The 72,089-nt window shown below is 46.6% G+C and overlaps 1 protein-coding gene across 1 annotated transcript; it reads left to right on the top strand.

Annotated features, from left to right (window-relative positions):
• Window positions 1-52,085: 52,085 nt before the first annotated feature.
• LOC146300323 (uncharacterized protein C1orf232) lies at window positions 52,086-57,257 on the top strand. Its single transcript, XM_084669196.1, has 4 exons — window positions 52,086-53,802; window positions 56,188-56,265; window positions 56,404-56,510; window positions 56,888-57,257. The coding sequence occupies exons 1-4, from the start codon at window positions 53,722-53,724 to the stop codon at window positions 57,255-57,257; spliced, it is 636 nt and encodes a 211-aa protein (XP_084525322.1). The 5' UTR covers window positions 52,086-53,721.
• The last annotated feature ends 14,832 nt before the right edge of the window (window positions 57,258-72,089 follow it).

The following is a 72,089-nucleotide window of genomic DNA, read 5'->3' as shown; positions in this document are numbered from 1 at the left end:
AGTCATCACAGAGCCAATACCACAGAGGACACCATTTCTGACGGCCGTCAGAATTTGTGACCCCCAAAAAAGGTGATACCCCACAGTAACTGCTTCCCAAAGGTATCAAAACTTTGAACGATGGTTTGGGGTGGTTAATTCATCCCTTCAAACTAATTTTAAGCCATTTTTTCTGATTTGGAGTCATCACAGAGCCAATACCACAGAGGTCACCATTTCTGACGGCCGTCAGAATATGTGACCCCCCCAAAAAAGGTGATACCCCACAGTAACAGCTTTCCAAAGGTATCAAAACTTTAAACGATGGTTTGGGGTGGTTAATTCATCCCTTCACATTAATTTGGAGCCATGTTTTCTGATTTGGAGTCATCACAGAACCAATAACACAGAGGTCACCATTTCTGACGGCCGTCAGAATGTGTGACCCCCCAAAAAAGGTGATATCCCACAGTAACTGATTCCCAAGGGTATCAAAACTTCAAACGATGGTTGGGGTGGTTAATTCATTCCTTCACACTAATTCGGAGCCATGTTCTCTGATTTGGAGTCATCGCAGAGCCTATACCACAGAGGTCACCATTTCTGACGGCCGTCAGAATGTGTGACCCCCCCAAAAAAGGTGATACCCCACAGTAACTGCTTTCCAAAGGTATCAAAACTTTGAACGATGGTTTGGGGTGGTTAATTCATCCCTTCACACTAATTTGAAGCCATTTTTTCTGATTTGGAGTCATCACAGAGCCAATACCACAGAGGACACCATTTCTGACGGCCGTCAGAATTTGTGACCCCCAAAAAAGGTGATACCCCACAGTAACTGCTTCCCAAAGGTATCAAAACTTTGAACGATGGTTTGGGGTGGTTAATTCATCCCTTCACACTAATTTGGAGCCATTCTTTCTGATTTGGAGTCATCGCAGAGCCAATACCAAAGAGGTCACCATTTCTGACGGCCGTCAGAATGTGTGACCCCCCCAAAAAAGGTGATACCCCACAGTAACAGCTTTCCAAAGGTATCAAAACTTTGAACGATGATTTGGGGTGGTTAATTCATCCCTTCACATTAATTTGGAGCCATGTTTTCTGATTTGGAGTCATCACAGAACCAATAACACAGAGGTCACCATTTCTGACGGCGGTCAAAATGTGTGACCCTCCAAAAAAGGTGATACCCCACAGTAACTGCTTCCCAAAGGTATCAAAACTTTGAAAGATGGTTTGGGGTGGTTAATTCATCCCTTTACACTAATCTGGAGCCATGTTTTCTGATTTGGAGTCATCGCAGAGCCAATACCACAGAGGTCACCATTTCTGACGGCCGTCAGAATGTGTGACCCCCCCAAAAAAGGTGATACCCCGCAGTAACTTATTCCCAAGGGTATCAAAACTTCGAACGATGGTTTGGGGTGGTTAATTCATCCCATCACACTAATCTGGAGCCATTTTTTTTGATTTGGAGTCATCACAAAGCCAATACCACAGAGGTCACCATTTCTGACGGCCGTCAGAATTTGTGACCCCCCAAAAAAGGTGATACCCCACAGTAACTGCTTTCCAAAGGTATCAAAACTTTGAACGATGGTTTGGGGTGGTTAATTCATCCCTTCACACTAATTTGGAGCCATTTTTTCTGATTTGGAGTCATCACAGAGCCAATACCACAGAGGTCACCATTTCTGACGGCCGTCAGAATGTGTGACCCCCCCAAAAAAGGTGATACCCCACAGTAACTGCTTCCCAAAGGTATCAAAACTTCGAACGATGGTTTGGGGTGGTTAATTCATCCCTTTACACTAATCTGGAGCTATTCTTTCTGATTTGGAGTCATCGCAGAGCCAATACCGCAGAGGTCACCATTTCTGACGGCCGTCAGAATGTGTGACCCCCCAAAAAAGGTGATATCCCACAGTAACTGATTCCCAAGGGTATCAAAACTTCAAACGATGGTTGGGGTGGTTAATTCATCCCTTTACACTAATCTGGAGCCATTTTTTCTGATTTTGAGTCATCACAGAGCCAATACCACAAAGGTCACCATTTCTGACGGCCGTCAGAATGTGTGACCCCCCAAAAAAGGTGATATCCCACAGTAACTGATTCCCAAGGGTATCAAAACTTCAAACGATGGTTGGGGTGGTTAATTCATCCCTTTACACTAATCTGGAGCAATTTTTTCTGATTTTGAGTCATCACAGAGCCAATACCACAAAGGTCACCATTTCTGACGGCCGTCAGAATGTGTGACCCCCCCAAAAAAGCTGAAACCCGACAGTAACTGCTTCCCAAAGGTATCAAAACTTTGAACAATGGTTTGGGGTGGTTAATTCATCCCTTCACACTAATTTGAAGCCATTTTTTCTGATTTGGAGTCATCACAGAGCCAATACCACAGAGGTCACCATTTCTGACGGCCGTCAGAATGTGTGACCCCCCCAAAAAAGCTGAAACCCGACAGTAACTGCTTCCCAAAGGTATCAAAACTTTGAACGATGGTTTGGGGTGGTTAATTCATCCCTTCACACTAATTTGAAGCCATTTTTTCTGATTTGGAGTCATCACAGAGCCAATACCACAGAGGTCACCATTTCTGACGGCCGTCAGAATTTGTGACCCCCAAAAAAGGTGATACCCCACAGTAACTGCTTCCCAAAGGTATCAAAACTTTGAACGATGGTTTGGGGTGGTTAATTCATCCCTTCACACTAATTTGGAGCCATTCTTTCTGATTTGGAGTCATCGCAGAGCCAATACCACAGAGGTCACCATTTCTGACGGCCATCAGAATGTGTGACCCCCCCAAAAAAGGTGATACCCCGCAGTAACTTATTCCCAAGGGTATCAAAACTTCGAACGATGGTTTGGGGTGGTTAATTCATCCCATCACACTAATCTGGAGCCATTTTTTCTGATTTGGAGTCATCACAAAGCCAATACCACAGAGGTCACCATTTCTGACGGCCGTCAGAATTTGTGACCCCCCCAAAAAAGGTGATACCCCACAGTAACTGCTTTCCAAAGGTATCAAAACTTTGAACGATGGTTTGGGGTGGTTAATTCATCCCTTCACACTAATTTGGAGCCATTTTTTCTGATTTGGAGTCATCACAGAGCCAATACCACAGAGGTCACCATTTCTGACGGCCGTCAGAATGTGTGACCCCCCCAAAAAAGGTGATACCCCACAGTAACTGCTTCCCAAAGGTATCAAAACTTCGAACGATGGTTTGGGGTGGTTAATTCATCCCTTTACACTAATCTGGAGCTATTCTTTCTGATTTGGAGTCATCGCAGAGCCAATACCAAAGAGGTCACCATTTCTGACGGCCGTCAGAATGTGTGACCCCCCCAAAAAAGGTGATACCCGACAGTAATTGCTTTCCAAAGGTATCAAAACTTTGAACGATGGTTTGGGGTGGTTAATTTATGCCTTCACACTAATTTGGAGTCATGTTTTCTGATTTGGAGTCATCACAGAGCCAATACCGCAGAGGTCACCATTTCTGACGGCCGTCAGAATGTGTGACCCCCCAAAAAAGGTGATATCCCACAGTAACTGATTCCCAAGGGTATCAAAACTTCAAACGATGGTTGGGGTGGTTAATTCATCCCTTTACACTAATCTGGAGCCATTTTTTCTGATTTTGAGTCATCACAGAGCCAATACCACAAAGGTCACCATTTCTGACGGCCGTCAGAATGTGTGACCCCCCAAAAAAGGTGATATCCCACAGTAACTGATTCCCAAGGGTATCAAAACTTCAAACGATGGTTGGGGTGGTTAATTCATCCCTTTACACTAATCTGGAGCAATTTTTTCTGATTTTGAGTCATCACAGAGCCAATACCACAAAGGTCACCATTTCTGACGGCCGTCAGAATGTGTGACCCCCCCAAAAAAGCTGAAACCCGACAGTAACTGCTTCCCAAAGGTATCAAAACTTTGAACAATGGTTTGGGGTGGTTAATTCATCCCTTCACACTAATTTGAAGCCATTTTTTCTGATTTGGAGTCATCACAGAGCCAATACCACAGAGGTCACCATTTCTGACGGCCGTCAGAATGTGTGACCCCCCCAAAAAAGCTGAAACCCGACAGTAACTGCTTCCCAAAGGTATCAAAACTTTGAACGATGGTTTGGGGTGGTTAATTCATCCCTTCACACTAATTTGAAGCCATTTTTTCTGATTTGGAGTCATCACAGAGCCAATACCACAGAGGTCACCATTTCTGACGGCCGTCAGAATTTGTGACCCCCAAAAAAGGTGATACCCCACAGTAACTGCTTCCCAAAGGTATCAAAACTTTGAACGATGGTTTGGGGTGGTTAATTCATCCCTTCACACTAATTTGGAGCCATTCTTTCTGATTTGGAGTCATCGCAGAGCCAATACCAAAGAGGTCACCATTTCTGACGGCCGTCAGAATGTGTGACCCCCCCCAAAAAGGTGATACCCGACAGTAACTGCTTCCCAAAGGTATCAAAACTTTGAACGATGGTTTGGGGTGGTTAATTTATGCCTTCACATTAATTTGGAGTCATGTTTTCTGATTTGGAGTCATCGCAGAGCCAATACCAAAGAGGTCACCATTTCTGACGGCCGTCAGAATGTGTGACCCCCCCAAAAAAGCTGAAACCCGACAGTAACTGCTTCCCAAAGGTATCAAAACTTTGAACAATGGTTTGGGGTGGTTAATTCATCCCTTCACACTAATTTGAAGCCATTTTTTCTGATTTGGAGTCATCACAGAGCCAATACCACAGAGGTCACCATTTCTGACGGCCGTCAGAATGTGTGACCCCCCCAAAAAAGCTGAAACCCGACAGTAACTGCTTCCCAAAGGTATCAAAACTTTGAACGATGGTTTGGGGTGGTTAATTCATCCCTTCACACTAATTTGAAGCCATTTTTTCTGATTTGGAGTCATCACAGAGCCAATACCACAGAGGTCACCATTTCTGACGGCCGTCAGAATTTGTGACCCCCAAAAAAGGTGATACCCCACAGTAACTGCTTCCCAAAGGTATCAAAACTTTGAACGATGGTTTGGGGTGGTTAATTCATCCCTTCACACTAATTTGGAGCCATTCTTTCTGGTTTGGAGTCATCGCAGAGCCAATACCAAAGAGGTCACCATTTCTGACGGCCGTCAGAATGTGTGACCCCCCCCAAAAAGGTGATACCCGACAGTAACTGCTTCCCAAAGGTATCAAAACTTTGAACGATGGTTTGGGGTGGTTAATTTATGCCTTCACATTAATTTGGAGTCATGTTTTCTGATTTGGAGTCATCACAGAGCCAATACCGCAGAGGTCACCATTTCTGATGGCCGTCAGAATGTGTGACCCCCCAAAAAAGGTGATATCCCACAGTAACTGATTCCCAAGGGTATCAAAACTTCAAACGATGGTTGGGGTGGTTAATTCATCCCTTTACACTAATCTGGAGCAATTTTTTCTGATTTTGAGTCATCACAGAGCCAATACCACAAAGGTCACCATTTCTGACGGCCGTCAGAATGTGTGACCCCCCCAAAAAAGGTGATACCCGACAGTAACTCCTTCCCAAAGGTATCAAAACTTTGAACGATGGTTTGGGGTGGTTAATTCACACCTTCACAATAATTTGGAGTCATGTTTTCTGATTTGGAGTCATCACAGAGCCAATACCGCAGAGGTCACCATTTCTGACGGCCGTCAGAATGTGTGACCCCCAAAAAAGGTGATATCCCACAGTAACTGATTCCCAAGGGTATCAAAACTTCAAACAATGGTTGGGGTGGTTAATTCATCCCTTCACACTAATTTGGAGCCATGTTCTCTGATTTGGAGTCATCGCAGAGCAAATACCACATAGGTCACCATTTCTGACGGCCGTCAGAATTTGTGACCCCCAAAAAAGGTGATACCCCACAGTAACTGCTTCCCAAAGGTATCAAAACTTTGAACGATGGTTTGGGGTGGTTAATTCATCCCTTCACACTAATTTGGAGCCATTCTTTCTGATTTGGAGTCATCGCAGAGCCAATACCAAAGAGGTCACCATTTCTGACGGCCGTCAGAATGTGTGACCCCCCCAAAAAAGGTGATACCCCACAGTAACAGCTTTCCAAAGGTATCAAAACTTTGAACGATGGTTTGGGGTGGTTAATTCATCCCTTCACATTAATTTGGAGCCATGTTTTCTGATTTGGAGTCATCACAGAACCAATAACACAGAGGTCACCATTTCTGACGGCGGTCAAAATGTGTGACCCTCCAAAAAAGGTGATACCCCACAGTAACTGCTTCCCAAAGGTGTCAAAACTTTGAAAGATGGTTTCGGGTGGTTAATTCATCCCTTTACACTAATCTGGAGCCATGTTTTCTGATTTGGAGTCATCGCAGAGCCAATACCACAGAGGTCACCATTTCTGACGGCCGTCAGAATGTGTGACCCCCCAAAAAAGGTGATATCCCACAGTAACTGATTCCCAAGGGTATCAAAACTTCAAACGATGGTTGGGGTGGTTAATTCATTCCTTAAAACTAATTTGGAGCCATGTTCTCTGATTTGGAGTCATCGCAGAGCCAATACCACAGAGGTCACCATTTCTGACGGCCGTCAGAATGTGTGACCCCCCAAAAAAGGTGATATGCCACAGTAACTGATTCCCAAGGGTATCAAAACTTCAAACGATGGTTGGGGTGGTTAATTCATCCCTTTACACTAATTTGAAGCCATTTTTTCTGATTTGGAGTCATCACAGAGCCAATACCACAGAGGTCACCATTTCTGACGGCCGTCAGAATTTGTGACCCCCAAAAAAGGTGATACCCCACAGTAACTGCTTCCCAAAGGTATCAAAACTTTGAACGATGGTTTGGGGTGGTAAATTCATCCCTTCACACTAATTTGGAGCCATTCTTTCTGATTTGGAGTCATCGCAGAGCCAATACCAAAGAGGTCACCATTTCTGACGGCCGTCAGAATGTGTGACCCCCCCAAAAAAGGTGATATCCCACAGTAACTGCTTCCCAAAGGTATCAAAACTTTGAACGATGGTTTGGGGTGATTAATTCATCCCTTCACACTAATTTGAAGCCATTTTTTCTGATTTGGAGTCATCACAGAGCCAATACCACAGAGGTCACCATTTCTGACGGCCGTCAGAATGTGTGACCCCCCCAAAAAAGCTGAAACCCGACAGTAACTGCTTCCCAAAGGTATCAAAACTTTGAACGATGGTTTGGGGTGGTTAATTCATCCCTTCACACTAATTTGAAGCCATGTTTTCTGATTTGGAGTCATCACAGAGCCAATACCACAGAGGTCACCATTTCTGACGGCCGTCAGAATGTGTGACCCCCCAAAAAAGGTGATATCCCACAGTAACTGATTCCCAAGGGTATCAAAACTTCAAACGATGGTTGGGGTGGTTAATTCATCCCTTTACACTAATTTGAAGCCATTTTTTCTGATTTGGAGTCATCACAGAGCCAATACCACAGAGGTCACCATTTCTGACGGCCGTCAGAATTTGTGACCCCCAAAAAAGGTGATACCCCACAGTAACTGCTTCCCAAAGGTATCAAAACTTTGAACGATGGTTTGGGGTGGTTAATTCATCCCTTCACACTAATTTGAAGCCATTTTTTCTGATTTGGAGTCATCACAGAGCCAATACCACAGAGGTCACCATTTCTGACGGCCGTCAGAATTTGTGACCCCCAAAAAAGGTGATACCCCACAGTAACTGCTTCCCAAAGGTATCAAAACTTTGAACGATGGTTTGGGGTGGTTAATTCATCCCTTCACACTAATTTGGAGCCATTCTTTCTGATTTGGAGTCATCGCAGAGCCAATACCAAAGAGGTCACCATTTCTGACGGCCGTCAGAATGTGTGACCCCCCCAAAAAAGGTGATACCCCACAGTAACTGCTTTCCAAAGGTATCAAAACTTTGAACGATGGTTTGGGGTGGTTAATTCATCCCTTCACACTAATTTGAAGCCATTTTTTCTGATTTGGAGTCATCACAGAGCCAATACCACAGAGGTCACCATTTCTGACGGCCGTCAGAATTGGTGACCCCCCCAAAAAAGGTGATATCCCACAGTAACTGATTCCCAAGGGTATCAAAACTTCGAACGATGGTTTGGGGTGGTTAATTCATCCCTTTACACTAATTTGGAGCCATGTTCTCTGATTTGGAGTCATCGCAGAGCCAATACCACAGAGGTCACCATTTCTGACGGCCGTCAGAATGTGTGACCCCCCAAAAAAGGTGATATCCCACAGTAACTGATTCCCAAGGGTGTCAAAACTTCAAACGATGGTTGGGGTGGTTAATTCATTCCTTCACACTAATTTGGAGCCATGTTCTCTGATTTGGAGTCATCGCAGAGCCAATACCACAGAGGTCACCATTTCTGACGGCCGTCAGAATGTGTGACCCCCCAAAAAAGGTGATATCCCACAGTAACTGATTCCCAAGGGTATCAAAACTTCAAACGATGGTTGGGGTGGTTAATTCATCCCTTTACACTAATTTGAAGCCATTTTTTCTGATTTGGAGTCATCACAGAGCCAATACCACAGAGGTCACCATTTCTGACGGCCGTCAGAATTTGTGACCCCCAAAAAAGGTGATACCCCACAGTAACTGCTTCCCAAAGGTATCAAAACTTTGAACGATGGTTTGGGGTGGTAAATTCATCCCTTCACACTAATTTGGAGCCATTCTTTCTGATTTGGAGTCATCGCAGAGCCAATACCAAAGAGGTCACCATTTCTGACGGCCGTCAGAATGTGTGACCCCCCCAAAAAAGGTGATATCCCACAGTAACTGCTTCCCAAAGGTATCAAAACTTTGAACGATGGTTTGGGGTGATTAATTCATCCCTTCACACTAATTTGAAGCCATTTTTTCTGATTTGGAGTCATCACAGAGCCAATACCACAGAGGTCACCATTTCTGACGGCCGTCAGAATGTGTGACCCCCCCAAAAAAGCTGAAACCCGACAGTAACTGCTTCCCAAAGGTATCAAAACTTTGAACGATGGTTTGGGGTGGTTAATTCATCCCTTCACACTAATTTGAAGCCATTTTTTCTGATTTGGAGTCATCACAGAGCCAATACCACAGAGGTCACCATTTCTGACAGCCGTCAGAATTTGTGACCCCCAAAAAAGGTGATACCCCACAGTAACTGCTTCCCAAAGGTATCAAAACTTCGAACGATGGTTTGGGGTGGTTAATTCATCCCTTCACACTAATTTGGAGCCATTCTTTCTGATTTGGAGTCATCGCAGAGCCAATACCAAAGAGGTCACCATTTCTGACGGCCGTCAGAATGTGTGACCCCCCCAAAAAAGGTGATACCCCACAGTAACAGCTTTCCAAAGGTATCAAAACTTTGAACGATGTTTTGGGGTGGTAAATTCATCCCTTCACATTAATTTGGAGCCATGTTTTCTGATTTGGAGTCATCACAGAACCAATAACACAGAGGTCACCATTTCTGACGGCGGTCAAAATGTGTGACCCTCCAAAAAAGGTGATACCCCACAGTAACTGCTTCCCAAAGGTATCAAAACTTTGAACGATGGTTTGGGGTGGTTAATTCATCCCTTCACACTAATTTGGAGCCATTCTTTCTGATTTGGAGTCATCGCAGAGCCAATACCAAAGAGGTCACCATTTCTGACGGCCGTCAGAATGTGTGACCCCCCCCAAAAAGGTGATACCCGACAGTAACTGCTTCCCAAAGGTATCAAAACTTTGAACGATGGTTTGGGGTGGTTAATTCATCCCTTTACACTAATTTGGAGCCATGTTCTCTGATTTGGAGTCATCGCAGAGCCAATACCACAGAGGTCACCATTTCTGACGGCCGTCAGAATGTGTGACCCCCCAAAAAAGGTGATATCCCACAGTAACTGATTCCCAAGGGTGTCAAAACTTCAAACGATGGTTGGGGTGGTTAATTCATTCCTTCACACTAATTTGGAGCCATGTTCTCTGATTTGGAGTCATCGCAGAGCCAATACCACAGAGGTCACCATTTCTGACGGCCGTCAGAATTTGTGACCCCCAAAAAAGGTGATACCCCACAGTAACTGCTTCCCAAAGGTATCAAAACTTTGAACGATGGTTTGGGGTGGTAAATTCATCCCTTCACACTAATTTGGAGCCATTCTTTCTGATTTGGAGTCATCGCAGAGCCAATACCACAGAGGTCACCATTTCTGACGGCCGTCAGAATGTGTGACCCCCCCAAAAAAGGTGATATCCCACAGTAACTGCTTCCCAAAGGTATCAAAACTTTGAACGATGGTTTGGGGTGATTAATTCATCCCTTCACACTAATTTGAAGCCATTTTTTCTGATTTGGAGTCATCACAGAGCCAATACCACAGAGGTCACCATTTCTGACGGCCGTCAGAATGTGTGACCCCCCCAAAAAAGCTGAAACCCGACAGTAACTGCTTCCCAAAGGTATCAAAACTTTGAACGATGGTTTGGGGTGGTTAATTCATCCCTTCACACTAATTTGAAGCCATTTTTTCTGATTTGGAGTCATCACAGAGCCAATACCACAGAGGTCACCATTTCTGACAGCCGTCAGAATTTGTGACCCCCAAAAAAGGTGATACCCCACAGTAACTGCTTCCCAAAGGTATCAAAACTTCGAACGATGGTTTGGGGTGGTTAATTCATCCCTTCACACTAATTTGGAGCCATTCTTTCTGATTTGGAGTCATCGCAGAGCCAATACCAAAGAGGTCACCATTTCTGACGGCCGTCAGAATGTGTGACCCCCCCAAAAAAGGTGATACCCCACAGTAACAGCTTTCCAAAGGTATCAAAACTTTGAACGATGTTTTGGGGTGGTAAATTCATCCCTTCACATTAATTTGGAGCCATGTTTTCTGATTTGGAGTCATCACAGAACCAATAACACAGAGGTCACCATTTCTGACGGCGGTCAAAATGTGTGACCCTCCAAAAAAGGTGATACCCCACAGTAACTGCTTCCCAAAGGTATCAAAACTTTGAACGATGGTTTGGGGTGGTTAATTCATCCCTTCACACTAATTTGGAGCCATTCTTTCTGATTTGGAGTCATCGCAGAGCCAATACCAAAGAGGTCACCATTTCTGACGGCCGTCAGAATGTGTGACCCCCCCCAAAAAGGTGATACCCGACAGTAACTGCTTCCCAAAGGTATCAAAACTTTGAACGATGGTTTGGGGTGGTTAATTCATCCCTTTACACTAATTTGGAGCCATGTTCTCTGATTTGGAGTCATCGCAGAGCCAATACCACAGAGGTCACCATTTCTGACGGCCGTCAGAATGTGTGACCCCCCAAAAAAGGTGATATCCCACAGTAACTGATTCCCAAGGGTGTCAAAACTTCAAACGATGGTTGGGGTGGTTAATTCATTCCTTCACACTAATTTGGAGCCATGTTCTCTGATTTGGAGTCATCGCAGAGCCAATACCACAGAGGTCACCATTTCTGACGGCCGTCAGAATGTGTGACCCCCCAAAAAAGGTGATATCCCACAGTAACTGATTCCCAAGGGTATCAAAACTTCAAACGATGGTTGGGGTGGTTAATTCATCCCTTTACACTAATTTGAAGCCATTTTTTCTGATTTGGAGTCATCACAGAGCCAATACCACAGAGGTCACCATTTCTGACGGCCGTCAGAATTTGTGACCCCCAAAAAAGGTGATACCCCACAGTAACTGCTTCCCAAAGGTATCAAAACTTTGAACGATGGTTTGGGGTGGTAAATTCATCCCTTCACACTAATTTGGAGCCATTCTTTCTGATTTGGAGTCATCGCAGAGCCAATACCAAAGAGGTCACCATTTCTGACGGCCGTCAGAATGTGTGACCCCCCCAAAAAAGGTGATATCCCACAGTAACTGCTTCCCAAAGGTATCAAAACTTTGAACGATGGTTTGGGGTGATTAATTCATCCCTTCACACTAATTTGAAGCCATTTTTTCTGATTTGGAGTCATCACAGAGCCAATACCACAGAGGTCACCATTTCTGACGGCCGTCAGAATGTGTGACCCCCCCAAAAAAGCTGAAACCCGACAGTAACTGCTTCCCAAAGGTATCAAAACTTTGAACGATGGTTTGGGGTGGTTAATTCATCCCTTCACACTAATTTGAAGCCATTTTTTCTGATTTGGAGTCATCACAGAGCCAATACCACAGAGGTCACCATTTCTGACAGCCGTCAGAATTTGTGACCCCCAAAAAAGGTGATACCCCACAGTAACTGCTTCCCAAAGGTATCAAAACTTCGAACGATGGTTTGGGGTGGTTAATTCATCCCTTCACACTAATTTGGAGCCATTCTTTCTGATTTGGAGTCATCGCAGAGCCAATACCAAAGAGGTCACCATTTCTGACGGCCGTCAGAATGTGTGACCCCCCCAAAAAAGGTGATACCCCACAGTAACAGCTTTCCAAAGGTATCAAAACTTTGAACGATGTTTTGGGGTGGTAAATTCATCCCTTCACATTAATTTGGAGCCATGTTTTCTGATTTGGAGTCATCACAGAACCAATAACACAGAGGTCACCATTTCTGACGGCGGTCAAAATGTGTGACCCTCCAAAAAAGGTGATACCCCACAGTAACTGCTTCCCAAAGGTATCAAAACTTTGAACGATGGTTTGGGGTGGTTAATTCATCCCTTCACACTAATTTGGAGCCATTCTTTCTGATTTGGAGTCATCGCAGAGCCAATACCAAAGAGGTCACCATTTCTGACGGCCGTCAGAATGTGTGACCCCCCCCAAAAAGGTGATACCCGACAGTAACTGCTTCCCAAAGGTATCAAAACTTTGAACGATGGTTTGGGGTGGTTAATTTATGCCTTCACATTAATTTGGAGTCATGTTTTCTGATTTGGAGTCATCGCAGAGCCAATACCAAAGAGGTCACCATTTCTGACGGCCGTCAGAATGTGTGACCCCCCCAAAAAAGCTGAAACCCGACAGTAACTGCTTCCCAAAGGTATCAAAACTTTGAACAATGGTTTGGGGTGGTTAATTCATCCCTTCACACTAATTTGAAGCCATTTTTTCTGATTTGGAGTCATCACAGAGCCAATACCACAGAGGTCACCATTTCTGACGGCCGTCAGAATGTGTGACCCCCCCAAAAAAGCTGAAACCCGACAGTAACTGCTTCCCAAAGGTATCAAAACTTTGAACGATGGTTTGGGGTGGTTAATTCATCCCTTCACACTAATTTGAAGCCATTTTTTCTGATTTGGAGTCATCACAGAGCCAATACCACAGAGGTCACCATTTCTGACGGCCGTCAGAATTTGTGACCCCCAAAAAAGGTGATACCCCACAGTAACTGCTTCCCAAAGGTATCAAAACTTTGAACGATGGTTTGGGGTGGTTAATTCATCCCTTCACACTAATTTGGAGCCATTCTTTCTGATTTGGAGTCATCGCAGAGCCAATACCAAAGAGGTCACCATTTCTGACGGCCGTCAGAATGTGTGACTCCCCCCAAAAAGGTGATACCCGACAGTAACTGCTTCCCAAAGGTATCAAAACTTTGAACGATAGTTTGGGGTGGTTAATTTATGCCTTCACATTAATTTGGAGTCATGTTTTCTGATTTGGAGTCATCACAGAGCCAATACCGCAGAGGTCACCATTTCTGATGGCCGTCAGAATGTGTGACCCCCCAAAAAAGGTGATATCCCACAGTAACTGATTCCCAAGGGTATCAAAACTTCAAACGATGGTTGGGGTGGTTAATTCATCCCTTTACACTAATCTGGAGCAATTTTTTCTGATTTTGAGTCATCACAGAGCCAATACCACAAAGGTCACCATTTCTGACGGCCGTCAGAATGTGTGACCCCCCCAAAAAAGCTGAAACCCGACAGTAACTGCTTCCCAAAGGTATCAAAACTTTGAACGATGGTTTGGGGTGGTTAATTCATCCCTTCACACTAATTTGAAGCAATTTTTTCTGATTTGGAGTCATCACAGAGCCAATACCACAGAGGTCACCATTTCTGACGGCCGTCAGAATGTGTGACCCCCCCAAAAAAGCTGAAACCCGACAGTAACTGCTTCCCAAAGGTATCAAAACTTTGAACGATGGTTTGGGGTGGTTAATTCATCCCTTCACACTAATTTGAAGCCATTTTTTCTGATTTGGAGTCATCACAGAGCCAATACCACAGAGGTCACCATTTCTGACGGCCGTCAGAATGTGTGACCCCCCCAAAAAAGCTGAAACCCGACAGTAACTGCTTCCCAAAGGTATCAAAACTTTGAACGATGGTTTGGGGTGGTTAATTCATCCCTTCACACTAATTTGGAGCCATTCTTTCTGATTTGGAGTCATCGCAGAGCCAATACCAAAGAGGTCACCATTTCTGACGGCCGTCAGAATGTGTGACCCCCCCAAAAAAGGTGATATCCCACAGTAACTGCTTCCCAAGGGTATCAAAACTTTGAAAGATGGTTTGGGGTGGTTAATTCATCCCTTCACACTAATCTGGAGCAATTTTTTCTGATTTTGAGTCATCACAGAGCCAATACCACAAAGGTCACCATTTCTGAAGGCCGTCAGAATGTGTGACCCCCCCAAAAAAGGTGATACCCGACAGTAACTCCTTCCCAAAGGTATCAAAACTTTGAACGATGGTTTGGGGTGGTTAATTCACACCTTCACAATAATTTGGAGTCATGTTTTCTGATTTGGAGTCATCACAGAGCCAATACCGCAGAGGTCACCATTTCTGACGGCCGTCAGAATGTGTGACCCCCAAAAAAGGTGATATCCCACAGTAACTGATTCCCAAGGGTATCAAAACTTCAAACAATGGTTGGGGTGGTTAATTCATCCCTTCACACTAATTTGGAGCCATGTTCTCTGATTTGGAGTCATCGCAGAGCCAATACCAAAGAGGTCACCATTTCTGACGGCCGTCAGAATGTGTGACCCCCCCAAAAAAGGTGATACCCCACAGTAACTGCTTTCCAAAGGTATCAAAACTTTGAACGATGGTTTGGGGTGGTTAATTCATCCCTTCACACTAATTTGAAGCCATTTTTTCTGATTTGGAGTCATCACAGAGCCAATACCACAGAGGTCACCATTTCTGACGGCCGTCAGAATTGGTGACCCCCCCAAAAAAGGTGATATCCCACAGTAACTGATTCCCAAGGGTATCAAAACTTCGAACGATGGTTTGGGGTGGTTAATTCATCCCTTTACACTAATTTGGAGCCATGTTCTCTGATTTGGAGTCATCGCAGAGCCAATACCACAGAGGTCACCATTTCTGACGGCCGTCAGAATGTGTGACCCCCCAAAAAAGGTGATATCCCACAGTAACTGATTCCCAAGGGTGTCAAAACTTCAAACGATGGTTGGGGTGGTTAATTCATTCCTTCACACTAATTTGGAGCCATGTTCTCTGATTTGGAGTCATCGCAGAGCCAATACCACAGAGGTCACCATTTCTGACGGCCGTCAGAATGTGTGACCCCCCAAAAAAGGTGATATCCCACAGTAACTGATTCCCAAGGGTATCAAAACTTCAAACGATGGTTGGGGTGGTTAATTCATCCCTTTACACTAATTTGAAGCCATTTTTTCTGATTTGGAGTCATCACAGAGCCAATACCACAGAGGTCACCATTTCTGACGGCCGTCAGAATGTGTGACCCCCCCAAAAAAGCTGAAACCCGACAGTAACTGCTTCCCAAAGGTATCAAAACTTTGAACGATGGTTTGGGGTGGTTAATTCATCCCTTCACACTAATTTGAAGCCATTTTTTCTGATTTGGAGTCATCACAGAGCCAATACCACAGAGGTCACCATTTCTGACGGCCGTCAGAATGTGTGACCCCCCCAAAAAAGCTGAAACCCGACAGTAACTGCTTCCCAAAGGTATCAAAACTTTGAACGATGGTTTGGGGTGGTTAATTCATCCCTTCACACTAATTTGAAGCCATTTTTTCTGATTTGGAGTCATCACAGAGCCAATACCACAGAGGTCACCATTTCTGACGGCCGTCAGAATGTGTGACCCCCCCAAAAAAGCTGAAACCCGACAGTAACTGCTTCCCAAAGGTATCAAAACTTTGAACAATGGTTTGGGGTGGTTAATTCATCCCTTCACACTAATTTGAAGCCATTTTTTCTGATTTGGAGTCATCACAGAGCCAATACCACAGAGGTCACCATTTCTGACGGCCGTCAGAATGTGTGACCCCCCCAAAAAAGCTGAAACCCGACAGTAACTGCTTCCCAAAGGTATCAAAACTTTGAACGATGGTTTGGGGTGGTTAATTCATCCCTTCACACTAATTTGAAGCCATTTTTTCTGATTTGGAGTCATCACAGAGCCAATACCACAGAGGTCACCATTTCTGACGGCCGTCAGAATGTGTGACCCCCCCAAAAAAGCTGAAACCCGACAGTAACTGCTTCCCAAAGGTATCAAAACTTTGAACGATGGTTTGGGGTGGTTAATTCATCCCTTCACACTAATTTGGAGCCATTCTTTCTGATTTGGAGTCATCGCAGAGCCAATACCAAAGAGGTCACCATTTCTGACGGCCGTCAGAATGTGTGACCCCCCCAAAAAAGGTGATATCCCACAGTAACTGCTTCCCAAGGGTATCAAAACTTTGAAAGATGGTTTGGGGTGGTTAATTCATCCCTTCACACTAATCTGGAGCAATTTTTTCTGATTTTGAGTCATCACAGAGCCAATACCACAAAGGTCACCATTTCTGAAGGCCGTCAGAATGTGTGACCCCCCCAAAAAAGGTGATACCCGACAGTAACTCCTTCCCAAAGGTATCAAAACTTTGAACGATGGTTTGGGGTGGTTAATTCACACCTTCACAATAATTTGGAGTCATGTTTTCTGATTTGGAGTCATCACAGAGCCAATACCGCAGAGGTCACCATTTCTGACGGCCGTCAGAATGTGTGACCCCCAAAAAAGGTGATATCCCACAGTAACTGATTCCCAAGGGTATCAAAACTTCAAACAATGGTTGGGGTGGTTAATTCATCCCTTCACACTAATTTGGAGCCATGTTCTCTGATTTGGAGTCATCGCAGAGCCAATACCAAAGAGGTCACCATTTCTGACGGCCGTCAGAATGTGTGACCCCCCCAAAAAAGGTGATACCCCACAGTAACTGCTTTCCAAAGGTATCAAAACTTTGAACGATGGTTTGGGGTGGTTAATTCATCCCTTCACACTAATTTGAAGCCATTTTTTCTGATTTGGAGTCATCACAGAGCCAATACCACAGAGGTCACCATTTCTGACGGCCGTCAGAATTGGTGACCCCCCCAAAAAAGGTGATATCCCACAGTAACTGATTCCCAAGGGTATCAAAACTTCGAACGATGGTTTGGGGTGGTTAATTCATCCCTTTACACTAATTTGGAGCCATGTTCTCTGATTTGGAGTCATCGCAGAGCCAATACCACAGAGGTCACCATTTCTGACGGCCGTCAGAATGTGTGACCCCCCAAAAAAGGTGATATCCCACAGTAACTGATTCCCAAGGGTGTCAAAACTTCAAACGATGGTTGGGGTGGTTAATTCATTCCTTCACACTAATTTGGAGCCATGTTCTCTGATTTGGAGTCATCGCAGAGCCAATACCACAGAGGTCACCATTTCTGACGGCCGTCAGAATGTGTGACCCCCCAAAAAAGGTGATATCCCACAGTAACTGATTCCCAAGGGTATCAAAACTTCAAACGATGGTTGGGGTGGTTAATTCATCCCTTTACACTAATTTGAAGCCATTTTTTCTGATTTGGAGTCATCACAGAGCCAATACCACAGAGGTCACCATTTCTGACGGCCGTCAGAATGTGTGACCCCCCCAAAAAAGCTGAAACCCGACAGTAACTGCTTCCCAAAGGTATCAAAACTTTGAACGATGGTTTGGGGTGGTTAATTCATCCCTTCACACTAATTTGAAGCCATTTTTTCTGATTTGGAGTCATCACAGAGCCAATACCACAGAGGTCACCATTTCTGACGGCCGTCAGAATGTGTGACCCCCCCAAAAAAGCTGAAACCCGACAGTAACTGCTTCCCAAAGGTATCAAAACTTTGAACGATGGTTTGGGGTGGTTAATTCATCCCTTCACACTAATTTGGAGCCATTCTTTCTGATTTGGAGTCATCGCAGAGCCAATACCAAAGAGGTCACCATTTCTGACGGCCGTCAGAATGTGTGACCCCCCCAAAAAAGGTGATATCCCACAGTAACTGCTTCCCAAGGGTATCAAAACTTTGAAAGATGGTTTGGGGTGGTTAATTCATCCCTTCACACTAATCTGGAGCAATTTTTTCTGATTTTGAGTCATCACAGAGCCAATACCACAAAGGTCACCATTTCTGAAGGCCGTCAGAATGTGTGACCCCCCCAAAAAAGGTGATACCCGACAGTAACTCCTTCCCAAAGGTATCAAAACTTTGAACGATGGTTTGGGGTGGTTAATTCACACCTTCACAATAATTTGGAGTCATGTTTTCTGATTTGGAGTCATCACAGAGCCAATACCGCAGAGGTCACCATTTCTGACGGCCGTCAGAATGTGTGACCCCCAAAAAAGGTGATATCCCACAGTAACTGATTCCCAAGGGTATCAAAACTTCAAACAATGGTTGGGGTGGTTAATTCATCCCTTCACACTAATTTGGAGCCATGTTCTCTGATTTGGAGTCATCGCAGAGCCAATACCAAAGAGGTCACCATTTCTGACGGCCGTCAGAATGTGTGACCCCCCCAAAAAAGGTGATACCCCACAGTAACTGCTTTCCAAAGGTATCAAAACTTTGAACGATGGTTTGGGGTGGTTAATTCATCCCTTCACACTAATTTGAAGCCATTTTTTCTGATTTGGAGTCATCACAGAGCCAATACCACAGAGGTCACCATTTCTGACGGCCGTCAGAATTGGTGACCCCCCCAAAAAAGGTGATATCCCACAGTAACTGATTCCCAAGGGTATCAAAACTTCGAACGATGGTTTGGGGTGGTTAATTCATCCCTTTACACTAATTTGGAGCCATGTTCTCTGATTTGGAGTCATCGCAGAGCCAATACCACAGAGGTCACCATTTCTGACGGCCGTCAGAATGTGTGACCCCCCAAAAAAGGTGATATCCCACAGTAACTGATTCCCAAGGGTGTCAAAACTTCAAACGATGGTTGGGGTGGTTAATTCATTCCTTCACACTAATTTGGAGCCATGTTCTCTGATTTGGAGTCATCGCAGAGCCAATACCACAGAGGTCACCATTTCTGACGGCCGTCAGAATGTGTGACCCCCCAAAAAAGGTGATATCCCACAGTAACTGATTCCCAAGGGTATCAAAACTTCAAACGATGGTTGGGGTGGTTAATTCATCCCTTTACACTAATTTGAAGCCATTTTTTCTGATTTGGAGTCATCACAGAGCCAATACCACAGAGGTCACCATTTCTGACGGCCGTCAGAATGTGTGACCCCCCCAAAAAAGCTGAAACCCGACAGTAACTGCTTCCCAAAGGTATCAAAACTTTGAACGATGGTTTGGGGTGGTTAATTCATCCCTTCACACTAATTTGAAGCCATTTTTTCTGATTTGGAGTCATCACAGAGCCAATACCACAGAGGTCACCATTTCTGACGGCCGTCAGAATGTGTGACCCCCCCAAAAAAGCTGAAACCCGACAGTAACTGCTTCCCAAAGGTATCAAAACTTTGAACGATGGTTTGGGGTGGTTAATTCATCCCTTCACACTAATTTGGAGCCATTCTTTCTGATTTGGAGTCATCGCAGAGCCAATACCAAAGAGGTCACCATTTCTGACGGCCGTCAGAATGTGTGACCCCCCCAAAAAAGGTGATATCCCACAGTAACTGCTTCCCAAGGGTATCAAAACTTTGAAAGATGGTTTGGGGTGGTTAATTCATCCCTTCACACTAATCTGGAGCAATTTTTTCTGATTTTGAGTCATCACAGAGCCAATACCACAAAGGTCACCATTTCTGAAGGCCGTCAGAATGTGTGACCCCCCCAAAAAAGGTGATACCCGACAGTAACTCCTTCCCAAAGGTATCAAAACTTTGAACGATGGTTTGGGGTGGTTAATTCACACCTTCACAATAATTTGGAGTCATGTTTTCTGATTTGGAGTCATCACAGAGCCAATACCGCAGAGGTCACCATTTCTGACGGCCGTCAGAATGTGTGACCCCCAAAAAAGGTGATATCCCACAGTAACTGATTCCCAAGGGTATCAAAACTTCAAACAATGGTTGGGGTGGTTAATTCATCCCTTCACACTAATTTGAAGCCATTTTTTCTGATTTGGAGTCATCACAGAGCCAATACCACAGAGGTCACCATTTCTGACGGCCGTCAGAATGTGTGACCCCCCCAAAAAAGCTGAAACCCGACAGTAACTGCTTCCCAAAGGTATCAAAACTTTGAACGATGGTTTGGGGTGGTTAATTCATCCCTTCACACTAATTTGAAGCCATTTTTTCTGATTTGGAGTCATCACAGAGCCAATACCACAGAGGTCACCATTTCTGACGGCCGTCAGAATGTGTGACCCCCCCAAAAAAGCTGAAACCCGACAGTAACTGCTTCCCAAAGGTATCAAAACTTTGAACGATGGTTTGGGGTGGTTAATTCATCCCTTCACACTAATTTGGAGCCATTCTTTCTGATTTGGAGTCATCGCAGAGCCAATACCAAAGAGGTCACCATTTCTGACGGCCGTCAGAATGTGTGACCCCCCCAAAAAAGGTGATATCCCACAGTAACTGCTTCCCAAGGGTATCAAAACTTTGAAAGATGGTTTGGGGTGGTTAATTCATCCCTTCACACTAATCTGGAGCAATTTTTTCTGATTTTGAGTCATCACAGAGCCAATACCACAAAGGTCACCATTTCTGAAGGCCGTCAGAATGTGTGACCCCCCCAAAAAAGGTGATACCCGACAGTAACTCCTTCCCAAAGGTATCAAAACTTTGAACGATGGTTTGGGGTGGTTAATTCACACCTTCACAATAATTTGGAGTCATGTTTTCTGATTTGGAGTCATCACAGAGCCAATACCGCAGAGGTCACCATTTCTGACGGCCGTCAGAATGTGTGACCCCCAAAAAAGGTGATATCCCACAGTAACTGATTCCCAAGGGTAAAAACTTCAAACAATGGTTGGGGTGGTTAATTCATCCCTTCACACTAATTTGGAGCCATGTTCTCTGATTTGGAGTCATCGCAGAGCCAATACCAAAGAGGTCACCATTTCTGACGGCCGTCAGAATGTGTGACCCCCCCCAAAAAGGTGATACCCCACAGTAACTGCTTTCCAAAGGTATCAAAACTTTGAACGATGGTTTGGGGTGGTTAATTCATCCCTTCACACTAATTTGAAGCCATTTTTTCTGATTTGGAGTCATCACAGAGCCAATACCACAGAGGTCACCATTTCTGACGGCCGTCAGAATTGGTGACCCCCCCAAAAAAGGTGATATCCCACAGTAACTGATTCCCAAGGGTATCAAAACTTCGAACGATGGTTTGGGGTGGTTAATTCATCCCTTTACACTAATTTGGAGCCATGTTCTCTGATTTGGAGTCATCGCAGAGCCAATACCACAGAGGTCACCATTTCTGACGGCCGTCAGAATGTGTGACCCCCCAAAAAAGGTGATATCCCACAGTAACTGATTCCCAAGGGTGTCAAAACTTCAAACGATGGTTGGGGTGGTTAATTCATTCCTTCACACTAATTTGGAGCCATGTTCTCTGATTTGGAGTCATCGCAGAGCCAATACCACAGAGGTCACCATTTCTGACGGCCGTCAGAATGTGTGACCCCCCAAAAAAGGTGATATCCCACAGTAACTGATTCCCAAGGGTATCAAAACTTCAAACGATGGTTGGGGTGGTTAATTCATCCCTTTACACTAATTTGAAGCCATTTTTTCTGATTTGGAGTCATCACAGAGCCAATACCACAGAGGTCACCATTTCTGACGGCCGTCAGAATGTGTGACCCCCCCAAAAAAGCTGAAACCCGACAGTAACTGCTTCCCAAAGGTATCAAAACTTTGAACGATGGTTTGGGGTGGTTAATTCATCCCTTCACACTAATTTGAAGCAATTTTTTCTGATTTGGAGTCATCACAGAGCCAATACCACAGAGGTCACCATTTCTGACGGCCGTCAGAATGTGTGACCCCCCCAAAAAAGCTGAAACCCGACAGTAACTGCTTCCCAAAGGTATCAAAACTTTGAACGATGGTTTGGGGTGGTTAATTCATCCCTTCACACTAATTTGAAGCCATTTTTTCTGATTTGGAGTCATCACAGAGCCAATACCACAGAGGTCACCATTTCTGACGGCCGTCAGAATGTGTGACCCCCCCAAAAAAGCTGAAACCCGACAGTAACTGCTTCCCAAAGGTATCAAAACTTTGAACGATGGTTTGGGGTGGTTAATTCATCCCTTCACACTAATTTGGAGCCATTCTTTCTGATTTGGAGTCATCGCAGAGCCAATACCAAAGAGGTCACCATTTCTGACGGCCGTCAGAATGTGTGACCCCCCCAAAAAAGGTGATATCCCACAGTAACTGCTTCCCAAGGGTATCAAAACTTTGAAAGATGGTTTGGGGTGGTTAATTCATCCCTTCACACTAATCTGGAGCAATTTTTTCTGATTTTGAGTCATCACAGAGCCAATACCACAAAGGTCACCATTTCTGAAGGCCGTCAGAATGTGTGACCCCCCCAAAAAAGGTGATACCCGACAGTAACTCCTTCCCAAAGGTATCAAAACTTTGAACGATGGTTTGGGGTGGTTAATTCACACCTTCACAATAATTTGGAGTCATGTTTTCTGATTTGGAGTCATCACAGAGCCAATACCGCAGAGGTCACCATTTCTGACGGCCGTCAGAATGTGTGACCCCCAAAAAAGGTGATATCCCACAGTAACTGATTCCCAAGGGTATCAAAACTTCAAACAATGGTTGGGGTGGTTAATTCATCCCTTCACACTAATTTGGAGCCATGTTCTCTGATTTGGAGTCATCGCAGAGCCAATACCAAAGAGGTCACCATTTCTGACGGCCGTCAGAATGTGTGACCCCCCCAAAAAAGGTGATACCCCACAGTAACTGCTTTCCAAAGGTATCAAAACTTTGAACGATGGTTTGGGGTGGTTAATTCATCCCTTCACACTAATTTGAAGCCATTTTTTCTGATTTGGAGTCATCACAGAGCCAATACCACAGAGGTCACCATTTCTGACGGCCGTCAGAATTGGTGACCCCCCCAAAAAAGGTGATATCCCACAGTAACTGATTCCCAAGGGTATCAAAACTTCAAACGATGGTTTGGGGTGGTTAATTCATCCCTTTACACTAATTTGGAGCCATGTTCTCTGATTTGGAGTCATCGCAGAGCCAATACCACAGAGGTCACCATTTCTGACGGCCGTCAGAATGTGTGACCCCCCAAAAAAGGTGATATCCCACAGTAACTGATTCCCAAGGGTGTCAAAACTTCAAACGATGGTTGGGGTGGTTAATTCATTCCTTCACACTAATTTGGAGCCATGTTCTCTGATTTGGAGTCATCGCAGAGCCAATACCACAGAGGTCACCATTTCTGACGGCCGTCAGAATGTGTGACCCCCCAAAAAAGGTGATATCCCACAGTAACTGATTCCCAAGGGTATCAAAACTTCAAACGATGGTTGGGGTGGTTAATTCATCCCTTTACACTAATTTGAAGCCATTTTTTCTGATTTGGAGTCATCACAGAGCCAATACCACAGAGGTCACCATTTCTGACGGCCGTCAGAATGTGTGACCCCCCCAAAAAAGCTGAAACCCGACAGTAACTGCTTCCCAAAGGTATCAAAACTTTGAACGATGGTTTGGGGTGGTTAATTCATCCCTTCACACTAATTTGAAGCAATTTTTTCTGATTTGGAGTCATCACAGAGCCAATACCACAGAGGTCACCATTTCTGACGGCCGTCAGAATGTGTGACCCCCCCAAAAAAGCTGAAACCCGACAGTAACTGCTTCCCAAAGGTATCAAAACTTTGAACGATGGTTTGGGGTGGTTAATTCATCCCTTCACACTAATTTGAAGCCATTTTTTCTGATTTGGAGTCATCACAGAGCCAATACCACAGAGGTCACCATTTCTGACGGCCGTCAGAATGTGTGACCCCCCCAAAAAAGCTGAAACCCGACAGTAACTGCTTCCCAAAGGTATCAAAACTTTGAACGATGGTTTGGGGTGGTTAATTCATCCCTTCACACTAATTTGGAGCCATTCTTTCTGATTTGGAGTCATCGCAGAGCCAATACCAAAGAGGTCACCATTTCTGACGGCCGTCAGAATGTGTGACCCCCCCAAAAAAGGTGATATCCCACAGTAACTGCTTCCCAAGGGTATCAAAACTTTGAAAGATGGTTTGGGGTGGTTAATTCATCCCTTCACACTAATCTGGAGCAATTTTTTCTGATTTTGAGTCATCACAGAGCCAATACCACAAAGGTCACCATTTCTGAAGGCCGTCAGAATGTGTGACCCCCCCAAAAAAGGTGATACCCGACAGTAACTCCTTCCCAAAGGTATCAAAACTTTGAACGATGGTTTGGGGTGGTTAATTCACACCTTCACAATAATTTGGAGTCATGTTTTCTGATTTGGAGTCATCACAGAGCCAATACCGCAGAGGTCACCATTTCTGACGGCCGTCAGAATGTGTGACCCCCAAAAAAGGTGATATCCCACAGTAACTGATTCCCAAGGGTATCAAAACTTCAAACAATGGTTGGGGTGGTTAATTCATCCCTTCACACTAATTTGGAGCCATGTTCTCTGATTTGGAGTCATCGCAGAGCCAATACCAAAGAGGTCACCATTTCTGACGGCCGTCAGAATGTGTGACCCCCCCAAAAAAGGTGATACCCCACAGTAACTGCTTTCCAAAGGTATCAAAACTTTGAACGATGGTTTGGGGTGGTTAATTCATCCCTTCACACTAATTTGAAGCCATTTTTTCTGATTTGGAGTCATCACAGAGCCAATACCACAGAGGTCACCATTTCTGACGGCCGTCAGAATTGGTGACCCCCCCAAAAAAGGTGATATCCCACAGTAACTGATTCCCAAGGGTATCAAAACTTCAAACGATGGTTTGGGGTGGTTAATTCATCCCTTTACACTAATTTGGAGCCATGTTCTCTGATTTGGAGTCATCGCAGAGCCAATACCACAGAGGTCACCATTTCTGACGGCCGTCAGAATGTGTGACCCCCCAAAAAAGGTGATATCCCACAGTAACTGATTCCCAAGGGTGTCAAAACTTCAAACGATGGTTGGGGTGGTTAATTCATTCCTTCACACTAATTTGGAGCCATGTTCTCTGATTTGGAGTCATCGCAGAGCCAATACCACAGAGGTCACCATTTCTGACGGCCGTCAGAATGTGTGACCCCCCAAAAAAGGTGATATCCCACAGTAACTGATTCCCAAGGGTATCAAAACTTCAAACGATGGTTGGGGTGGTTAATTCATCCCTTTACACTAATTTGAAGCCATTTTTTCTGATTTGGAGTCATCACAGAGCCAATACCACAGAGGTCACCATTTCTGACGGCCGTCAGAATTTGTGACCCCCAAAAAAGGTGATACCCCACAGTAACTGCTTCCCAAAGGTATCAAAACTTTGAACGATGGTTTGGGGTGGTAAATTCATCCCTTCACACTAATTTGGAGCCATTCTTTCTGATTTGGAGTCATCGCAGAGCCAATACCAAAGAGGTCACCATTTCTGACGGCCGTCAGAATGTGTGACCCCCCCAAAAAAGGTGATATCCCACAGTAACTGCTTCCCAAAGGTATCAAAACTTTGAACGATGGTTTGGGGTGGTTAATTCATCCCTTCACATTAATTTGAAGCCATTTTTTCTGATTTGGAGTCATCACAGAGCCAATACCACAGAGGTCACCATTTCTGACGGCCGTCAGAATTTGTGACCCCCAAAAAAGGTGATACCCCACAGTAACTGCTTCCCAAAGGTATCAAAACTTTGAACGATGGTTTGGGGTGGTTAATTCATCCCTTCACACTAATTTGGAGCCATTCTTTCTGATTTGGAGTCATCGCAGAGCCAATACCAAAGAGGTCACCATTTCTGACGGCCGTCAGAATGTGTGACCCCCCCAAAAAAGGTGATACCCCACAGTAACAGCTTTCCAAAGGTATCAAAACTTTGAACGATGTTTTGGGGTGGTTAATTCATCCCTTCACATTAATTTGGAGCCATGTTTTCTGATTTGGAGTCATCACAGAACCAATAACACAGAGGTCACCATTTCTGACGGCGGTCAAAATGTGTGACCCTCCAAAAAAGGTGATACCCCACAGTAACTGCTTCCCAAAGGTATCAAAACTTTGAACGATGGTTTGGGGTGGTTAATTCATCCCTTCACACTAATTTGGAGCCATTCTTTCTGATTTGGAGTCATCGCAGAGCCAATACCAAAGAGGTCACCATTTCTGACGGCCGTCAGAATGTGTGACCCCCCCCAAAAAGGTGATACCCGACAGTAACTGCTTCCCAAAGGTATCAAAACTTTGAACGATGGTTTTGGGTGGTTAATTTATACCTTCACATTAATTTGGAGTCATGTTTTCTGATTTGGAGTCATCGCAGAGCAAATACCAAAGAGGTCACCATTTCTGACGGCCGTCAGAATGTGTGACCCCCCCAAAAAAGCTGAAACCCGACAGTAACTGCTTCCCAAAGGTATCAAAACTTTGAACAATGGTTTGGGGTGGTTAATTCATCCCTTCACACTAATTTGAAGCCATTTTTTCTGATTTGGAGTCATCACAGAGCCAATACCACAGAGGTCACCATTTCTGACGGCCGTCAGAATGTGTGACCCCCCCAAAAAAGCTGAAACCCGACAGTAACTGCTTCCCAAAGGTATCAAAACTTTGAACGATGGTTTGGGGTGGTTAATTCATCCCTTCACACTAATTTGAAGCCATTTTTTCTGATTTGGAGTCATCACAGAGCCAATACCACAGAGGTCACCATTTCTGACGGCCGTCAGAATTTGTGACCCCCAAAAAAGGTGATACCCCACAGTAACTGCTTCCCAAAGGTATCAAAACTTTGAACGATGGTTTGGGGTGGTTAATTCATCCCTTCACACTAATTTGGAGCCATTCTTTCTGATTTGGAGTCATCGCAGAGCCAATACCAAAGAGGTCACCATTTCTGACGGCCGTCAGAATGTGTGACCCCCCCAAAAAAGGTGATACCCGACAGTAACTGCTTCCCAAAGGTATCAAAACTTTGAACGATGGTTTGGGGTGGTTAATTTATGCCTTCACATTAATTTGGAGTCATGTTTTCTGATTTGGAGTCATCACAGAGCCAATACCGCAGAGGTCACCATTTCTGATGGCCGTCAGAATGTGTGACCCCCCAAAAAAGGTGATATCCCACAGTAACTGATTCCCAAGGGTATCAAAACTTCAAACGATGGTTGGGGTGGTTAATTCATCCCTTTACACTAATCTGGAGCAATTTTTTCTGATTTTGAGTCATCACAGAGCCAATACCACAAAGGTCACCATTTCTGACGGCCGTCAGAATGTGTGCCCCCCCAAAAAAGCTGAAACCCGAAAGTAACTGCTTCCCAAAGGTATCAAAACTTTGAACGATGGTTTGGGGTGGTTAATTCATCCCTTCACACTAATTTGAAGCCATTTTTTCTGATTTGGAGTCATCACAGAGCCAATACCACAGAGGTCACCATTTCTGACGGCCGTCAGAATGTGTGACCCCCCCAAAAAATCTGAAACCCGACAGTAACTGCTTCCCAAAGGTATCAAAACTTTGAACGATGGTTTGGGGTGGTTAATTCATCCCTTCACACTAATTTGGAGCCATTCTTTCTGATTTGGAGTCATCGCAGAGCCAATACCACAGAGGTCACCATTTCTGACGGCCGTCAGAATGTGTGACCCCCCCAAAAAAGCTGAAACCCGACAGTAACTGCTTCCCAAAGGTATCAAAACTTTGAACGATGGTTTGGGGTGGTTAATTCATCCCTTCACACTAATTTGGAGCCATTCTTTCTGATTTGGAGTCATCGCAGAGCCAATACCAAAGAGGTCACCATTTCTGACGGCCGTCAGAATGTGTGACCCCCCCAAAAAAGGTGATATCCCACAGTAACTGCTTCCCAAGGGTATCAAAACTTTGAAAGATGGTTTGGGGTGGTTAATTCATCCCTTCACACTAATCTGGAGCAATTTTTTCTGATTTTGAGTCATCACAGAGCCAATACCACAAAGGTCACCATTTCTGAAGGCCGTCAGAATGTGTGACCCCCCCAAAAAAGGTGATACCCGACAGTAACTCCTTCCCAAAGGTATCAAAACTTTGAACGATGGTTTGGGGTGGTTAATTCACACCTTCACAATAATTTGGAGTCATGTTTTCTGATTTGGAGTCATCACAGAGCCAATACCGCAGAGGTCACCATTTCTGACGGCCGTCAGAATGTGTGACCCCCAAAAAAGGTGATATCCCACAGTAACTGATTCCCAAGGGTATCAAAACTTCAAACAATGGTTGGGGTGGTTAATTCATCCCTTCACACTAATTTGGAGCCATGTTCTCTGATTTGGAGTCATCGCAGAGCCAATACCAAAGAGGTCACCATTTCTGACGGCCGTCAGAATGTGTGACCCCCCCAAAAAAGGTGATACCCCACAGTAACTGCTTTCCAAAGGTATCAAAACTTTGAACGATGGTTTGGGGTGGTTAATTCATCCCTTCACACTAATTTGAAGCCATTTTTTCTGATTTGGAGTCATCACAGAGCCAATACCACAGAGGTCACCATTTCTGACGGCCGTCAGAATTGGTGACCCCCCCAAAAAAGGTGATATCCCACAGTAACTGATTCCCAAGGGTATCAAAACTTCGAACGATGGTTTGGGGTGGTTAATTCATCCCTTTACACTAATTTGGAGCCATGTTCTCTGATTTGGAGTCATCGCAGAGCCAATACCACAGAGGTCACCATTTCTGACGGCCGTCAGAATGTGTGACCCCCCAAAAAAGGTGATATCCCACAGTAACTGATTCCCAAGGGTGTCAAAACTTCAAACGATGGTTGGGGTGGTTAATTCATTCCTTCACACTAATTTGGAGCCATGTTCTCTGATTTGGAGTCATCGCAGAGCCAATACCACAGAGGTCACCATTTCTGACGGCCGTCAGAATGTGTGACCCCCCAAAAAAGGTGATATCCCACAGTAACTGATTCCCAAGGGTATCAAAACTTCAAACGATGGTTGGGGTGGTTAATTCATCCCTTTACACTAATTTGAAGCCATTTTTTCTGATTTGGAGTCATCACAGAGCCAATACCACAGAGGTCACCATTTCTGACGGCCGTCAGAATGTGTGACCCCCCCAAAAAAGCTGAAACCCGACAGTAACTGCTTCCCAAAGGTATCAAAACTTTGAACGATGGTTTGGGGTGGTTAATTCATCCCTTCACACTAATTTGAAGCCATTTTTTCTGATTTGGAGTCATCACAGAGCCAATACCACAGAGGTCACCATTTCTGACGGCCGTCAGAATGTGTGACCCCCCCAAAAAAGCTGAAACCCGACAGTAACTGCTTCCCAAAGGTATCAAAACTTTGAACGATGGTTTGGGGTGGTTAATTCATCCCTTCACACTAATTTGAAGCCATTTTTTCTGATTTGGAGTCATCACAGAGCCAATACCACAGAGGTCACCATTTCTGACGGCCGTCAGAATGTGTGACCCCCCCAAAAAAGCTGAAACCCGACAGTAACTGCTTCCCAAAGGTATCAAAACTTTGAACGATGGTTTGGGGTGGTTAATTCATCCCTTCACACTAATTTGGAGCCATTCTTTCTGATTTGGAGTCATCGCAGAGCCAATACCAAAGAGGTCACCATTTCTGACGGCCGTCAGAATGTGTGACCCCCCCAAAAAAGGTGATATCCCACAGTAACTGCTTCCCAAGGGTATCAAAACTTTGAAAGATGGTTTGGGGTGGTTAATTCATCCCTTCACACTAATCTGGAGCAATTTTTTCTGATTTTGAGTCATCACAGAGCCAATACCACAAAGGTCACCATTTCTGAAGGCCGTCAGAATGTGTGACCCCCCCAAAAAAGGTGATACCCGACAGTAACTCCTTCCCAAAGGTATCAAAACTTTGAACGATGGTTTGGGGTGGTTAATTCACACCTTCACAATAATTTGGAGTCATGTTTTCTGATTTGGAGTCATCACAGAGCCAATACCGCAGAGGTCACCATTTCTGACGGCCGTCAGAATGTGTGACCCCCAAAAAAGGTGATATCCCACAGTAACTGATTCCCAAGGGTATCAAAACTTCAAACAATGGTTGGGGTGGTTAATTCATCCCTTCACACTAATTTGGAGCCATGTTCTCTGATTTGGAGTCATCGCAGAGCCAATACCAAAGAGGTCACCATTTCTGACGGCCGTCAGAATGTGTGACCCCCCCAAAAAAGGTGATACCCCACAGTAACTGCTTTCCAAAGGTATCAAAACTTTGAACGATGGTTTGGGGTGGTTAATTCATCCCTTCACACTAATTTGAAGCCATTTTTTCTGATTTGGAGTCATCACAGAGCCAATACCACAGAGGTCACCATTTCTGACGGCCGTCAGAATTGGTGACCCCCCCAAAAAAGGTGATATCCCACAGTAACTGATTCCCAAGGGTATCAAAACTTCGAACGATGGTTTGGGGTGGTTAATTCATCCCTTTACACTAATTTGGAGCCATGTTCTCTGATTTGGAGTCATCGCAGAGCCAATACCACAGAGGTCACCATTTCTGACGGCCGTCAGAATGTGTGACCCCCCAAAAAAGGTGATATCCCACAGTAACTGATTCCCAAGGGTGTCAAAACTTCAAACGATGGTTGGGGTGGTTAATTCATTCCTTCACACTAATTTGGAGCCATGTTCTCTGATTTGGAGTCATCGCAGAGCCAATACCACAGAGGTCACCATTTCTGACGGCCGTCAGAATGTGTGACCCCCCAAAAAAGGTGATATCCCACAGTAACTGATTCCCAAGGGTATCAAAACTTCAAACGATGGTTGGGGTGGTTAATTCATCCCTTTACACTAATTTGAAGCCATTTTTTCTGATTTGGAGTCATCACAGAGCCAATACCACAGAGGTCACCATTTCTGACGGCCGTCAGAATGTGTGACCCCCCCAAAAAAGCTGAAACCCGACAGTAACTGCTTCCCAAAGGTATCAAAACTTTGAACGATGGTTTGGGGTGGTTAATTCATCCCTTCACACTAATTTGAAGCCATTTTTTCTGATTTGGAGTCATCACAGAGCCAATACCACAGAGGTCACCATTTCTGACGGCCGTCAGAATGTGTGACCCCCCCAAAAAAGCTGAAACCCGACAGTAACTGCTTCCCAAAGGTATCAAAACTTTGAACGATGGTTTGGGGTGGTTAATTCATCCCTTCACACTAATTTGGAGCCATTCTTTCTGATTTGGAGTCATCGCAGAGCCAATACCAAAGAGGTCACCATTTCTGACGGCCGTCAGAATGTGTGACCCCCCCAAAAAAGGTGATATCCCACAGTAACTGCTTCCCAAGGGTATCAAAACTTTGAAAGATGGTTTGGGGTGGTTAATTCATCCCTTCACACTAATCTGGAGCAATTTTTTCTGATTTTGAGTCATCACAGAGCCAATACCACAAAGGTCACCATTTCTGAAGGCCGTCAGAATGTGTGACCCCCCCAAAAAAGGTGATACCCGACAGTAACTCCTTCCCAAAGGTATCAAAACTTTGAACGATGGTTTGGGGTGGTTAATTCACACCTTCACAATAATTTGGAGTCATGTTTTCTGATTTGGAGTCATCACAGAGCCAATACCGCAGAGGTCACCATTTCTGACGGCCGTCAGAATGTGTGACCCCCAAAAAAGGTGATATCCCACAGTAACTGATTCCCAAGGGTATCAAAACTTCAAACAATGGTTGGGGTGGTTAATTCATCCCTTCACACTAATTTGGAGCCATGTTCTCTGATTTGGAGTCATCGCAGAGCCAATACCAAAGAGGTCACCATTTCTGACGGCCGTCAGAATGTGTGACCCCCCCAAAAAAGGTGATACCCCACAGTAACTGCTTTCCAAAGGTATCAAAACTTTGAACGATGGTTTGGGGTGGTTAATTCATCCCTTCACACTAATTTGAAGCCATTTTTTCTGATTTGGAGTCATCACAGAGCCAATACCACAGAGGTCACCATTTCTGACGGCCGTCAGAATTGGTGACCCCCCCAAAAAAGGTGATATCCCACAGTAACTGATTCCCAAGGGTATCAAAACTTCGAACGATGGTTTGGGGTGGTTAATTCATCCCTTTACACTAATTTGGAGCCATGTTCTCTGATTTGGAGTCATCGCAGAGCCAATACCACAGAGGTCACCATTTCTGACGGCCGTCAGAATGTGTGACCCCCCAAAAAAGGTGATATCCCACAGTAACTGATTCCCAAGGGTGTCAAAACTTCAAACGATGGTTGGGGTGGTTAATTCATTCCTTCACACTAATTTGGAGCCATGTTCTCTGATTTGGAGTCATCGCAGAGCCAATACCACAGAGGTCACCATTTCTGACGGCCGTCAGAATGTGTGACCCCCCAAAAAAGGTGATATCCCACAGTAACTGATTCCCAAGGGTATCAAAACTTCAAACGATGGTTGGGGTGGTTAATTCATCCCTTTACACTAATTTGAAGCCATTTTTTCTGATTTGGAGTCATCACAGAGCCAATACCACAGAGGTCACCATTTCTGACGGCCGTCAGAATGTGTGACCCCCCCAAAAAAGCTGAAACCCGACAGTAACTGCTTCCCAAAGGTATCAAAACTTTGAACGATGGTTTGGGGTGGTTAATTCATCCCTTCACACTAATTTGAAGCCATTTTTTCTGATTTGGAGTCATCACAGAGCCAATACCACAGAGGTCACCATTTCTGACGGCCGTCAGAATGTGTGACCCCCCCAAAAAAGCTGAAACCCGACAGTAACTGCTTCCCAAAGGTATCAAAACTTTGAACGATGGTTTGGGGTGGTTAATTCATCCCTTCACACTAATTTGGAGCCATTCTTTCTGATTTGGAGTCATCGCAGAGCCAATACCAAAGAGGTCACCATTTCTGACGGCCGTCAGAATGTGTGACCCCCCCAAAAAAGGTGATATCCCACAGTAACTGCTTCCCAAGGGTATCAAAACTTTGAAAGATGGTTTGGGGTGGTTAATTCATCCCTTCACACTAATCTGGAGCAATTTTTTCTGATTTTGAGTCATCACAGAGCCAATACCACAAAGGTCACCATTTCTGAAGGCCGTCAGAATGTGTGACCCCCCCAAAAAAGGTGATACCCGACAGTAACTCCTTCCCAAAGGTATCAAAACTTTGAACGATGGTTTGGGGTGGTTAATTCACACCTTCACAATAATTTGGAGTCATGTTTTCTGATTTGGAGTCATCACAGAGCCAATACCGCAGAGGTCACCATTTCTGACGGCCGTCAGAATGTGTGACCCCCAAAAAAGGTGATATCCCACAGTAACTGATTCCCAAGGGTATCAAAACTTCAAACAATGGTTGGGGTGGTTAATTCATCCCTTCACACTAATTTGAAGCCATTTTTTCTGATTTGGAGTCATCACAGAGCCAATACCACAGAGGTCACCATTTCTGACGGCCGTCAGAATGTGTGACCCCCCCAAAAAAGCTGAAACCCGACAGTAACTGCTTCCCAAAGGTATCAAAACTTTGAACGATGGTTTGGGGTGGTTAATTCATCCCTTCACACTAATTTGAAGCCATTTTTTCTGATTTGGAGTCATCACAGAGCCAATACCACAGAGGTCACCATTTCTGACGGCCGTCAGAATGTGTGACCCCCCCAAAAAAGCTGAAACCCGACAGTAACTGCTTCCCAAAGGTATCAAAACTTTGAACGATGGTTTGGGGTGGTTAATTCATCCCTTCACACTAATTTGGAGCCATTCTTTCTGATTTGGAGTCATCGCAGAGCCAATACCAAAGAGGTCACCATTTCTGACGGCCGTCAGAATGTGTGACCCCCCCAAAAAAGGTGATATCCCACAGTAACTGCTTCCCAAGGGTATCAAAACTTTGAAAGATGGTTTGGGGTGGTTAATTCATCCCTTCACACTAATCTGGAGCAATTTTTTCTGATTTTGAGTCATCACAGAGCCAATACCACAAAGGTCACCATTTCTGAAGGCCGTCAGAATGTGTGACCCCCCCAAAAAAGGTGATACCCGACAGTAACTCATTCCCAAAGGTATCAAAACTTTGAACGATGGTTTGGGGTGGTTAATTCACACCTTCACAATAATTTGGAGTCATGTTTTCTGATTTGGAGTCATCACAGAGCCAATACCGCAGAGGTCACCATTTCTGACGGCCGTCAGAATGTGTGACCCCCAAAAAAGGTGATATCCCACAGTAACTGATTCCCAAGGGTATCAAAACTTCAAACAATGGTTGGGGTGGTTAATTCATCCCTTCACACTAATTTGGAGCCATGTTCTCTGATTTGGAGTCATCGCAGAGCCAATACCAAAGAGGTCACCATTTCTGACGGCCGTCAGAATGTGTGACCCCCCCAAAAAAGGTGATACCCCACAGTAACTGCTTTCCAAAGGTATCAAAACTTTGAACGATGGTTTGGGGTGGTTAATTCATCCCTTCACACTAATTTGAAGCCATTTTTTCTGATTTGGAGTCATCACAGAGCCAATACCACAGAGGTCACCATTTCTGACGGCCGTCAGAATTGGTGACCCCCCCAAAAAAGGTGATATCCCACAGTAACTGATTCCCAAGGGTATCAAAACTTCGAACGATGGTTTGGGGTGGTTAATTCATCCCTTTACACTAATTTGGAGCCATGTTCTCTGATTTGGAGTCATCGCAGAGCCAATACCACAGAGGTCACCATTTCTGACGGCCGTCAGAATGTGTGACCCCCCAAAAAAGGTGATATCCCACAGTAACTGATTCCCAAGGGTGTCAAAACTTCAAACGATGGTTGGGGTGGTTAATTCATTCCTTCACACTAATTTGGAGCCATTTTCTCTTATTTGGAGTCATCACAGAGCCAATACCACAGAGGTCACCATTTCTGACGGCCGTCAGAATTGGTGACCCCCCCAAAAAAGGTGATATCCCACAGTAACTGATTCCCAAGGGTATCAAAACTTCAAACGATGGTTTGGGGTGGTTAATTCATCCCTTTACACTAATTTGGAGCCATGTTCTCTGATTTGGAGTCATCGCAGAGCCAATACCACAGAGGTCACCATTTCTGACGGCCGTCAGAATGTGTGACCCCCCAAAAAAGGTGATATCCCACAGTAAATGATTCCCAAGGGTGTCAAAACTTCAAACGATGGTTGGGGTGGTTAATTCATTCCTTCACACTAATTTGGAGCCATGTTCTCTGATTTGGAGTCATCGCAGAGCCAATACCACAGAGGTCACCATTTCTGACGGCCGTCAGAATGTGTGACCCCCCAAAAAAGGTGATATCCCACAGTAACTGATTCCCAAGGGTATCAAAACTTCAAACGATGGTTGGGGTGGTTAATTCATCCCTTTACACTAATTTGAAGCCATTTTTTCTGATTTGGAGTCATCACAGAGCCAATACCACAGAGGTCACCATTTCTGACGGCCGTCAGAATTTGTGACCCCCAAAAAAGGTGATACCCCACAGTAACTGCTTCCCAAAGGTATCAAAACTTTGAACGATGGTTTGGGGTGGTAAATTCATCCCTTCACACTAATTTGGAGCCATTCTTTCTGATTTGGAGTCATCGCAGAGCCAATACCAAAGAGGTCACCATTTCTGACGGCCGTCAGAATGTGTGACCCCCCCAAAAAAGGTGATATCCCACAGTAACTGCTTCCCAAAGGTATCAAAACTTTGAACGATGGTTTGGGGTGGTTAATTCATCCCTTCACACTAATTTGAAGCCATTTTTTCTGATTTGGAGTCATCACAGAGCCAATACCACAGAGGTCACCATTTCTGACGGCCGTCAGAATGTGTGACCCCCCCAAAAAAGCTGAAACCCGACAGTAACTGCTTCCCAAAGGTATCAAAACTTTGAACGATGGTTTGGGGTGGTTAATTCATCCCTTCACACTAATTTGAAGCCATTTTTTCTGATTTGGAGTCATCACAGAGCCAATACCACAGAGGTCACCATTTCTGACGGCCGTCAGAATTTGTGACCCCCAAAAAATGTGATACCCCACAGTAACTGCTTCCCAAAGGTATCAAAACTTTGAACGATGGTTTGGGGTGGTTAATTCATCCCTTCACACTAATTTGGAGCCATTCTTTCTGATTTGGAGTCATCGCAGAGCCAATACCAAAGAGGTCACCATTTCTGACGGCCGTCAGAATGTGTGACCCCCCCAAAAAAGGTGATACCCCACAGTAACAGCTTTCCAAAGGTATCAAAACTTTGAACGATGTTTTGGGGTGGTTAATTCATCCCTTCACATTAATTTGGAGCCATGTTTTCTGATTTGGAGTCATCACAGAACCAATAACACAGAGGTCACCATTTCTGACGGCGGTCAAAATGTGTGACCCTCCAAAAAAGGTGATACCCCACAGTAACTGCTTCCCAAAGGTATCAAAACTTTGAACGATGGTTTGGGGTGGTTAATTCATCCCTTCACACTAATTTGGAGCCATTCTTTCTGATTTGGAGTCATCGCAGAGCCAATACCAAAGAGGTCACCATTTCTGACGGCCGTCAGAATGTGTGACCCCCCCCAAAAAGGTGATACCCGACAGTAACTGCTTCCCAAAGGTATCAAAACTTTGAACGATGGTTTTGGGTGGTTAATTTATACCTTCACATTAATTTGGAGTCATGTTTTCTGATTTGGAGTCATCGCAGAGCCAATACCAAAGAGGTCACCATTTCTGACGGCCGTCAGAATGTGTGACCCCCCCAAAAAAGCTGAAACCCGACAGTAACTGCTTCCCAAAGGTATCAAAACTTTGAACAATGGTTTGGGGTGGTTAATTCATCCCTTCACACTAATTTGAAGCCATTTTTTCTGATTTGGAGTCATCACAGAGCCAATACCACAGAGGTCACCATTTCTGACGGCCGTCAGAATGTGTGACCCCCCCAAAAAAGCTGAAACCCGACAGTAACTGCTTCCCAAAGGTATCAAAACTTTGAACGATGGTTTGGGGTGGTTAATTCATCCCTTCACACTAATTTGAAGCCATTTTTTCTGATTTGGAGTCATCACAGAGCCAATACCACAGAGGTCACCATTTCTGACGGCCGTCAGAATTTGTGACCCCCAAAAAAGGTGATACCCCACAGTAACTGCTTCCCAAAGGTATCAAAACTTTGAACGATGGTTTGGGGTGGTTAATTCATCCCTTCACACTAATTTGGAGCCATTCTTTCTGATTTGGAGTCATCGCAGAGCCAATACCAAAGAGGTCACCATTTCTGACGGCCGTCAGAATGTGTGACCCCCCCAAAAAAGGTGATACCCGACAGTAACTGCTTCCCAAAGGTATCAAAACTTTGAACGATGGTTTGGGGTGGTTAATTTATGCCTTCACATTAATTTGGAGTCATGTTTTCTGATTTGGAGTCATCACAGAGCCAATACCGCAGAGGTCACCATTTCTGATGGCCGTCAGAATGTGTGACCCCCCAAAAAAGGTGATATCCCACAGTAACTGATTCCCAAGGGTATCAAAACTTCAAACGATGGTTGGGGTGGTTAATTCATCCCTTTACACTAATCTGGAGCAATTTTTTCTGATTTTGAGTCATCACAGAGCCAATACCACAAAGGTCACCATTTCTGACGGCCGTCAGAATGTGTGCCCCCCCCAAAAAAGCTGAAACCCGAAAGTAACTGCTTCCCAAAGGTATCAAAACTTTGAACGATGGTTTGGGGTGGTTAATTCATCCCTTCACACTAATTTGAAGCCATTTTTTCTGATTTGGAGTCATCACAGAGCCAATACCACAGAGGTCACCATTTCTGACGGCCGTCAGAATGTGTGACCCCCCCAAAAAATCTGAAACCCGACAGTAACTGCTTCCCAAAGGTATCAAAACTTTGAACGATGGTTTGGGGTGGTTAATTCATCCCTTCACACTAATTTGGAGCCATTCTTTCTGATTTGGAGTCATCGCAGAGCCAATACCACAGAGGTCACCATTTCTGACGGCCGTCAGAATGTGTGACCCCCCCAAAAAAGGTGATATCCCACAGTAACTGATTCCCAAGGGTATCAAAACTTCGAACGATGGTTTGGGGTGGTTAATTCATCCCTTTACACTAATTTGGAGCCATGTTCTCTGATTTGGAGTCATCGCAGAGCCAATACCACAGAGGTCACCATTTCTGACGGCCGTCAGAATGTGTGACCCCCCAAAAAAGGTGATATCCCACAGTAACTGATTCCCAAGGGTGTCAAAACTTCAAACGATGGTTGGGGTGGTTAATTCATTCCTTCACACTAATTTGGAGCCATGTTCTCTGATTTGGAGTCATCGCAGAGCCAATACCACAGAGGTCACCATTTCTGACGGCCGTCAGAATGTGTGACCCCCCAAAAAAGGTGATATCCCACAGTAACTGATTCCCAAGGGTATCAAAACTTCAAACGATGGTTGGGGTGGTTAATTCATCCCTTTACACTAATTTGAAGCCATTTTTTCTGATTTGGAGTCATCACAGAGCCAATACCACAGAGGTCACCATTTCTGACGGCCGTCAGAATTTGTGACCCCCAAAAAAGGTGATACCCCACAGTAACTGCTTCCCAAAGGTATCAAAACTTTGAACGATGGTTTGGGGTGGTAAATTCATCCCTTCACACTAATTTGGAGCCATTCTTTCTGATTTGGAGTCATCGCAGAGCCAATACCAAAGAGGTCACCATTTCTGACGGCCGTCAGAATGTGTGACCCCCCCAAAAAAGGTGATATCCCACAGTAACTGCTTCCCAAAGGTATCAAAACTTTGAACGATGGTTTGGGGTGGTTAATTCATCCCTTCACACTAATTTGGAGCCATTCTTTCTGATTTGGAGTCATCGCAGAGCCAATACCAAAGAGGTCACCATTTCTGACGGCCGTCAGAATGTGTGACCCCCCCAAAAAAGGTGATACCCGACAGTAACTGCTTCCCAAAGGTATCAAAACTTTGAACGATGGTTTGGGGTGGTTAATTTATGCCTTCACATTAATTTGGAGTCATGTTTTCTGATTTGGAGTCATCACAGAGCCAATACCGCAGAGGTCACCATTTCTGATGGCCGTCAGAATGTGTGACCCCCCAAAAAAGGTGATATCCCACAGTAACTGATTCCCAAGGGTATCAAAACTTCAAACGATGGTTGGGGTGGTTAATTCATCCCTTTACACTAATCTGGAGCAATTTTTTCTGATTTTGAGTCATCACAGAGCCAATACCACAAAGGTCACCATTTCTGACGGCCGTCAGAATGTGTGACACCCCCAAAAAAGCTGAAACCCGAAAGTAACTGCTTCCCAAAGGTATCAAAACTTCGAACGATGGTTTGGGGTGGTTAATTCATCCCTTCACACTAATTTGGAGCCATTCTTTCTGATTTGGAGTCATCGCAGAGCCAATACCACAGAGGTCACCATTTCTGACGGCCGTCAGAATGTGTGACCCCCCCAAAAAAGGTGATATCCCACAGTAACTGATTCCCAAGGGTATCAAAACTTCGAACGATGGTTTGGGGTGGTTAATTCATCCCTTTACACTAATTTGGAGCCATGTTCTCTGATTTGGAGTCATCGCAGAGCCAATACCACAGAGGTCACCATTTCTGACGGCCGTCAGAATGTGTGACCCCCCAAAAAAGGTGATATCCCACAGTAACTGATTCCCAAGGGTGTCAAAACTTCAAACGATGGTTGGGGTGGTTAATTCATTCCTTCACACTAATTTGGAGCCATGTTCTCTGATTTGGAGTCATCGCAGAGCCAATACCACAGAGGTCACCATTTCTGACGGCCGTCAGAATGTGTGACCCCCCAAAAAAGGTGATATCCCACAGTAACTGATTCCCAAGGGTATCAAAACTTCAAACGATGGTTGGGGTGGTTAATTCATCCCTTTACACTAATTTGAAGCCATTTTTTCTGATTTGGAGTCATCACAGAGCCAATACCACAGAGGTCACCATTTCTGACGGCCGTCAGAATTTGTGACCCCCAAAAAAGGTGATACCCCACAGTAACTGCTTCCCAAAGGTATCAAAACTTTGAACGATGGTTTGGGGTGGTAAATTCATCCCTTCACACTAATTTGGAGCCATTCTTTCTGATTTGGAGTCATCGCAGAGCCAATACCAAAGAGGTCACCATTTCTGACGGCCGTCAGAATGTGTGACCCCCCCAAAAAAGGTGATATCCCACAGTAACTGCTTCCCAAAGGTATCAAAACTTTGAACGATGGTTTGGGGTGGTTAATTCATCCCTTCACACTAATTTGGAGCCATTCTTTCTGATTTGGAGTCATCGCAGAGCCAATACCAAAGAGGTCACCATTTCTGACGGCCGTCAGAATGTGTGACCCCCCCAAAAAAGGTGATACCCGACAGTAACTGCTTCCCAAAGGTATCAAAACTTTGAACGATGGTTTGGGGTGGTTAATTTATGCCTTCACATTAATTTGGAGTCATGTTTTCTGATTTGGAGTCATCACAGAGCCAATACCGCAGAGGTCACCATTTCTGATGGCCGTCAGAATGTGTGACCCCCCAAAAAAGGTGATATCCCACAGTAACTGATTCCCAAGGGTATCAAAACTTCAAACGATGGTTGGGGTGGTTAATTCATCCCTTTACACTAATCTGGAGCAATTTTTTCTGATTTTGAGTCATCACAGAGCCAATACCACAAAGGTCACCATTTCTGACGGCCGTCAGAATGTGTGACACCCCCAAAAAAGCTGAAACCCGAAAGTAACTGCTTCCCAAAGGTATCAAAACTTCGAACGATGGTTTGGGGTGGTTAATTCATCCCTTTACACTAATTTGGAGCCATGTTCTCTGATTTGGAGTCATCGCAGAGCCAATACCACAGAGGTCACCATTTCTGACGGCCGTCAGAATGTGTGACCCCCCAAAAAAGGTGATATCCCACAGTAACTGATTCCCAAGGGTGTCAAAACTTCAAACGATGGTTGGGGTGGTTAATTCATTCCTTCACACTAATTTGGAGCCATTCTTTCTGATTTGGAGTCATCGCAGAGCCAATACCAAAGAGGTCACCATTTCTGACGGCCGTCAGAATGTGTGACCCCCCAAAAAAGGTGATATCCCACAGTAACTGATTCCCAAGGGTATCAAAACTTCAAACGATGGTTGGGGTGGTTAATTCATCCCTTTACACTAATTTGAAGCCATTTTTTCTGATTTGGAGTCATCACAGAGCCAATACCACAGAGGTCACCATTTCTGACGGCCGTCAGAATTTGTGACCCCCAAAAAAGGTGATACCCCACAGTAACTGCTTCCCAAAGGTATCAAAACTTTGAACGATGGTTTGGGGTGGTAAATTCATCCCTTCACACTAATTTGGAGCCATTCTTTCTGATTTGGAGTCATCGCAGAGCCAATACCAAAGAGGTCACCATTTCTGACGGCCGTCAGAATGTGTGACCCCCCCAAAAAAGGTGATATCCCACAGTAACTGCTTCCCAAAGGTATCAAAACTTTGAACGATGGTTTGGGGTGATTAATTCATCCCTTCACACTAATTTGAAGCCATTTTTTCTGATTTTGAGTCATCACAGAGCCAATACCACAGAGGTCACCATTTCTGACGGCCGTCAGAATGTGTGACCCCCCCAAAAAAGCTGAAACCCGACAGTAACTGCTTCCCAAAGGTATCAAAACTTTGAACGATGGTTTGGGGTGGTTAATTCATCCCTTCACACTAATTTGGAGCCATTCTTTCTGATTTGGAGTCATCGCAGAGCCAATACCAAAGAGGTCACCATTTCTGACGGCCGTCAGAATGTGTGACCCCCCCAAAAAAGGTGATACCCCACAGTAACAGCTTTCCAAAGGTATCAAAACTTTGAACGATGTTTTGGGGTGGTTAATTCATCCCTTCACATTAATTTGGAGCCATGTTTTCTGATTTGGAGTCATCACAGAACCAATAACACAGAGGTCACCATTTCTGACGGCGGTCAAAATGTGTGACCCTCCAAAAAAGGTGATACCCCACAGTAACTGCTTCCCAAAGGTATCAAAACTTTGAAAGATGGTTTGGGGTGGTTAATTCATCCCTTTACACTAATCTGGAGCCATGTTTTCTGATTTGGAGTCATCGCAGAGCCAATACCACAGAGGTCACCATTTCTGACGGCCGTCAGAATTGGTGACCCCCCCAAAAAAGGTGATATCCCACAGTAACTGATTCCCAAGGGTGTCAAAACTTCAAACGATGGTTGGGGTGGTTAATTCATTCCTTCACACTAATTTGGAGCCATGTTCTCTGATTTGGAGTCATCGCAGAGCCAATACCACAGAGGTCACCATTTCTGACGGCCGTCAGAATGTGTGACCCCCCAAAAAAGGTGATATCCCACAGTAACTGATTCCCAAGGGTATCAAAACTTCAAACGATGGTTGGGGTGGTTAATTCATCCCTTTACACTAATTTGAAGCCATTTTTTCTGATTTGGAGTCATCACAGAGCCAATACCACAGAGGTCACCATTTCTGACGGCCGTCAGAATTTGTGACCCCCAAAAAAGGTGATACCCCACAGTAACTGCTTCCCAAAGGTATCAAAACTTTGAACGATGGTTTGGGGTGGTAAATTCATCCCTTCACACTAATTTGGAGCCATTCTTTCTGATTTGGAGTCATCGCAGAGCCAATACCAAAGAGGTCACCATTTCTGACGGCCGTCAGAATGTGTGACCCCCCCAAAAAAGGTGATATCCCACAGTAACTGCTTCCCAAAGGTATCAAAACTTTGAACGATGGTTTGGGGTGATTAATTCATCCCTTCACACTAATTTGAAGCCATTTTTTCTGATTTGGAGTCATCACAGAGCCAATACCACAGAGGTCACCATTTCTGACGGCCGTCAGAATGTGTGACCCCCCCAAAAAAGCTGAAACCCGACAGTAACTGCTTCCCAAAGGTATCAAAACTTTGAACGATGGTTTGGGGTGGTTAATTCATCCCTTCACACTAATTTGAAGCCATTTTTTCTGATTTGGAGTCATCACAGAGCCAATACCACAGAGGTCACCATTTCTGACGGCCGTCAGAATTTGTGACCCCCAAAAAAGGTGATACCCCACAGTAACTGCTTCCCAAAGGTCTCAAAACTTTGAACGATGGTTTGGGGTGGTTAATTCATCCCTTCACACTAATTTGGAGCCATTCTTTCTGATTTGGAGTCATCGCAGAGCCAATACCAAAGAGGTCACCATTTCTGACGGCCGTCAGAATGTGTGACCCCCCCAAAAAAGGTGATATCCCACAGTAACTGCTTCCCAAGGGTATCAAAACTTTGAAAGATGGTTTGGGGTGGTTAATTCATCCCTTCACACTAATCTGGAGCAATTTTTTCTGATTTTGAGTCATCACAGAGCCAATACCACAAAGGTCACCATTTCTGAAGGCCGTCAGAATGTGTGACCCCCCCAAAAAAGGTGATACCCGACAGTAACTCCTTCCCAAAGGTATCAAAACTTTGAACGATGGTTTGGGGTGGTTAATTCATCCCTTCACACTAATTTGGAGCCATTCTTTCTGATTTGGAGTCATCGCAGAGCCAATACCAAAGAGGTCACCATTTCTGACGGCCGTCAGAATGTGTGACCCCCCCAAAAAAGGTGATACCCCACAGTAACAGCTTTCCAAAGGTATCAAAACTTTGAACGATGTTTTGGGGTGGTTAATTCATCCCTTCACATTAATTTGGAGCCATGTTTTCTGATTTGGAGTCATCACAGAACCAATAACACAGAGGTCACCATTTCTGACGGCGGTCAAAATGTGTGACCCTCCAAAAAAGGTGATACCCCACAGTAACTGCTTCCCAAAGGTATCAAAACTTTGAAAGATTGTTTGGGGTGGTTAATTCATCCCTTTACACTAATCTGGAGCCATGTTTTCTGATTTGGAGTCATCGCAGAGCCAATACCACAGAGGTCACCATTTCTGACGGCCGTCAGAATTGGTGACCCCCCCAAAAAAGGTGATATCCCACAGTAACTGATTCCCAAGGGTATCAAAACTTCGAACGATGGTTTGGGGTGGTTAATTCATCCCTTTACACTAATTTGGAGCCATGTTCTCCGATTTGGAGTCATCGCAGAGTTAATACCACAGAGGTCACCATTTCTGACGGCCGTCAGAATGTGTGACCCCCCAAAAAAGGTGATATCCCACAGTAACTGATTCCCAAGGGTATCAAAACTTCAAACGATGGTTGGGGTGGTTAATTCATCCCTTCACATTAATTTGGAGCCATTTTTTCTGATTTGGAGTCATCACAGAGCCAATACCACAGAGGTCACCATTTCTGACGGCCGTCAGAATTTGTGACCCCCAAAAAAGGTGATACCCCACAGTAACTGCTTCCCAAAGGTCTCAAAACTTTGAACGATGGTTTGGGGTGGTTAATTCATCCCTTCACACTAATTTGGAGCCATTCTTTCTGATTTGGAGTCATCGCAGAGCCAATACCAAAGAGGTCACCATTTCTGACGGCCGTCAGAATGTGTGACCCCCCCAAAAAAGGTGATATCCCACAGAAACTGCTTCCCAAGGGTATCAAAACTTTGAAAGATGGTTTGGGGTGGTTAATTCATCCCTTCACACTAATCTGGAGCAATTTTTTCTGATTTTGAGTCATCACAGAGCCAATACCACAAAGGTCACCATTTCTGAAGGCCGTCAGAATGTGTGACCCCCCCAAAAAAGGTGATACCCGACAGTAACTCCTTCCCAAAGGTATCAAAACTTTGAACGATGGTTTGGGGTGGTTAATTCATCCCTTCACACTAATTTGGAGCCATTCTTTCTGATTTGGAGTCATCGCAGAGCCAATACCAAAGAGGTCACCATTTCTGACGGCCGTCAGAATGTGTGACCCCCCCAAAAAAGGTGATACCCCACAGTAACAGCTTTCCAAAGGTATCAAAACTTTGAACGATGTTTTGGGGTGGTTAATTCATCCCTTCACATTAATTTGGAGCCATGTTTTCTGATTTGGAGTCATCACAGAACCAATAACACAGAGGTCACCATTTCTGACGGCGGTCAAAATGTGTGACCCTCCAAAAAAGGTGATACCCCACAGTAACTGCTTCCCAAAGGTATCAAAACTTTGAAAGATTGTTTGGGGTGGTTAATTCATCCCTTTACACTAATCTGGAGCCATGTTTTCTGATTTGGAGTCATCGCAGAGCCAATACCACAGAGGTCACCATTTCTGACGGCCGTCAGAATTGGTGACCCCCCCAAAAAAGGTGATATCCCACAGTAACTGATTCCCAAGGGTATCAAAACTTCGAACGATGGTTTGGGGTGGTTAATTCATCCCTTTACACTAATTTGGAGCCATGTTCTCCGATTTGGAGTCATCGCAGAGTTAATACCACAGAGGTCACCATTTCTGACGGCCGTCAGAATGTGTGACCCCCCAAAAAAGGTGATATCCCACAGTAACTGATTCCCAAGGGTATCAAAACTTCAAACGATGGTTGGGGTGGTTAATTCATTCCTTCACACTAATTTGGAGCCATGTTCTCTGATTTGGAGTCATCGCAGAGCCAATACCACAGAGGTCACCATTTCTGACGGCCGTCAGAATGTGTGACCCCCCAAAAAAGGTGATATCCCACAGTAACTGATTCCCAAGGGTATCAAAACTTCAAACGATGGTTGGGGTGGTTAATTCATCCCTTTACACTAATTTGAAGCCATTTTTTCTGATTTGGAGTCATCACAGAGCCAATACCACAGAGGTCACCATTTCTGACGGCCGTCAGAATTTGTGACCCCCAAAAAAGGTGATACCCCACAGTAACTGCTTCCCAAAGGTATCAAAACTTTGAACGATGGTTTGGGGTGGTAAATTCATCCCTTCACACTAATTTGGAGCCATTCTTTCTGATTTGGAGTCATCGCAGAGCCAATACCAAAGAGGTCACCATTTCTGACGGCCGTCAGAATGTGTGACCCCCCCAAAAAAGGTGATATCCCACAGTAACTGCTTCCCAAAGGTATCAAAACTTTGAACGATGGTTTGGGGTGATTAATTCATCCCTTCACACTAATTTGAAGCCATTTTTTCTGATTTGGAGTCATCACAGAGCCAATACCACAGAGGTCACCATTTCTGACGGCCGTCAGAATGTGTGACCCCCCCAAAAAAGCTGAAACCCGACAGTAACTGCTTCCCAAAGGTATCAAAACTTTGAACGATGGTTTGGGGTGGTTAATTCATCCCTTCACACTAATTTGAAGCCATTTTTTCTGATTTGGAGTCATCACAGAGCCAATACCACAGAGGTCACCATTTCTGACGGCCGTCAGAATGTGTGACCCCCCCAAAAAAGGTGATACCCCACAGTAACTGCTTCCCAAAGGTATCAAAACTTTGAACGATGGTTTGGGGTGGTTAATTCATGCCTTCACACTAATTTGGAGTCATGTTTTCTGATTTGGAGTCATCACAGAGCCAATACCGCAGAGGTCACCATTTCTGACGGCCGTCAGAATGTGTGACCCCCCAAAAAAGGTGATATCCCACAGTAACTGATTCCCAAGGGTATCAAAACTTCAAACAATGGTTGGGGTGGTTAATTCATCCCTTCACACTAATTTGGAGCCATGTTCTCTGATTTGGAGTCATCGCAGAGCCAATACCACAGAGGTCACCATTTCTGACGGCCGTCAGAATGTCTGACCCCGCCAAAAAAGCTGATACCCGACAGTAACTGCTTCCCAAAGGTATCAAAACTTTGAACGATGGTTTGGGGTGGTTAAGTCATCCCTTCACACTCATTTGGAGCAATTTTTTCTGATTTGGAGTCATCACAGAGCCAATACCAAAGAGGTCACCATTTCTGACGGCCGTCAGAATGTGTGACCCCCCCAAAAAAGGTGATACCCGACAGTAACTCCTTCCCAAAGGTATCAAAACTTTGAACGATGGTTTGGGGTGGTTAATTCACGCCTTCACACTAATTTGGAGTCATGTTTTCTGATTTGGAGTCATCACAGAGCCAATACCGCAGAGGTCACCATTTCTGACGGCCGTCAGAATGTGTGACCCCCCAAAAAAGGTGATATCCCACAGTAATTTATTCCCAAGGGTATCAAAACTTCGAACGATGGTTTGGGGTGGTTAATTCATCCCTTCACACTAATCTGGAGCAATTTTTTCTGATTTTGAGTCATTACAGAGCCAATACCACAAAGGTCACCATTTCTGACGGCCGTCAGAATGTGTGACTCTAAAAAAAAAAAAAAATATATAGCTGCAAGTTGCGATGCAGGTTCCTCCGTAAAATGCCAAAATATTACAAAAATGTACACTTTAGAAGTGTACATTTGTGAGAAGTGATCGAGACTTGTGATCGAGACTTGGACAACAAGATTGCAATACTGCTTCATGTTTGGCCAACAATAGGCTGAATGAGGATTTGAACTCATGAGCATAAAGTTAGATGTCAATACTCATATCATGCATTCGGAGCACAGCTAGATAGCTGTGTGTGAAATTGTTTGTGGTAGGATGTCATCCTGTTTAACTAAACACACCATCCCAGCCAATTGAGCCATTCCCAGGCATGAAATACACAAAGTTCAGTAACAGTATAATAAAAAAAAGCTGTTTCTCCAATGGCGAGCATTGTAAGATTTGTTCAAAGTTCAAACAGCTGTAATTCAGTCATATTTTGACATACCAAGTTGAAATTGTTCATGGTACTTCAGGGGCGTACCACCTTAAAGCCTATTAGGTTTGAAAAACCATCAGTCAAAATTATATTTGATTTATTGACACAAAGAAATTTAGGCAATGTCTGCATTTACATAAATACACCCCTTTCAGCCATTTTGTATTTGATTTAATTGCCTTAAGTAACGTTTTTAAATACGTCAGCGATATATCTGTAAAACTGAGTCAATAGACTTTTGGTTCAAGAGAAGAGGAATTTTGAAGGTTTACCCAAATTAACACTGTACAGGAAAATCCATCATGGCGGACCTTATGGGTCATTGAGGCTTTTTTGTTCCCCATGAGTAATAAGGTATGCAGCACACCACGTTTCAGAAGAAGTGGAGCAATGGGGTGGAAATGCCATCACTTTGAAGATTGGACTTTTGGGCGTGGCCTGTGGCGCCCCCTATCGTCTGATGTGGCCCATATTTGGTGTCGGGGTACCCACTCGGACGTAGTATCGTATGTGCCAAATTAGAAAATGAGTTACCGATATTGAGTTATTGTTGTGCAAGGAGAATAATAATAATAATAATAAAACTAACTAAAACAATAGGTTTCCTCCTACCGGGGGAACCCTAATTAAACAGTTTGGTCCGGATTTGAGCATTGTCGAAACTAAAAGTCCAAAACACACGTCAAAGTTGTCGTGTGTGAGTCTGGCCAATCATGAAATAGCTGTGTCGTCATTAGAACCCGTGCAGTTGCTCTTGAGAAAATGCGCTCGGCTACACAGCCGGCTGTTCTCAAATCGATCTCACGGTACTTTGATATGGAGGATTAAAGGGGCCAAAACTAACAAAATAATTTAATAATTGAATGGTTAAATACTTAAGTACATACATAATTATATAATACAAAGCTTAAATAAATGACTAATTATATAACTGAATGCCTAATTGACATACAAAATGTATAAATTACAAATGAAATGAGACACTAAATATATAAATGTTACATGTATTTGTGTGTATATAGATTTATGTTTTCATGTGTTCACATTTATTTATACTTTCATCCACGGTGTAACTTGTTGCAGGAAAATAAATCTGTCCCCCCCTCAAAAGTCAGGGGGCGGGTTAAAGCCTCTGATTGGTGAATGAACAGTATCACACACCAGGCAGGCTCTGATTGGTGAATGAACAGTATTACACACGAGGCAGCCTCTGATTGGTGAATGAACAGTATTACACACGAGGCAAGCTCAACCAGTCGATCAAGCTCTCTTCGATCCAGAGGGATCCTCTATTGTCTCACCCTGCAGCCTCAGGGGTGTGCGATACTGCAAAATCGATCCGATACCAAGTACATACAGGGCCAGTATTGCCAATACCAATACTTTTTACTTAGAAAAGCAGCTTATCTACTTTTGTGTCGGGGAAAGCAATGCCTCATAAATTCAAAAAGTTTTGTCAAAAATACTATTAGTATAGTATTCTGCTGAGTCGTGTTACTGCACGTTAGCCTGACGTTGTCATACTCATAATTCTAGTCAGAATATGAGTCTGAAAACTCTCTGTTGGGCTGTGACTATGGGGCATGTTTCAACCGAACTCGTAAAACAAATGCCTCTTCCCTCAATTGGATAGACCTACAAACAATCAGAGCAATGTAATATGTTGTTTGTTGAATTCAACCCAAACGAATTTGTGACGTTGTTGATTACGTTACTGTTGATCATCTGTCCATCATCGTATAAAGCCTGCCCTGACAATTTAATTGGTCCGTCCCGATCCTGGTTTTCTGTAGTTGTTCCCAATACGAGACCCTCCAGACCCAACTTCCCGACCAAATTTTTTTGTGGGCGGGGAGAAGTTGGGCTGGCAGCCAGACTAACTGCACGTACATGCTGGAACAACCCACAGCATAGCAGGGGAGATGGGGGAGGGCAAAGTGAGCTTGAGCGAAGTTAGAGGAGCGGTGTTTGCACAACCACTATGATGTACAGAGAGTTGTGTACTGAATGTAGGGAATAGAAATTGAAACTCAAGTATCGATCTCATCACACCAGTATCAATTAGTACTAATACCAACGTTGGTATCGATACTATCGATAGCCTACTTTAGATCGATCCTCCCACCCCTATGCTGTACCATCTCGCCGAGGATCGTCAACACATTTTCATTGATGTCTGTGTCAGTCAGGGCCGATATCATTGTCATAATTTCAGCAAAGCTCTCAATATGATGTAAAAAAAATGGTTTTGAACTGGGGGTGCAAAGGGTAGCAAACATTTGCTTTCAGAACACTTTGTGTTGAAAGTAACAGCAGCACAGCAGCTAGGCTAGCTTGCTTGTGGCACAATTTCCCTCCGCCCAGGGCTGTACACTGTGACCAATGGTCGCATCGTTAATGACAGTGATCGCTTCCGGCAAAATTCTTCTGACTTAGCCATTCCCTGTAAATAAATGTGAAGCTTAGTTATGTTTTCAGTTAGCAGATGGTACTACTGATATAACTAGTGGAACAGGTCGTCGCTAGGCGTAACTGGTCGGTATTCAGGCCCTCTTTGGAATAGGCGCTGCTACGTTTGCCGTCGCAGGTTGTCGTGTGCGTCCCGACACAGCTGGGCGTCAGCGTACCTGTCATACGTTGTCATACGTTTCGTCCCGATGCTGCTACCTTCATCGATACCAAAGATCTCTACGGCCTGATGGCTCTCGGGGAGCATTTGCAAATAACTGGTGGTGGTGGCGGCAATGTTGTGTCTTGCGTAAACTGCTCCTCTGTCTGCAGGTATTGATGCCCTCTCCGTTGCTGGCTGATCCCAGGCCTTCCGCAGCATTCCATAACATCATTCAGAGGGCACTGGTCCTCCAGCATCACAGGTTATCACATATATACATGAGGGCGTCGGCCCTCTATAGCTAAAGCATGCTACACACCATACATGGGGGCGTCGCTCCCATGGCCTTGACTGGCTATTGCACATACAGGGCTATGCAGCCCCAGCCTTTGCTGGCTATTGCACATACAGGGCTATGCAGCCCCAGCCTTGACTGGCTATTGCACATACAGGGCTATGCAGCCCCAGCCTTTGCTGGCTATTGCACATACAGGGCTATGCAGCCCCAGCCTTTGCTGGCTATTGCACATACAGGGCTATGCAGCCCCAGCCTTGACTGGCTATTGCACATACAGGGCTATGCAGCCCCAGCCTTGACTGGCTATTGCACATACAGGGCTATGCAGCCCCAGCCTTGACTGGCTATTGCACATACAGGGCTATGCAGCCCCAGCCTTTGCTGGCTATTGCACATACAGGGCTATGCAGCCCCAGCCTTGACTGGCTATTGCACATACAGGGCTATGCAGCCCCAGCCTTTGCTGGCTATTGCACATACAGGGCTATGCAGCCCCAGCCTTGACTGGCTATTGCACATACAGGGCTATGCAGCCCCAGCCTTTGCTGGCTATTGCACATACAGGGCTATGCAGCCCCAGCTTTGACTGGCTATTGCACATACAGGGCTATGCAGCCCCAGCCTTTGCTGGCTATTGCACATACAGGGCTATGCAGCCCCAGCCTTGACTGGCTATTGCACATACAGGGCTATGCAGCCCCAGCCTTTGCTGGCTATTGCACATACAGGGCTATGCAGCCCCAGCCTTGACTGGCTATTGCACATACAGGGCTATGCAGCCCCAGCCTTTGCTGGCTATTGCACATACAGGGCTATGCAGCCCCAGCCTTGACTGGCTATTGCACATACAGGGCTATGCAGCCCCAGCCTTTGCTGGCTATTGCACATACAGGGCTATGCAGCCCCAGCCTTTGCTGGCTATTGCACATACAGGGCTATGCAGCCCCAGCCTTTGCTGGCTATTGCACATACAGGGCTATGCAGCCCCAGCCTTGACTGGCTATTGCACTTCAGGACAGCGTCCTCTAGCCTATGCTAGGTACAGCGTACATACCCACTGCATGCGTTTAGGACCTATTTCTTTCTTTTGCAATCTCACGTAGTACGGTCGGCATGTCTTTTTTCTATGTAGTGTGGTATCCTCCGGTCGGTGAGTACGTTGTTCTGGCCTTGCACCCTCTTACTTTTGGGGATTCATCTTCGGCAGACTTCCTTCAATCATTTATTTTCCATGGGGTTTAAGCTCCAAACACTTGTAGTACATTTATCATCTGCAAATAAACATCTTTACTCATCAAGTTCCCTCCTGATTGAATTACAAAATACTCAAAAGTATTGGAATATGTATTTCAAATACAAGTAATTGAAATACTGCTCATCTTTGGCTGTAGGAATAACATTGCCTGGCCTACCTGCCTGGCCTACCTGCCTGGTCTACCTGCCTGGCCTACCTGCCTGGCCTACCTGCCTGGCCTACCTGCCTGGTCTCAACCTGCTTGGGCTACCTGCCTGGCCTACCTGCCCAGAGGATTGTCCAGGGTAGGAAGGGAAACTCCAGAGGCCATCAAAGCTTGATGACGGCCTGTCTCAGGGCTCGTCTCACTGGCCAGACCGTGCAGGTTGCTAGGAGACCAGTCACCAGAAACCAGGGTGTAGCCTGGAGGGCAGCGTGAGATTGGTGGATCTTATGTTTGGCAAGATCCATTGACCAATAGGATCTCAGAGGGGCAAAGTACATGTAATTGGTTTGTGCATACAGGATCATCACATTATTAACAACAACAACATAACATTAAGTCAGGTACCTCTGATCCCTGAAACACATCATAGATCTGACATGTTTCTATAGAACCAAGGGACATCATGTCGAGTCCCTGCTTCACCTGATCTGAGGTGCGTACCCTGTCACACATCTCATCATGACAGAGATGAACAGGGATCAATTAGCAGCAGCATTAAAGCCTGTATGTGAAGCTGCAGACCAGCCTCAGACCAGTCACGCTCCTGGCAGCTCATGAGGGAGCCTACCCATCCTGAGGAGTTGAGTTACAGCAGCCAGTGGACCTCTGCCAGATGACAATAGAATCCTTGCACTGAAAAGAGACCCACTGAAATATGGATGAGGAAACACACCTGTTTCCAGGTAACCGAAGCAAGCGATACCGGACCGTGACGATGGCTCGTGTGTATGTGTGTGTGTGTACTTGTGTGTGTGTGTGTGTGCTTCCTGCCACCATTTCCTCCTCCTACCTGTTCATTCTCTGTAGACAGACAAGCAGCAACCTGTGCTCTTGACAAGCGGGACATAATCTGGGCAGCTGGAGGAAGCGTGACGCAGGCCCCCCTCTGACAGGCTCCAGACGAACACACAGCTGGCTTGGGTGCTTCTGGAGGTCCTGGTGGGGTTCTGGTCGGTCGTGTGTGTAGGGAGCTCATGAAGAAGACTGTGCCATCGGAGAAAACCTGGGTCTGCTGACGGGGCCTGAAGACTGCGAGAGAGGTCGAGCGTGGGCGAGAGAGAGAGAGAGGTTGACGGTGCTGCTGTTTGGTGTCTGGTTGTCTGGTCCGGTTCAGGATGCATCCCATGTGGAAGGTGTACAGGAGCAAGGTCATGCAGACCCTGAACCCTGGCCTTGAGGACGACGCATCAGAGGAGGTAGGACCACAACCAGATCCTTGGATGTGGGGATGGGTATAGCTAAGTGATGGAGCATGAGGATGGGTATAGCTCAGTGTTATAGCTCAGTGGTAGAACATGGGGATGGGTACAGCTCAGTGGTAGAGTATGGGGATGGGTATAGCTCAGTGTTATAACTCAGTGGTAGAACATGGGGATGGGTACAGCTCAGTGGTAGAGTATGGGGATGGGTACAGCTCAGTGGTAGAACATGGGGATGGGTACAGCTCAGTGGTAGAACATGGGGATGGGTACAGCTCAGTGGTTAAGCATGGGGATGGGTATAGCTCAGTGGTAGAACATGGGGATGGGTACAGCTCAGTGGTAGAGCATGAGGATGGGTATAGCTCAGTGTTATAACTCAGTGGTAGAACATGGGGATGGGTACAGCTCAGTGGTAGAGTATGGGGATGGGTACAGCTCAGTGGTAGAACATGGGGATGGGTACAGCTCAGTGGTTAAGCATGGGGATGGGTATAGCTCAGTGGTAGAACATGGGGATGGGTACAGCTCAGTCAAGGTGATTGACAGACACTCACAGGGTTAAGTATTTGAATGCTGATCAGGAGGTCAGGTTCAAATGACCATCTTTCAGTTTGAGTGAAAGTGTCTGCTAAATGACTTCATTATGACTTACTCCACCTTCTCCTGCCCTCTGGGTGATGTGAATGTTTCTCAGTGAGAGGGAGGGATGGAATGGTGAGTGGAGGGCTGGTGGAGGAGGGTGAGTGGGGGAGGGTGGAGGAGGGTGAGTGGGGGAGGGTGGAGGAGGGTGAGTGGGGGAGGGTGGAGGAGGGTGAGTGGGGGGCTGGTGGAGGAGGGTGAGTGGGGGGCTGGTGGAGGAGGGTGAGTGGGGGAGGGTGGAGGAGGGTGAGTGGAGGGCTGGTGGAGGAGGGTGAGTGGGGGAGGGTGGAGGAGGGTGACAACTCTGACCCCATCACCATCCATCAGGGCCTGACGTGAAATATGTCTGAACAGGGACTTTTTGGAAGAGGAATTATTCACTGGGGGTGTTGGGAGCCCGGAATGAGTCTTTGCAGGTTGGAATGTCTGCTAAACATACTGTATGTATGTTTAGCAGACATCTGTAAACTGTATGTAAAATAATTTTGTAGACATAACAATGGATTTTGCCACAGATGGACATACTATCCACAACCAAAGTGTGTTACAGCATACTGTAAGATCTCCTATAGCCTACTCGTGCATTGCTTGGTATCATTGTTCCCGTATCAAGTGCAGCATATATTCCAGTGCAGGTTAAAATACGATTTACAAACACAAAGCTCCCATTCTGGTGGAGCTTGTTTTCCGAAAAATACGGTTGTCAGATACCGTATATATAATAAAGTCAACCATAACATTTATAAAGTAAGATATACAGTATATATAGCATACAGTCAGATATACAGTATATATAGCATACAGTCAGATATACAGTATATATAGCATACAGTCAGATATGTAAATGCTCGTATTCTAGCAGTATTCCAGTGCAGATGTGCTGTGTTGGGGGACGACTGAGGCAAAGGAGTTGAATCAGCTTGTTTTAAGTTTGAAAGGGTTTTCTCCAGGGAGGAAATGCCGGCTAGCTTATTAACAGCAAGCGGTTACTTTAATTACAGTAGAGATTCAGGGAATTTGGCCTGCAAATCAAATACAAATCAAATACATGTCCTTCTAATCCACGTGGATGCGCAGTACTAATAACTTGATTGGACCGTGAAGAGGTTTATCCCATGACATATCACCATGGCAATCAACCAATCAGATTGAGGCCATTGAATCAAGTCAGTCATTAATGTTATACAGTCAGACATTCATGTTACATATTCAGATATTTCTGTTCCGGTGACTGGTGGGTGCTGCAGGTCTGCAGGTCTGCAGGTCTGGGTGCTGCAGGTCTGGGTGCTGCAGGTCTGCAGGTCTGCAGGTCTGCAGGTCTGGGTGATGCAGGTCTGCAGGTCTGGGTGCTGCAGGTCTGGGTGCTGCAGGTCTGCAGGTCTGGGTGCTGCAGGTCTGGGTGCTGCAGGTCTGCAGGTTTGCAGGTCTGGGTGATGCAGGTCTGCAGGTCTGGGTGCTGCAGGTCTGGGTGCTGCAGGTCTGCAGGTCTGGGTGCTGCAGGTCTGCAGGTCTGGGTGATGCAGGTCTGGGTGCTGCAGGTCTGGGTGCTGCAGGTCTGCAGGTCTGGGTGCTGCAGGTCTGGGTGCTGCAGGTCTGCAGGTCTGCAGGTCTGGGTGATGCAGGTGTGTGTGTTCCTATGGGGGCGTCAATTTAGTAGACGTTTGAGGGCATAACATTAACAGTGTGGTGTTTGTGTGTGGTATGTGTGTGTGTGTATGTGTGGTGTGTGTATGTGTGCAGGTGCAGGAGGTGGAGGCTGAAGTCAGCCCAGTGCAGGAGGATGAGGGGCCCAGCGTAGTCACACAGCTGGCTAAGAAGGTCTGCATCTCCCCCCCTCCCCCGGCCCCCAGTCTTCTGTTATACACTCATCAACACACAGGAGTACAGACTGTGTGCGTGCATGTGTCTGTGTGTGAGTGTGTTTGAGCATGTGTGTGTGTGTGTGTGTGTGTCCAGGTGCATGTTGCCGGGGCGCGGGGCTGGAACAGGATGTCCGCTCTGTTCAGTAAGGAGGATGAACACCAGCTACTGGAGGAGACAGAGAGCCCAGCTGTAGCTGACCAGTAAGACCACTCACCCTGTCACTAACACACTCACCCTGTCACCAACACACTCACCCTGTCACCAACACACTCACCCTGTCACCAACACACTCACCCTGTCACCAACACACTCACCCTGTCACTAACACACTCACACCGTCACTAACACACTCACCCTGTCACTAACACACTCACCCTGTCACCAACACACTCACCCTGTCACTAACACACTCACCCTGTCACCAACACACTCACCCTGTCACTAACACACTCACCCTGTCACCAACACACTCACCCTGTCACCAACACACTCACCCTGTCACTAACACACTCACACCGTCACTAACACACTCACACCGTCACTAACACACTCACCCTGTCATTCCTCCCCACCCCAGCCCACTGGCCGTCCAGCCAGAGGACCCCCGACCTGCCCGGCGCTCAGGATTCTGGGACAGTTTTGCCACCAAGTGGCAACAGAAGCAAGCAGCAGCGGCAGCAGCTGGCATGGAGGGGGGGGAGGAGGGGGCGGCGGAGAGGGCTGAGGACAGGGGTGAGGAGGAAGTGGGTGAGGGAGGGGGGGAGGGGGGGCAGGAAGGCCAGAATGCGGAGGGGGAGGAGAGTGAAGGGGGAGGAGGCCTCAAAAACAGCTTTTCCAAATACGCCTCCCTCGGAGGGGGAGGGGGTGATGACACAGCCTTCAAGTGGAACTTTGTCACCAGCAAACTGGCAGAGCTCAAGACCAAGAGCATGACCAAGACCACCTAGCTGGCTGTGGCTAGGGTGAGGCTGGGGATGGGGGTGAGGCTGGGGGTGAGGGTGGGGTGAGGCTGGGGGTGAGGGTGGGGTGAGGCTGGGGGTGAAGGTTAGGATGGGGGTGAGGTTTGGGGTGAGGCTGGGGGTGAAGGTTAGGATGGGGGTGAGGTTTGGGGTGAGGCTGGGGTTGAGGTTTGGGGTGAGACTGGGGGTGAGGTTTGGGGTGAGGCTGGGGGTGAGGGTTAGGATGGGGGTGAGGGTTAGGATGGGGGTGAGGCTGGGGTTGAGGTTTGGGGTGAGGGTTAGGATGGGAGTAAGGCTGGGGGTGAGGTTTGGGGTGAAGCTAGAGCTGGGGGTAACTACACCATAACACCTCTCCATAATCCAGACCCAAACCTGCTCTCCCCTCTCCCCAGGCTGAAACACAGGATTACATCTGGGCTTAGATACAGCGAGCGATAATGTGTCTTGGTCACTAACCTGCAGAGAGGGAAAATAACTGATGGAATAATGATATTGATATGAAACAGATGGTAATCTCTAATAACATCTTTATAACTATGAATGAAGAGGTGTTGATATGTGTCACAGGGACAGTTGTCTGGAGTGAGGTGATGTTTGAGTTGCTTGGTTTTCCTGTCATGAAACTGACAGTAATCTGTATACCAGATTACCTGTATAAAATGTTATTGCAGTGTCACTGTACAACACTCCTTGAACCAAAAACTGAAACTTCTTTCAATTAGATTTTGTGTTGTCTCGACTTTGTGAATGTTTAACTCTTGTGTGTTGTTTCTGTGAATATTCCAATAAAGATCCTTGATGATCCTAAATGTAATGATTAAGAGTCACAATGTGGGAAAGCATGATGAAAATAATTATTTGAGCTTAAAACCAATACAGTTTCACAATGTCCTAGTGTCCTCAAAATATACTCATTAGCAGTATCAAGGCTGGCCTGTAGGGGGAGCCAGACTGACTAGAGTAGCAGTATCCAGGCTGGCCTGTAGAGGGAGCCAGACTGACTAGAGTAGCAGTATCCAGGCTGGCCTGTAGAGGGAGCCAGACTTACTAGAGTAGCAGTATCCAGGATGGCCTGTAGGGGGAGCCAGACTTACTAGAGTAGCAGTATCCAGGATGGCCTGTAGGGGGAGCCAGACTTACTAGAGTATCAGTATCCAGGCTTGCCTGTAGGGGGAGCCAGACTTACCAGAGTAGCAGTATCCAGGCTGCCCTGTAGGGAGAGCCAGACTTACTAGAGTAGCAGTATCCAGGCTGGCCTGTAGAGGAAGCCAGACTTACTAGAGTAGCAGTATCCAGGCTGCCCTGTAGGGGGAGCCAGACTTACTAGAGTAGCAGTATCCAGGCTGGCCTGTAGGGGGAGCTCTATACCAGGATAAGCTCCAACAACACTGTTGTTAACATACCCTGATGTCATTCTGGTTGTAGTCATGACCAGTCATTCTCGTTCCTCTCATTCATAAAACATGAATAACAATCAATGTAGGATGCCAACAAGTCGGTGGACGATGCAGTTAACATGGCCCTCCACTTCACCCTACAGCACCTGGACTCCCCAGCATCCTACACCAGGATCCTGTTTGTGGACTTCAGCTCTGCCTTCAACACCATCATCCCAGCCCTGCTTCAGGACAAGCTCTCCCAGCTGAACGTGCCTGATTCCACCTGCAGGTGGATCACAGACTTCCTGTCTGACAGGAAGCAGTGCGTTAAGCTGGGAACACAAGTCTCTGACTGCCGGTCCATCAGCACTGGATCTCCTCAGGGCTGCGTCCTTTCTCCTCTGCTCTTCTCCCTGTACACCAACAGCTGCACCTCCAGTCATCCGTCTGTCAAACTCTTGAAGTTTGTGAACAACACTACCCTCATTGGGCTCATCTCTGACGGGGACGAGTCTGACTACAGGTGGGAAGCTGACAACCTGGTGCAGCCAGAACAACTTAGAGCTCAATGCTCTTAAGACAGTGGAGATGGTTGTGGACTTCAGGAAGAATACAGCCCCACTCACCCCCATCACCCTGAGTGACTCCCCAGTCAACACTGTGGAGTCCTTCCACTTCCTGGGCACTATCCTTTCCCAGGACCTCAAGTGGGACCTGAACATCAGCTCCCTCACTAAGAAAGCACAACAGAGGATGTACTTCCTTTGGCAGCTGAAGAAATTCAACCTGCCAAAGACAATGATGGTGCACTTCTACACAGCCATCATTGAGTCCATCCTCACCTCCTCCATCACCATCTGGTACGCTGCTGCCACTGCCAAGGACAAGAGCAGACTGCAGCGTATCATCCGCACTGCTGAGAAGGTGATCGGCTGCAATCTGCCTTCCCTCGAGGACCTGCACACCTTGAGGTCCCTGAGGCGAGCGAGGAAGATTGTGGCTGACCCCTCCCACCCTAGACACTCCCTGTTCCAGCTACTCCCCTCCGACAGAAGGCTGCGGTCCATCAAGACCAAAACCTCACGCCACAAGAACAGTTTCTTCACATCCGCTGTTGGCCAAGGACTCACACTGACTTTAAATCACAAGCTGCACAATGACACCCTGCACATTGCAATTTGCACTATTGTGTCGTTTGCACTATCTGTATTTTTTGGTATTTTTAGGTTAAATTGTTAATTATAGCTACTTATATTTGTATTTTTTACTCCCTTTAGTATTAGCTAGACCCACCTTAGTATTAGCTAGACTTTGCTCCTTTTGTATAGTTAGTCCACATATTTAAGTTTCAATATTCCTATATGTTTAATGTATGCACCTCCCTGCCAAAGTAAATTCCTTGTTTGTGCAAACATTCATGGCGAATAAAATCCCTTCTGATTCTGATTCTGATGCAAGGTGTCTATCTGACCACACGAGAACCACAGTACCACAAACTTCCTGTCTCTCAGTGGACGGACTGAGACCCAGCATAGCACCTTCCCTTCTTTCTCTTATCTTTAATTTCCTCCTACTTATCCTCCCTCTGTGTCAGTCATCCTGTCATCCCTCCATCCTGTCATCCTGTCATCCTGTCATCCTGTCATCCTGTCATCCTGTCATCCTGTCATCCTGTCATCCTGTCATCCTGTCATCCCTCCATCCTGTCATCCTGTCATGCTGTCATCCTGTCATCCTGTCATCCTGTCATCCTGTCATCCTGTCATCCTGTCATCTTGTCATCCCTCCATCCCTACATACAGAGAGGGGGCAGAGCAGAGAGGGGGCACAGCAGAGAGGGGGCAGAGCAGAGAGGGGGCACAGCAGAGAGGGGGCAGAGCAGAGAGGGGGCACAGCAGAGAGGGGGCACAGCAGAGAGGGGGCAGAGCAGAGAGGGGGCAGAGCAGAGAGGGGGCACAGCAGAGAGGGGGCAGAGCAGAGAGGGGGCAGAGCAGAGAGGGGGCACAGCAGAGAGGGGGCAGAGCAGAGAGGGGGCAGAGCAGAGAGGGGGCAGAGCAGAGAGGGGGCACAGCAGAGAGGGGGCAGAGCAGAGAGGGGGCAGAGCAGAGAGGGGGCACAGCAGAGAGGGGGCAGAGCAGAGAGGGGGCAGAGCAGAGAGGGGGCAGAGCAGAGAGGGGGCACAGCAGAGAGGGGGCAGAGCAGAGAGGGGGCAGAGCAGAGAGGGGGCAGAGCAGAGAGGGGGCACAGCAGAGAGGGGGCACAGCAGAGAGGGGGCACAGCAGAGAGGGGGCAGAGCAGAGAGGGGGCAGAGCAGAGAGGGGGCACAGCAGAGAGGGGGCAGAGCAGAGAGGGGGCAGAGCAGAGAGGGGGCACAGCAGAGAGGGGGCAGAGCAGAGAGGGGGCAGAGCAGAGAGGGGGCACAGCAGAGAGGGGGCAGAGCAGAGAGGGGGCAGAGCAGAGAGGGGGCAGAGCAGAGAGGGGGCACAGCAGAGAGGGGGCAGAGCAGAGAGGGGGCAGAGCAGAGAGGGGGCAGAGCAGAGAGGGGGCACAGCAGAGAGGGGGCACAGCAGAGAGGGGGCACAGCAGAGAGGGGGCAGAGCAGAGAGGGGGCAGAGCAGAGAGGGGGCAGAGCAGAGAGGGGGCAGAGCAGAGAGGGGGCACAGCAGAGAGGGGGCAGAGCAGAGAGGGGGCAGAGCAGAGAGGGGGCACAGCAGAGAGGGGGCAGAGCAGAGAGGGGGCAGAGCAGAGAGGGGGCACAGCAGAGAGGGGGCAGAGCAGAGAGGGGGCACAGCAGAGAGGGGGCACAGCAGAGAGGGGGCACAGCAGAGAGGGGGCACAGCAGAGAGGGGGCACAGCAGAGAGGGGACAGAGCTCTTGTGTGTCCTGGTTCCTCTTCTGGCTGAATCTGTGCCAGTGAGCATGGAGTCTAGCTCCTCCCTGGAGGGAGAAGGTTGTCTGGTTGGATGCTCCCGCAAAGCTGCAGAGGCAGGTTGCTTCTGCAGAACACATCGTGCTCCAACAGGAGCGCCAAATGAAGAGACTGCATGTCATTTCCCCTCAGAATGTGCCTGTATCAGGGTGTGTGTGTGTGTGGGTGTGTGTGCGGGTGTGTGTGTGTGTGTGTGTGTGTGTGGGTGTGCGTGCCAGTGGCGATTTCTTTAAGACTGCAAGGGAAGCTCAGCTTCCCCTAACATTTCAAAACATTTGTGGTCAAATATTTACTATTGTGTTAACATTTTAAATGCGTTAGAACACGTTCATATCGAAGACGAGTTTGTTCAGAATCAGCTACATATGTTAGCAGGTAGACTGATTGATTTCCCTCTCATACATTCCTGTAGTGTCACAGTGCATTTCCCTGTTGAAGCTCAGCTTCCATGGACTTCAATGGGGCTGTTTTGACCAGTTTGTTTTCAGTGCTTCGAAATAAGGTCATTGGATGAATGCTGTGATTATGTCCCGCCTCTGTCTCTGGGGGTGAATGGAGGAGTGGGCTGGCCTGGATGCTCAGCGTCTCTGGGGGTGAATGGAGGAGTGGGCTGGCCTGGATGCTCAGCGTCTCTGGGGGTGAATGGAGGAGTGGGCTGGCCTGGATGCTCAGCGTCTCTGGGGGTGAATGGAGGAGTGGGCTGGCCTGGATGCTCAGCGTCTCTGGGGGTGAATGGAGGAGTGGGCTGGCCTGGATGCTCAGCGTCTCTGGGGGTGAATGGAGGAGTGGGCTGGCCTGGATGCTCAGCGTCTCTGGGGGTGAATGGAGGAGTGGGCTGGCCTGGATGCTCAGCGTCTCTGGGGGTGAATGGAGGAGTGGGCCGGCCTGGATGCTCAGCGTCTCTGGGGGTGAATGGAGGAGTGGGCCGGCCTGGACGGTGGGCTTCCGCATGATGATTGGAGGGTCTGTCGAAAGACTGCATCTCCTTTTGATTGACAGTAATTTTGTACTATAAAAAGTCACCAAAGCTGTTCGTCCCATCGCGGGTTTTGCAACTGTAGTTGAAAGACAAACTGCAGCAACCTATTTCTTGGCATTTGCTTGGCGAAATTTCTAACCAATTTTCATCATACATTTCATACAATTATACACCACGTTCCTTATTTCAGTTTAACCTAATTTCCACATTTCCTCCTTCGAGATTAATATTGTTTTGTTTAATCGTTCATTCATTGATTCATTCAGTAGGTTAGGCTAGTGTCGTAGGGGTGAACTAGCCAGTGAACTAGCCAAATAAATTGAACGTTTTTAGGATGTAGGCCGAAAATGAGCTTCCCGTCTTTGAAAGACCAGCAGCTGCCACTGGTGTGTGTGTGTGCGTGCGTGTGACTGAAGTAACGCTCTGTGTTCACCAGCCACGTTCTGGGATGTTTGGACGCGTCTGAGCTGGTGTCGGAAGAAGGACGCAGTGGCAGGTATAACACTGCTGTTCCAGGAGAATGACGGGTGTGTTTGAGTTTACAGACACGTCTGCACGCGCTCACGTGTGACAGACCAGACACGTCTAGGTAGGCAGGGTGACTCACATGCACAGACACACAGACACCAGGCACATCTGGAAATGAACCACATACACATATACACACACACACACATACACACACACACACACACACACATCCTTCAGCACTTGTGGACCCTCTAGGATCTCAGAGAAACAAGTGGAACCTCTTAGTAACTCACAGATCCACAGATTAAGTGAGGTGAAATGAGACAGCAGTGGGCAGGGGAGCAGCAGGGAGTCTGAGAGACTCTGCACCAGCAGCCCCACCCAGAGCAGTCTGGAGTGACCCTCCCCTCCTCTCTAGTCTGCACCAGCAGCCCCACCCAGAGCAGTCTGGAGTGACCCTCCCCTCCTCTCTAGTCTGCACCAGCAGCCCCACCCAGAGCAGTCTGGAGTGACCCTCCCCTCCTCTCTAGTCTGCACCAGCAGCCCCACCCAGAGCAGTCTGGAGTGACCCTCCCCTCCTCTCTAGTCTGCACCAGCAGCCCCACCCAGAGCAGTCTGGAGTGACCCTCCCCTCCTCTCTAGTCTGCACCAGCAGCCCCACCCAGAGCAGTCTGGAGTGACCATCCCCTCCTCTCTAGTCTGCACCAGCAGCCCCACCCAGAGCAGTCTGGAGTGACCCTCCCCTCCTCTCTAGTCTGCACCAGCAGCCCCACCCAGAGCAGTCTGGAGTGACCCTCCCCTCCTCTCTAGTCTGCACCAGCAGCCCCACCCAGAGCAGTCTGGAGTGACCCTCCCCTCCTCTCTAGTCTGCACCAGCAGCCCCAGTCCTGGATAACCCACCCCTCTCTCTCTCTCTCTCTCCCCCCCCCATCTCTCTCTCTCTTTTTCTTGCGTTTTATTGAGTCATCACATGAAACAGCTCTTTGTTGAGCCATGTCTGTCTACACAGTCGTATTACAGCAAGACCGTGTGTGTGTGTGTGTGTGTGTGTGTGTGTGTGTGTGTGAAAGAGAGAGAGTGTGTGAGTGTATCTGTGTGCGGGTGTTTGTGAAAGTGTGTGCGTGTGTTAGACTGTGTTTGTGTATGTGTTTGTGAGAGTGTGTGTGTGTGTGTTAGTGTGTGTGTTGTTTCTACAGCTGCTTGGACTGTTGTTGTTTGCTCTGCTCCTGACCTGCAGCACCCCCTAACCCCCTGCTCCTCTTCCCCCCCATCCCTCATCCCCTCCCCCCTTTCCCCCTGCTGGGCCACAGTGGGAACAACACCATAGAACTACCACATGTTCAGTAGATCTGCACATCCTCTATACCTCTCTTCACTGCAGAGTTCACTGAAGACCCCCCCTCGCCCTGCCTCACACAACAGCCCCTTCCTTACCTCCTTCCTCACCCCCTTCCTCACCCCCTTCCTCATCTCCTTCCTCACCTCCTTCCTCACCCCCTTCCTCACCCCCTTCCTCACCTCCTTCCTCACCCCCTTCCTCACCTCCTTCCTCACCTCCTTCCTCACCCCCTTCCTCACCTCCTTCCTCACCCCCTTCCTCACCCCCTTCCTCACCCCCTTCCTCACCCCCTTCCTCACCTCCTTCCTCACCCCCTTCCTCACCTCCTTCCTCACCCCCTTCCTCACCTCTTTCCTCACCCCCTTCCTCACCTCCTTCCTTACCTCCTTCCTCACCCCCTTCCTCACCCCCTTCCTCACCTCCTTCCTCACCCCCTTCCTCACCCCCTTCCTCACCTCCTTCCTCACCCCCTTCCTCACCTCCTTCCTCACCCCCTTCCTCACCCCCTTCCTCACCCCTTCCTCACCCCCTTCCTCACCCCCTCACACCACAGCATTCCACAGTTTGGCCTGTCATCAAGGCATCATTAAATAACCCAGAGTGTGTGTGAATGTGTGTGTGTGTGTGTGTGTGAGGAAAGAATTCCTGCATCTCTATTTCTGATCTGGGAATCTAGTCTGTCTCTTTGGGAGCAGGAGGCTTGGGGGGGGGGGGGCGGGGGGGGAAGGGGGGGGGCTGTCAGTAGGGTTATTGTGGGACATAGGGTGGGGGGAGGGGTGATGGTGGAGGTGTGTGTTTTTGGGTGTAGGAGGGGGTGAGTATGTATGTATGTAGGAGAGTGTAGTAGTTTGTAAGTACGAGTGTGTGTGTAGGAGTGTGTGCAGTAGTGTGTGTGTAGGAGTGTGTGCAGTAGTGTGTGTGTAGGAGTGTGTGCAGTAGTGTGTGTGTAGACGTGTGTGAAATGTGCTTTGTAGTGGTCACCATGAGAACATGTTGAAGGCTGATGTGTAATGAGAGAGAGGATCTGGTGTATAATCTGCTCCTACGTCCCCACACCAACTCCACAACATCATCTGTTCTCCTATAGCAGCTTAATTTAGCTTCATGTATCAGACCTAATTATGAAAGCCAAAGCGTTTTGAACCTCTTAATCAGTAGTCAAACAGGCACTACTGAGTTCTGTGCAGGACAGGTGAGGGATGATGGGCAGGTGAGGGATGATGGGCAGGTGTAGGATGATGGGCAGGTGAGGGATGATGGGCAGGTGAGGGATGATGGGCAGGTGAGGGATGATGGGCAGGTGAGGGATGATGGGCAGGTGAGGGATGATGGGCAGGTGAGGGATGATGGGCAGGTGTAGGATGATGGGCAGGTGTAGGATGATGGGCAGGTGAGGGATGATGGGCAGGTGAGGGATGATGGGCAGGTGAGGGATGATGGGCAGGTGAGGGATGATGGACAGGTGTAGGATGACTGGCAGGTGAGGGATGATGGGCAGGTGAGGGATGATGGGCAGGTGAGGGATGATGGGCAGGTGTAGGATGATGGGCAGGTGAGGGATGATGGGCAGGTGTAGGATGATGGGCAGGTGTAGGATGATGGGCAGGTGAGGGATGATGGGCAGGTGAGGGATGATGGGCAGGTGTAGGATGATGGGCAGGTGAGGGATGATGGACAGGTGTAGGATGACTGGCAGGTGAGGGATGATGGGCAGGTGAGGGATGATGGGCAGGTGAGGGATGATGGGCAGGTGAGGGATGATGGGCAGGTGAGGGATGATGGGCAGGTGAGGGATGATGGGCAGGTGAGGGATGATGGGTAGGTGAGGGATGATGGGCAGGTGAGGGATGATGGGCAGGTTTGTTCTGTGGTTTTGAAGACCGTCATTGGCTGATAATGGCAGGGGAAGGTCCTGATCGGCCTGGCGCCATGGAGACGGGCTGCTCGTTGCCCTGCCGACCAGAACCACAAACCCCAGAATCATGGGCACCCTTGGGCGAGGTCACATACACACACACACACACACACTCATCTGCTCTGATGTCAGCTGAGGTTAGAGCAGACACTACCACGAGGCAGAGAAACCTCAAAATATGTGACACCGTTCACATGGAGCACACACACACCTATACATACACACACATACACACACATGACACACACATGACCACACACATACACACACTTACACACACTTACACTTACACACACACACACATGTGCACAAAGAGACCTCCCATCACCCCGCCTCCATCCCTCATCCTCCCTTGCACTCCTGATGAAGAAATATTCTTCATCTACTCCTGATGAAGAAAGTATTAAGTCCTTAGGTCCAAATTCTTGAAGTTTGAAACAGCACATGAACTTCAACAGAGTTTGATGCAGGAAAACGGTCTGATTCCAGATCCTGCAGAATCAGACTGAGAAATGTTTTCTCTTTAATATCAAAACCTTATCAGTTCTGTACATTTGTTATTGTTTGTCACAAATGCATAATTTATTTTACACTCTATTGGTCTCTCTCTCTCTAAAGGCTTCAGATTACAGGTGCATAGAGAATTCATCCATTTTTTGTAGACCCGCTCTGACCTTGACGGTCAGTCGCACTAGGCTCTGGGCCGTGGCTGGTAAGATTGCCTCATTACTGCTGGGCTTTGTAGTTTTCTATGGTAGGAGCCTGCACACAGTCGTTCTCTCACACCCAGCCCCATTCATCCAGATTAACACTTCGGGCTTGATTTATTTTACATATTAGTGGATATACTAAACAGTCAACAGCTTTGCATCAGGCTTTTCAGTAGTATAACATAAAAAGCTATACAAGTATAAAAGTGATTAAGAGGCATTCTTCAATCATATAATCCATACTCATTCTTCATCTTCGTAATTACAACAGTGTGATATTATTCCACTGCACTCCCTTTCTCCCTCCTTCCCTCAAATTTCAAATAAAATCAAATTTTAATTGTATAGCCCTTTTTACACGCAAGCATGTCACAGAGGTCTTCACATACGCCCATGGAACTGCCCCTCAACCAACCTAAACCCTCTAGGAAGACAAGGAAAAACTCCCAGAAAAACTCCCAACAGGAGAAAAAATGGAAGAAACCTTGGGAGGAGCAATACAGAGAGGGATCCCCTCCTCCAGAGACGATTGGTAAGAGAGAGGAGCAGAACACAAGCTAAACATCATACAATGTCAATGGGTTTTGAAACACCAAAATCCATTGTTCGGCTTTATAGACGTTGGATGGGACCCTCCCTCCCTCCCTCCCTCCCTCCCTCCCTCCCTCCCTCCCTCCCTCCCTCCCTCCCTCCCTCCCTCCCTCCCTCCCTCCCTCCCTCCCTCCCTCCCTCCCTCCCTCCCTCCCTCCCCCTCCCTTTTCCTCAGTAGAGGTCACCTGGCCTCAGTCAGACATACAAAGGTACATAGAAGTCTGGTCATGTCTTCCTGTGAGTATCCACTGAGGGAGAACTCAAGACCCTAACCCACCTCCCCCTTCCCCCATACCTCCCAGCACTCCCCAACCCTTCACATCTCCTGCCCCCCCCCCCCCCCCCGTGCTGTGTTTCCAGACGGCAGTGTGTCCTGTGAAGAGGAGCTTCGATGCTCAGGTTTCCCTGAAGGGGGGCATGGGGGGCTGGGGGGGTACAGGGCTGCCCTCTCTGACCCTGGAGACCTGGCCCGTGGGGGTGGGGGGGGGGGTGCTCTGAGTTATGGCCTCATGGCCACTGGATCCTCTCTGCTTATGTTAGGGGTTAGGGTTAGGAGAGGAGGGCATTGTTAGGTTGGGTGGCAGGGTGAGGGAGGAAGGGGGAGGGTGAGGGAGGAAGGTTGGGGGGAGAGGGGAGGACCCCATGCACTTCACTAGGGTGTGGGGTTTCAGGGTGGGGGAGAGGTGAAGAAAGGAGAAGGTTGGAGAGGGGTAGTGGGAGAGGGGTGGAGAGGTGTTGAGGGGTGGGGCAGGGGGGAGGTGTGGAGGGGTGGTGCAGGGTGGAGAGGGGAGGTGTGGAGGGGTGGGGCAGGGTGGAGAGGGGAGGTGTGGAAGGGTGGGGCAGGGTGGAAAGGGGAGGTGTGGAGGGGTGGGGCAGGGTGGAGAGGTGTGGAGGGTGAAGGTGGGATGACTGGTGTGAGGTGTGAAGCGGGGTGGAGAGGGGAGAGGTGTGATAGGGGGATGGGACGGCCAAGTTGGTTTCTAGTTACAACAGTTTCTGCTCAGGTTTGTGACATTGTCCTTCCTGTTCAAGCTGGAAGAACTAGCCAGGAAGAATAGATCCATGTGGATCTTGTGTTTTAGCTGCTGTGGCAGACTGGCCTGTTCAAACAGAGTTAAACCTGGGAAGTGTCAGCAAATCACTAGCGTCTGTCTGATCTGGGGCGGCCTTGATTCCATGTTTGTAAACAGCCAAGATGTCATTTCGTTGCTCTGATCCATCAAGTCCAGAGTCCTTCTGGTCTGATAAAGTCTCTTGGAAATCGAAAATCAACGGAGATGTTCCAGACTAATGCACATTTACGATTGATCTGGTGTTGGCTGGCTAAACAAGAACAACTCTTGGAAAAGTGTTTCTGTGAATCAGACTGTGCCGTGTGCCGGCTCTGTCCTGGGGACACCATGACTCCTGTGTGTGTGTGTGTGTGTGTCTGTATTTGTGAGGGATGGCTAATCTCTAGCGTGGACAGCAGGAGCATGCTGGAGCTGATGATCCATAAGAACAAGGCCAGATTTGACACACTCTATAACCCAGGCAAACTACACATTTACATTTACATTTAGTCATTTAGCATACGCTCATATCCAGAGTGACTTACAGTAAGTACAGGGACATTCCCCCCGAGGCAAGTAGGGTGAAGTGGCTTGCCCAAGGACACAGCCATTTTGGCACAGCCGAGAATCGATCTCGCATCCATTCAGTTTACGAGCCCGGTCCCTAACCGCTCAGCCATCTGCCAAAACTTCAACACTTCATAACCCAGGCTAACTTCAACACTTCATAACCCAGGCTAACTTCAACACTTCATAATCCAGGCTAAATTCAACACTTCATAAACCATCATAACTTCAACACTTCATAATCCAGGCTAACTTCAACACTTCATAACCCAGGCTAACTTCAACACTTCATAACCCAGGCTAACTTCAACACTTCATAACCCAGGCTAACTTCAACACTTCATAACCCAGGCTAACGTCAACACTTCATAACCCAAGCTAACTTCAACACTTCATAACCCAGGTTAACTTCAACACTTCATAACCAAGGCTAACTTCAACACTTCATAACCCAGGCTAACTTCAACACTTCATAACCCAGACCAACTTCAATACTTCATAAACCAGGATAACTTCAACACTTCTTAACCCAGGCTAACTTCAACACTTCATAATCCAGGCTAACTTCAACACTTCTTAACCCAGGCTAACTTCAACACTTCATAATCCAGGCTAACTTCAACACTTCATAACCCAGGCTAACTTCAACACTTCATAAACCAGGCTAACTTCAACACTTCATAAACCAGGCTAACTTCAACACTTCATAAACAGGTTAACTGATTCTTGTTGACAGACAACTGCAATATGCTTAATGCTTTCATTTAGAGCAGTGTGCAGGGGGGGGGGGGCGGTACTGCGGGGGGGGGGGGTCTACAATCAAACGCTGAGCAATACTGATCTGCAATGACAAACATCTGGGAAACAGGCGTTCAGTTTGACAAACGTGGGAGCGTAGCTCGGCCTCTCCCGAGCCTTCCAGCTGCAGCAGTTTAAGGGCTGGCTTTTCTTTGTTTAGTTTGTTATCCATTTGAGTTTGAACTGCATCCTCAGCAGAAGTGTGGATCTGCAGAGCAGGTTCTTCTGGAGTAGAGTATGCACCCCCAGTCTGCTCCTCAGACCACCTGAAGCTTCATGTTTAGAAACCCTCACATCAGCGTGGGCAGGCGCCATTCCCAGACCCCCCCCCCCCCCCCCGCCTCCACACAACACAATCTGGAAACACTCACAATCTGCAGCGCTGACAAACGCCTTCGCTACGCCTTCCCTACGCGGCTTGCTGTCTGCCTCTCGCGGTCGACTGAGCAATAGTCCTGCTACAGAAGCTTTCACACCTCATACGAACCCGAGTCCAAATACATCAGACTATGTTTTGGTCCACTTGAAACTTGTTTGTTGATCCAAGCCTGGTGCTGTGTACTGTGCTCCCACTCATCTCAGCACAGCACACTAACTAACACTAACACTAACTAGACTAACCCTAACCCTAACCCACTCAGCACAGCACACTCACACTAACTAGACCTCAGCACAGCACACTAACACTAACTAGACTAACCCTAACCCTAACCCACTCAGCACAGCACACTAACTAACACTAACTAGACTTTGGGGTCAAGTGGGGATCCAGGCCCGGGTCCCTGGTATTCAATCTATAACCACTAACAGGAAACACCTTCTGAATCTATAACCACTAACAGGAAACACCCTCTGAATCTATAACCACTAACAGGAAACACCCTCTGAATCTATAACCACTAACAGGAAACACCCTCTGAATCTTTAACCACTAACAGGAAACACCTTCTGAATCTTTAACCACTAACAGAAAACACCTTCTGAATCTATAACCACTAACAGAAAACACCCTCTGAATCTATAACCACTAACAGAAAACACCCTCTGAATCTATAACCACTAACAGAAAACACCTTCTGAATCTTTAACCACTAACAGGAAACACCTTCTGAATCTTTAACCACTAACAGAAAACACCTTCTGAATCTATAACCACTAACAGAAAACACCCTCTGAATCTATAACCACTAACAGAAAACACCTTCTGAATCTTTAACCACTAACAGGAAACACCTTCTGAATCTTTAACCACTAACAGAAAACACCTTCTGAATCTATAACCACTAACAGAAAACACCCTCTGAATCTTTAACCACTAACAGAAAACACCTTCTGAATCTTTAACCACTAACAGGAAACACCTTCTGAATCTTTAACCACTAACAGAAAACACCTTCTGAATCTATAACCACTAACAGAAAACACCCTCTGAATCTATAACCACTAACAGAAAACACCTTCTGAATCTATAACCACTAACAGAAAACACCCTCTGAATCTATAACCACTAACAGAAAACACCCTCTGAATCTTTAACCACTAACAGGAAACACCTTCTGAATCTATAACCACTAACAGAAAACACCCTCTGAATCTATAACCACTAACAGAAAACACCCTCTGAATCTTTAACCACTAACAGGAAACACCTTCTGAATCTATAACCACTAACAGAAAACACCCTCTGAATCTATAACCACTAACAGAAAACACCCTCTGAATCTTTAACCACTAACAGAAAACACCCTCTGAATCTATAACCACTAACAGGAAACACCCTCTGAATCTATAACCACTAACAGGAAACACCTTCTGAATCTTTAACCACTAACAGGAAACACCCTCTGAATCTATAACCACTAACAGGAAACACCCTCTGAATCTATAACCACTAACAGAAAACACCTTCTGAATCTATAACCACTAACAGGAAACACCCTCTGAATCTTTAACCACTAACAGAAAACACTACTCTAATGTATAACTAGCATAATAAGTCAAAAACATGTTATGAATCTTTAACCAGCGCTAACAGAAACACTGTATGAATCTTTAACCAGCGCTAACAGAAACACTGTATGAATCTATGA

The sequence above is a fragment of the Hypomesus nipponensis genome, chromosome 2 (assembly GCF_054491055.1).
Source record: "Hypomesus nipponensis isolate SF chromosome 2, ASM5449105v1, whole genome shotgun sequence".
NCBI classification, from domain to species: domain Eukaryota; kingdom Metazoa; phylum Chordata; class Actinopteri; order Osmeriformes; family Osmeridae; genus Hypomesus; species Hypomesus nipponensis.
This window is presented reverse-complemented; position numbering and strand designations above follow the sequence as displayed.

What these genes read in the sequence shown, in the direction of transcription:
- LOC146300323 (XM_084669196.1), top strand. Translation starts at nt 53,722, where the DNA reads ATGCATCCCATGTGGAAGGTGTACAGGAGCAAGGTCATGCAGACCCTG. An exon ending in TCACACAGCTGGCTAAGAAG is followed by an intron (nt 56,266 to 56,403) that starts GTCTGCATCTCC and finishes GTGTGTGTCCAG; the next exon opens with GTGCATGTTGCCGGGGCGCG. An exon ending in AGCCCAGCTGTAGCTGACCA is followed by an intron (nt 56,511 to 56,887) that starts GTAAGACCACTC and finishes TCCCCACCCCAG; the next exon opens with CCCACTGGCCGTCCAGCCAG.